Consider the following 70,398-nt stretch of genomic DNA (forward strand, 5'->3'; position numbering starts at 1 on the left):
AAAGATCCCCTGGAGGAGGGCATGGCAACCCACTCCGGTATTCTTGCCTGGAGAATCCCAAGGACAGAGGAGCCTGGTAGGTCGCAAAGAGTTGAACACGCCGGAAGTGACTCAGCATGCATGCACAGTGGGTTAAAACAGTACTCATTTTTCCTCTTAAATTTCTGGAGGTCAGAAGTCTGAAATTACCTTCACTAGCCCCAAACCAAGGTGTTGGCAAGGCTGCACCCACTCCGGAGGCTGATAACTTTTCCAGCTTCTATAGTGGCATAGCTCACATTCCTTGGCTCATGGTCCTTTCCTCTGTCTTCAAAGCCCACAGAGTAGTGACTTTGCATCTCTGTCTTTCTCTCTCTTCTGAGGTTGTCACATGGCCTTCTCTCATAGTAGAATTTCCCTCTGCCTGTCTCTTGTAAGGATGCATATAATTACATTTAGGGCCCACCTGGATAACATGGGTAATCTCCCCATCTCAAGATTCTTCTTAATCACATCTGCAAAGTTCCTGTTACCATATAAGGTAACATTCATAGGTTCAAAAGATTAGGACCTGGGTATTTCTGGGTGCCATTATTCAGCCTACCTCTTCCTCCTCCTCCTTCTCCTGCTCCTCCCTCCTCCTCCTCTCACTTCTCCTCTTCCCACAAACCTTGTGCCTCAGCCACTATAATTCAGGGCATAGATGCACCATAGCAAACTACCCATGGCTCTTTCTGGAGATGGTCCCAGGCTTGGGCTGTTGCTACCTTGCATCCTTACACCTACTTCAGCCCCATCCTCACCATCCCCCTGAATAATGGGTCTGGGGCCAGAGAAGTATCTGCCAAGTGAGAAGGAGGAAAATTTCCCAAGTATGAGAACTCAGGATGCTGGGGAGGGTTGAGCCCTGGAAGTCCTCAGGATGGCTTTGTCAACCACAACTGTCACAACAAAGCAGGGCCATGCAAGTCCAAAAGAAAGTTCCCCTAGAATGTCAGGGTGAGTCTAGCCCCTGAACTACATCAGAGTCACCCAATTCAATTGTCATCTTCCTTCAGAAATGACACGGTGTCTCCAGGTCTTCCAAAAGAGAAATCTGAGTTAGGTCAAGTTCTCCAAAATTTCCTCCTCCAAGTGACCCTCAGTGCTCTGAATCCCATACCCACCAGCATCTGAGTGGGATGCCTACACTCACACCCATACACATCTGAACAAGAGAAATGGAGCATGAACTTTAGCTAGCTCTCAGGAGCCTGCCACTGAAGGGCCCTCATGCAGGTTTCACCACGTTCCCTAAGAGGCCTAGGAGACAGGCCTGGCCCCATGCAAGAGAGCTGCTACTGCTGGCCCCAGACCAGGGACCCAGAGAATCCATTTTTCCCATTGTCTATCAGCCCACAGGTCTGGGTTTCCAGTTCTGCCACTGATCAATGTAGACATAAGAAATCCTGATAAACATATCTGATTATAAACTCTAACTCTATATGACAAACAAACACATGTACACACCTTGTTTGTTTGTTTTGGGCTGTCCTGGGTCTTTGTTGCTGCAGGGGGTTCCTCTAGTTGCAACAAGAGGGGCCTGCTGTCTAATCATGATGCACAGACTTATTGTGATAGCGTCTCTCGCTGCAGAGCATGGGCTCTAGATGCGCAGGCTTCAGGAGTTGGGGTACATGGGCTCAGCTGCCATGGCTCCTGGGCTAGAGCACTGGCTCAATAGTTGTGGCGCATGGACTTAGTTGCTCTGCAGCATGCGAGATCTTCTTGAATCAGAGATGGAACCCCATGTCTCCCACAGGCAGGTTCTTGACCACTGAGCCACCAGGGAAGCACTTTCCAATTTTTTAAAAAACGAAGAAATGTGACAGGTTCTCAAAAATAAAAGAACTTACATGGAATGATAATAAACCATTTTTATGATTTTTGCCCTAACTCTCCTTTTATATTTGTATAATTAAGTAAGAGTTTTAAAACATGAAATACAAGGAACAGAGGCTTTATGTGTGATGTTTGCCTGGGAGACCAGCACACACACTGAGTTGTAGCTCAGGCCCCATCCACTGTTGACTCCCAGATCCCAAGGATAGCACATCCAAACATCCACACATCCACAGGGCAGACCGCCTTTCCAAGGAGCTGGACACTGGAGACCTGGGGAAAGCGGTCAGCCCACCCTGACAGCCTGGCCCTCAGGAAGTGGTGGGGTCAGTGGACACTGCCGGGAGCTGGGCGGAGCCCACAGGATGAATCGGTCCCCAAGGAGCTGACAGACGCTGACTCCAGCTTCATCTTCTGGATCCTTCTTCTAAGCCAGTGAACGATCGGTTTGCAGGAAGAGAGAGATCCATACCATGCTTTCCAGGTTTCAGGTAATCATACTTAAGTGACATGCAGCTTGCATTCTACTGTGGATTGGAAAAAAAAGGAATGACAAGAAGTAGAAACTGATGGCGAGCACTGCACATCATAAGGATAAACCCTATGTCCTGAAATTTTTGATTCATCTGCATGGGTACAAGTTTGTGCTCAGTACTCACATACATGTAGTGCGTGCACAGGGGCTTTTTGCAGAACGTGCATCATGGCCTTCAAAGTGCATGTGCTTCTGAATTCTCAGTGTAAAGACTCTCCCCCACCCATGTCTCTGATGGGCCTTAACCAGCTGCCCTGCCTGGGAAGGACATGAGCCCTCCACCTCCACACCAATGAGGAACCACACTGGAGAGCTCATCCCTGAGGCTAAGACTTGGAAGTTCAGGCCTCAGCTTCATCCGAACAAAACAGAGGGCATCTCTAGGGGAAATTCTGATTAGAAAGATACAGGCACAGTCTGAGAGAAGAGTAGATGATCAGTCAGTTACTGCGGTTACTAGTCTGGTCCTGCCCTCGCTTGTTGGGATTAAAAACCCACGACTAGAAAACAGAGGCAGCACGTGCCCTGGGCAGCCTCTCTGAGAAGATGCATCGTCCTCTCCTGCTGGTGCTCCTCCTCCTCTGCTGCAGAGCCCAGGCTGGTGAGTTGCCCGGCCACTCCTTCTGGAAACTGCAGGATCAACCCCTAAAACAAGATTTACTTGGAAGATTGCTTACCCTTAAACAGAACCCCAGGATTTCTCCCCAACACCCCAGGGTGAAGTTTCCACTTGGGCTGTGCACACCCTCTCTCTGCAGCCCATGGTCGTCCCCAGAAACGAGGAGCCCACCTTGACTGAGGGAAAGCCCAGAGCAGGGGGCCCCAGGGGTGGTCTTCTCTGTATGGAATGTGTGACACTGAGCTGAAAGTCCTGTGTTCCCTTCACCCTCTGGCCTTGTAACTTGGCTGATCTCTGAGCAACCTGGGATATGGAGATGGTGGAGACAGGACCCTGGAGAGCTGGTCATGCACGGGGACAAGGAGGGCTGAGTGAGAGCAGAATGGGAGTGGGGGGAAACCTTAGGTGAGCGTGACTGCAAGGCGTCCAAGGCCACCCTGGCCACTGTGCCTGGAGCAGAGACAGCAGGCACCAGAGCCACCCGAGAGGGAGAGGGCAGAACTCGGGGCGAGGGCGGATTCCAGAGACGCCTGCTGCAGCCAGCCGGTGCACCCTCTGTGATCAGGCCCTGGGTTTCTGTGTTCCAGGGGAGATCATCGGGGGCACAGAGAGCAAGCCACACTCCCGCCCCTACATGGCCTACCTGGAAATTGTCACCTCGCAGGGGAAGCAGGTGGCTTGTGGTGGTTTCCTGATAAGAAGGGACTTTGTGCTAACGGCTGCGCACTGTGCAGGAAGGGGAGACAGCAGGTCCTGTTTATCTCCAAGTGGGAGGAAAGCATTCAGGGGACCAACCAGGAACAGCTCCTGGGGCCTGAGGGGAGCTCCTAGGGCTGGGTCTCTTTAGGGAGAGACAATACTTGGCCTTAAGGAAATCGTTCTCAGACTGACAGCTGTCCTGACCCTCAGTCACTGTGAGCTCAGCTCCCCTCAGAGGAAAGGGGACCTCATCCCAGTGCCCCTCTTCTAAAAGCAGCTCCCCCTCCCCAACCCCAACACAAAGGATGTGGACTCACTCTTCAGTGGCCCACCCAGTTCTCGACCACTTCCTTTTCAAGAACACTGGCCTTAAGTTCCTGGGGACCTGAACCCACCCTTTCCATGGGAGACAGAGAACAGGGTCCACCTGAGACCCCACCACTCCCCCCTTACCTCGGACACCTCTGCCCTCAGAGAGGTGGCCCTCATTAGGGCACCTTGATTAGGAAGTACCTACCCTGTCCCCTTGGTCCTTCATGGCCCGCTCAATCCCTGGCATCCGGAAGACCCTGGAAATTATCTCTGTCCCTGAGAAACCTCTTCCTTGAATAAAGCCTGAGCCCCTCACATACCACGATTGGCTCAAAAGAGGGAGGTGGGAAGAGATCGCTGACCCTGGGAGAGACTACACACCCTTTCTCAGAATGGGCATATCTCAGCAGATGCCCCACCTTCAGCGTTTCACCTTGGCCTTCTTCTCCCTCTCATAGGTCTGTAACAGTCACCCTCGGAGCCCATGACATAAAAAAGAAAGAAGACACATGGCAGAGGCTTGAGGTCATAAAACAGTTTCCTTACGCAAAATATAACCCTGTTGGATTCCATGACATCATGTTACTGAAGGTGCAAATTCTTCTTCCTCTCCCCACTCCCTGTTCTCTAGAGCTTTCTTCCCCGCTCCCCACTCTCTGTTCTCCAGGCTTCCTTCCCCCTCCCTGTTCTCCAGGCCTTCCTTCCCCGCTCCCTGTTCTCCAGGCCTTCCTTGCCCACTCCCTGTTCTCCAGGACTTCTCCTTCAGGCCCGTTACCCTCACACTTTCCCAGCCTGCCTCTCACCAGCACCCTCAGCTCAGCCTCTGGAAGGGGCTCTCGTGTGGAGCAGCTGCCCTGGCCCTCCCTGGTTGCCTCCACCCGTCCCCAAGCCCATTTCCATCACTGACAGCCCTCATTTCCTTCACAGTTGAAGGAGAAAGCCAACTTGACCCTGGCCGTGGGGACACTCCCCCTTCCACCCCGTGTGACCTTCATCCATCCCGGGAGAATATGCCGGGTGGCTGGCTGGGGAAGAACAGGTGTGAAGGAACCAGCCTCCAGCACTCTGCAAGAGGTGAAGCTGAAACTCATGGAGCCCCGGGCCTGCAGCCACTTCCCTGCTTTTGACCACAATCTCCAGCTGTGTGTGGGCAATCCCCAGAGCACAAAATCTGCATTAAAGGTGATTCTCAGACTACGGTCTTCCCCACAAATCACTGTCCAAGGTGCAGACACCTTTGGAAGGAGACGGAGTTAGGAGTGTCAGCCAGTGACAAAGTGTGAGACCTCAGGTCTGAGGAGCTGGGACTGTCCCTCTGTAGATCCTCCTCCCTCGGCCCCGTGGGGTCTCTGACCAGGGTCTGCTCAGGGTCAAGGGGTGCCACCCAGGGTCAGGGGGTGCCAGGAAGGAAAGAGAACAGCATCAGAGGCATATATCACCTCACGAGGAGCCCGTGTTCCTGAGCCTGATGACAGGTCCGACCAACTCAGAGTTGGGACCACAGGGAGGAGGGGGTGGTTTCCCGGCTCACCTTCTCTCTCTCCCTTTCCTTCTCTTCCCACAGGGAGACTCAGGGGGCCCTCTTCTGTGTGCTGGGGAGGCCCAGGGCATTGTCTCCTATGGACTGCCCAATGCAAAGCCCCCCGCCGTCTTCACCCGGATCTCCCCTTACCGACCCTGGATCGATGAGGTCCTGAAAGAGAATTAACCTGGAACCTGGGCCAGCCTGAGGGGAAACCAGAGCAGGACTCCGGCAGGTTCTCGGTGCCACTCACCCTGGATCTGCCTCTGGTTTTCCTCTGAAAGCCCCGTCACGTCCCTAATCCTCAGGAAGGCTGCTTCAGGTCACAGAATTCCCAATAAATCTCAGTGAACACCCGGCTTCCAGACCTGAGTGTGTGTCTCCTCTCTCTTCTCCCATCATCAGCATTCCAGAAGCCTTGAAGGAGGGAGTGTGTGGTGTGTGAGAGAGAGACAGAGAGGATACAGTGAAGAACAATAGGGAGAGAAAGAAGAGAAAGGGGTTCCCTGGAGCGGCAGGACCCGTATGTCCACCTTAAAGAAGAAAGTAGAGCAGCTCCTCCCCTGCCGTCATCATCAACTCTGAGCCATCTTTATTCAGAATCACTACGAACATGCTGAGTTGCAGGGTGTTAAGAGCATCGCTGGCCTCTCCCCATTAGGTGCCAGTATCAACATTCCCTTCTCCTCCAAGTTCTGACTCAAAGATGTCTCTGGGCTTTGCTAGATGTCCCGCAGGGGAGACGCCATGGTGGCAGCTGTGGGGCGGGGTGGGGAGGAGGGCAGCTGTGAAGGAGCTGGGCAGGATTCAGCCTCAGTTGAGAACCTCAGGTTTAGATGCATTTGGTTCACACTAGGCCCTCCTCACTGTCCACCTTGATAAGAGAAGATCTACCATCTGTGCAGCTTTGATGTGAGATGCAGAGATGATCTTGTGTTACTGACTTCTGCAAAAGGAATACGTGGAGCTCATAAGAGGTGAGACAGCATCGCAAGACTTGCATGAACCACAGCCACAAACAGCTGCCCCAACCAGCAGGAAGTTGAAGGCCTAGAGCCTGCTTGGCCTCCAGTTCTTGCCATGTGAGGGACTGGCTGAGGAGAGAAACGGGAAAGACTGGGACACACACCACGGAAGCCTGTGGCTGATACCACTCCCCGCTTCAGGGGGTGCTGAATCCCTTCAATTAAGTGAACCCTGTGCAGAAAGTCATCTTTAATAAATAATCAGAGATATACACCAATGTTTATGAATAAAGATTTTTATCTCAGCATTTTCAATGGTAGAAAGCTGGCTTCCCAGCCATGAAACAAGGTTTAAATAGTAAATTTGTGTGACTGAATATTTTGAATTTATTAAAAATTTATTTCAAAAGATTGAATCATGTAGGAAAATGCAATGCAAGAACGCTTTTTAAAACAATATAAATATCTCTCTATAGTAGAATCTCAATTTTTGTAATATGGTTAAGTATTTGATATATGCATAAGAAGAAAACTGGAAATAATTAACATCAAATAATTATGGTAAAAATATAATTTTAGAGGCTAGGATTAACAACTATCTTTATTTTTTTATATGCTGGCTCTAAACCCCAGGTATTCTAACTGTTGCTGACTCAATACCATACATGGACCTACCCATACATAAGCACATATACCTGTTCATTCTCCCGTTGGTCAAGGTTTGCTCTGTGGGGAGTAAATACCCTTGCATTTCCAGATCGCATCACTCAGCCCATTCAGGATGCTGCTAAAGAATCTAAGCCTTCATGGGATTCCTTGGGCACAGACATGGTGGTCTCCTTGTCAATTAGTGGCTTGCATGGACGTTCTTTTGTCCTTAGCAAAAGTAATGGTGGCCTGGGATTTATACCCATGGGAATGGTGTGAGCTGGGAAGTATAACTGATTGAGCTAGTCAGAGGTAGTAGACAAAATGGTCCTGATGAAACCTTTCTTACGCCCCCCAAATCCACCTTCACTTTCTCTTCGTGAATATTTATTTTGGCTGTGTCAGGTCTTAGTTGCAGCATGTGGGATCTTAGTTGCCGCGTGCAGACTCTTTAGTTGAGGCACATGGGATCTTTAGTTGCAGCCTGTGAGATCTAGTTCCCTGACCAGGGATCGAACCCAGGCCCCTTGAACTGGCCACTCAGAGTCTTAGCGACTGGACCACCAGGGAAGTCCCATTTGCACCTTCTTACAGTATCTGGATCTTACCTGAGAACAAGATGCCCATCCTTCTTTCCTGAGAGGGAAGGTACAAGTTCAAATCTTCAATGTAATAACCAATCACAGTCTCCTATAAAGACTTATGGAGGGTTGGCAAATCAAGCTACGGGCTCCTCTGCTGCAGCTGTCCCCAGAGCTTAACTGATATTTCTCATCTGACCCGTCTACTGCCCATTCTAGATTTCCCTCCCCTTTGGCCAATGTTTGTGTTAGTCTGGGTTGTATGTCTGCTGGGGTGACCCAGACCTCTAACCCTGATGGGGGCTGAGTCTTCAGTTGCCTTCTGTTTGTTGGGTTTAAGTGGTTGTTGCTGCCCATTTATAATTATCACAAAAGTATAAGGGATGCCCCCAGCGAATCACCTGGGCTCAAGTCATACTCTTCTCTTCCCTCTTTGTACAGCAGGAATCCTAGCCTCGCATGGGATCATGGTCAGTTACTCAAGCCAGCATAGTACCTCCTTTCTCTGCCTGTTGATGCACTGATAGGAGTAGCCCAAAAGGGCTAGGTGATAGTCACAACTTCCAGTTCCTAGAGCCTTTACCATCTCCCTCGGTGAAAGCATTTTCCTCCCAAAAATTTGGACCCACAGCAACATGGCTTTGAACTTTCCTCATTCCATCTAACCCCAGCGAAAGCTGCAGCAACTAACAGAGCCACACTTCATGGAAGAGAGTGCCCTCTCCTTTTCTCCTCCTATTCTAACTTTTCATCCACCTTCTTCTTTCCACCACTTCCACCATCCCCACACCTACCCAAAGGAGGCCATATCACAGATAAACCAATATCAGTTCATCAGAGGTGTCCCTAAAGGTGATTCTCCAGTCCCAAGGCTCCTGGCAGTCTCTATCCCTTCCACCTTCTGACTGACAGCAAAATCCAAAAAATCACTGAACTCTCCTGTGCCTAAGGTCTTAGGACAAAGTGGGAAGCCTCATGAGCCTGCAGCTCTCTGGAGTCTCAGGTCTAATTCAGTCGTCCACACTAAATGAAAGGTCTCAGGCCACTGAATGAGAGGCCAGTATAGGTCAGGGCCTCTCCAGCCCAGGAAAGGGACCCTTGGGCCTCAGCCAAACCTGGCCCTAGAGCCACCTCTGAGTGCACCTGAAACCCAACCTCACTAACATCAGTGACCCCTGGTTTCTATAGAATCCTAGCCAGAATTTTTGAAATTAAGCCAGGCCTCCCAACAAATGCTTTTGATGAAGTTCTTTGTCACATACTTGATGCTCATCACTGCCTATCACTGGAACCAGGACCAGGAAAGCTGACAAGGGTCAAAGGTGAACACCGGGCTACAGTTCATCAAACAGACTTTATAGGAGGGAAGGCAGACAGGCCTTCCTGCCTGGCTCCCCCATCTGAAGTAACTCTCCTGCCTCCGCAGCCACTGAGGGACTGCCAACAACTCCTGCTCCTTCTGCTTCAGAGCTTCAGAGTCCTAACTTCAAATCTAGTCAAAAATGTAATATAATGTGACTCAAAGAAAGCAGGATATTCAAAAATGTACATTCACTGTGATTGCGACTAGTTGTGGAGTACTATACATTTGGGGAGAAAACCAGACAGAATTCTTCTGAAATGGAGAGAATCGTTAGAATTGTAATTAAACAAAAGACGTACCTGTTCTCTTTAAAATGATTTCTACAGCTTTGCAAATGACCCAAAATAATGAAAAATGCAGAGAAACAAAAGTACTTTCTGAAACTGCTTAAATGCTCAGCACGTGATCTTATCCCTGTTATTCCTATACGCAGCACAGTCCCCATAGAGCAGAGGAACCACAGGACATGGTACCAGGGTACCCAGTAAAGAAGATGGGGAGGGTAGACATCCTCAGGGTTGTTCACAGGCTGTGTTGGGAGGACCACCTGTGGGAGAATTTTAAGGACACTCTGAAGCCAGTGACTATGACTCCATAGCATTTTGGCAGCCTGCTCTGCCCACCTCTGCTTCCTTCACTCCCTACAGGTGAGGGGCACTCCTCACTCAAACCCGTACATGCAAATCTTTATCCCTAAGTCTGCCTCCCAGGTGTATTCATTTCCTCTAGCTGCTGAAACAGATCACCACAAACCTGGCTTCAAACAACACCCATTTATTCTTTTACAGCTCGGAAAGCCAGAAGTCCAAATTCAGTCTCTCTGAGCTAAAGTCAAGGTATAGGCAGGGGTGGTTTCTCCTGGAGGCTCCAAGGGAGAATTTGATTCCTTGTCTTCTCTTGCTTCTGGAGGCTGCCTGAATTCCTTGGCTGGTGGCCCCTTTCTCATATCACTCCAATCTCTGCTTCCTACTTCCTCTTTGGACTTTCTTACCTCCCTTTCATAAAAACCCTTGGAATGACAATTGAAGTCCATTTGATAATCCAGCATAATCTCTCCATCTCAAGAACCCTAATTTAATCACATCTGCAAAGTCCCTTTTACCATGTAAGGTAACATCCAGGTTCTGGGGACTGGGATTTTGATATCTTTGGGCGGGGGCTTCCGAAGTGGCTCGGTGGGTAAAGAATCTGCCTGCAACACAGGAGATGCAGGTTCGATCCCTGGGTTGGGAAGATCCCCTGGAGGAGAGCATGGCAACCCACGCCAGTATTCTTGCCTGGAGAACCCATGAACAGAGGAGCCTGGTGGGCTACAGTCCACAGGGTTGCAAAGAGTTGGAAATAACTGTATGACTGACCACACGCACACACATCTTCGGATGGGAGCTACTATTCAGCCGACAACACCAAGAAACTGAACCGAAGAGAGCAGCCTTCTTTCTTTAAACTGGAGGCCCAGTGCGACCTGCCTCAACTCCTTCCAAACATCTTCAGTGTCAATCCCCAGCAAAGGCAGTCTGATCCATCAAAGGATGGTGACTGGGGTCTGGCTATGAAAGGATGGCTTCTGTAGTCAGCAGGCCCCTAATCTTGAAGTTATGTGATACTCAGTTACCAGGAAGAGGTAAACAGGCTAGGAAGTCTTTGAGGTCCAGGAATGCTTGACCCCTCTTTTCTCTACCTCTAAATATCCTTCATCATTCAAGGCTTGGCTGCCCCAACCCAGGCAGAACAGCCGTCTCCTCTCTGACTTACATGCACCCTGACACTTCCATTGGTACCTGCCCCAGTCCACTGCCTGTATCTGTCATTGCACAGGCATACCTTTCCCAGACTAGCAGCCAGGAAGGTCCTTCTTTTCTCATCCCCTTGATTCCTAACATGGGGTCTGCTCCCCCTGGAGAAGAGAGGCCGGTCTCCTTCCTATCAATCCAATAAATGCAGAACCGGTCATGCTGAGCCAATCCGTGACACCCAGGGAGAAATATGGAAATGAAAGCTGTCAGCTAGTGCCCAGGCTGAGTTTGAAGGACTCAGTCTGAATCTGGAGGACTCTGGGGAGGCTCCACGCACACTTCCACCGCCCAGGTCTGACGGCAGGTAGAGTGGATGTGGCTGCTCCCGCTGGGCCACGTGTTTGCTCCCCCGGGCTCTGAGCAACTCCCCTGTCCATGTGTAGCTCATCTTTCCCCCAGCGCCACAGGCCTTGCGACAGTTCCCCTATAATCTGTGATTTTTGGAGTAGTCTGTGTTCTCTGTACCAACTCTCATTCTCCCCACAGGTCAGTCCTCTCTGGCTGCTGCCCCTTTATCCCTCTGAAATGCCCACCCCAGAGTCACTAACAACTCTGGTGCCGCCTGATACAGAGACAGCCGTCCAAAGGCTCTGGCCAGAACAGGCTTCTCTGCTGCTTCCTGGCCTGGGACCCAGGCCCTCTTGTCTCTCTTCATAAGGGCATGATCCAGGACTGAACTTGGCCCCCACATGGGTCAGACTGGAACGCCAGGGCGTTGACATCCCAAGAGAAACCTTCCACCAACAAGGGACGATCACGGTGGATTAATACCCCTGCTTTACTCCCTCAGTTAGAAAATTCTGGGGCACATTCACAGGGACCCTATTCAGCTGGGGTCCCGATTGCCCACAGCAGTAGCCTGCTCATTAACACAAGCTTTCTCTACTTATCTCCATCCTGTCTACTCCCCTCCCTCATCTGCTTCCTGGAATCACCTGAAAAACAAATGACATCACCCAAATCCTTGTCTAAAGGTCTGGAAACGAAACTAAGACAAGAGCTCACCTTCCTCTCCTCACTGCCTTCCGGGAAAGACAGGGTACTTTCAGAGCTCTCCGTGACCCGCACCCACGCCTGCCTCTCCTGCACCACTTCTCACCTCCAGCCTCAAACTTCATGCCCTGGCAACACCAAACTGCTCGATCACCAATACCGCCCACAGCAGCTATGTCCCTGCCCCTTACACACACAGACACACACACACACAGAATCTGGCTCATGCCCTCTGCCAGTAATGCCCTTCCATACGCTCTTGTACCTCTGCCTTAAGCTCAATGCAGGCATTTCATCTTGGAAGCCTTCCTTGGTGACTATGAAGGTCAATCCTCGGGCTCCCTGCCCCACCCTAAAGTGAGCGTACTGTGAAGCCAGCTTCAAGGAAGTCGTGGCCAGGATGGAGTTGGGTGTCAGCCCAGAGCTGAGCCCCATCAAGCCCAGTGAGACCTCACCCTGGGAAGGCTGCGGTGGGCTGATCTGTGGTCAGCCCTCTTAGCAGCCCCCCTTCGGGTCCTGTGGAATCTCCTTCCAGCCCATTGCCTGCTGATATGCTGAAATCAGCTCACACTGGCTCAGAGCCAACAACTTGCACATCTCTTCCCAACACATCATCATCGCATTGGTAGCTTGGAACCAGCCATGATGAGAGTATCTACACCATGGAAATCGGAAATGCTAGCAAGCAAGGATTTCATCTTCTTCAGAGAGCCTCCACTGCTTGTGCCCCATCCCCACCCCAACCATCTGTGGCTCCCAGGTGTAATGAAATCCTGAGTGTGTGTGTGTGTGCACGGGCGTGGGGGTGGGGGGTTTGTAGCACAGGTTCTGGCTCTGATCTTCCCTCAAGAGTCAGGCATATCAGCCAGGGGGAGAGAGGTCAATCAGGCCACAGAGTGCCAAGGTGGATGTGGACAGGACCAGCATGCAGCTGGGGAACCAAAGCAAGGAGGAACTGGGGCTAGAAGACAGGGCCAGGTGTGTGTGTGTGTAAGAGAGAGAGGCCAAGAAAAACAGACAGCAGAGATGAGAAGGGAAGAGACACTGAGGCATAAAGCAAACACAGAGAAACAAAAAGCACAAAAGAAGTGACAAAGACAGAGTCGGGTAAGGTAAACGGAGACAGAGGCAGAAATGAGAGGAGGACAGACCACAGTGGAGAAAGTCAAGGGCAGAAATGGAAGAATCTAGGGACAGAGGTGAAAACTGCGGAGGGATGAGCACAGACAGCAGCACCAGAGGGCTGAGGAGGGCGCACAGGCTCAGCCCTAGCTGACCATGCAACCTGCTCCCACGATATTGGGCTCCAGGCGAGTGAGGGCAGCTTGCTAGAGAACCAGGTCCCCCTGCCCCAACCCATCCAAGTGTGAATCAGCTGCTCAATTCAAAGATGCAAATGTTTGATTGCTTCTTCAGTTTAGGCACTGCTGCTGCGGCTGCTTACTCATCCACTCGGTCTTGCCCGAGAATTCCTCTGTCCCTGGAATTCTCAGCAAGAATACTAGAATGGGTTACTATGCCCTTCTCCAGGGGATCTTCCTGACCCAGGAATCGAACCCAGTTCTCCTGCACTGCAGGCAGATTCTTTACCACTGAGCCACCAGGGAAGCCCCCAATTTAGGTACTAAATCCCTCTAATTCAATAACATGTGGTCCAATTACTTATAGTATGAGCAATTTTTAAGTTAGGTAAAAAATATTTCAGTTCAGTTCAGTTTAGTCGCTCAGTCATGTCCGACTCCATGCGACCCCAGGAACTGGGGTGACAATATCCTGTCCATCACCAACTCCCAGAGTTTACCCAAACTCACGTCCATCGATCAAGTTGGTGATGCCATCCAGCCATCTCATCTTCTGTCGTCCCCTTCTCCTCCTGCCCCTAATCCCTCCTAGCATCAGGGTCTTTTCCAATGAGTCACTTCTTCGCATGAGGTGGCCAAAGTATTAGAGTTTCAGCTTCAACATCAGTCCTTCCAATGAACACCCAGGACTGATCTCCTTTAGGATGGACTGGTTGGATCTCCTTGCAGTCCAAGGGACTCTCAAGAGTCTTCTCCAACACCACAGTTCAAAAGCATCAATTCTTCGGTGCTCGGCTTTCTTCACAGTCCAACTCTCACATCCATACATGACCACAGGAAAAACCATAGCCTTGACTAGATGGACCTTTGTTAACAAAGCAATGTCTCTGCTTTTTAATATGCTGTCTAGGTTGGTCATAACTTTCCTTCCAAGGAGTAAGCATCTTTTAATTTCATGGCTGCAGTCACCATCTGCAGTGATTTTGGAGCCCCCCAAAATAAAGTCTGACACTGTTTCCACTGTTTCCCCATCTATTTCCCATGAAGTGATGGGACCAGATGCCATGATCTTCGTTCTCTGAATGTTGAGCTTTAAGCCAACTTTTTCACTCTCCTCTTTCACTTTCATCAAGAGGTTCTTTAGTTCCTCTTCACTTTCTGCCATAAGGGTGGTGTCATCTGCATATCTGAGGTTATTGATATTTCTCCCAGCAATCTTGATTCCAGCTTGTGCTTCTTCCAACCCAGCATTTCTCATGATGTACTCTGCATATAAGTTAAATAAGCAGGGTGACAATATACAGCCTTGATGTCCTCCTTTTCCTATTTGGAACCAGTCTGTTGTTCCATGTCCAGTTCTAACTGTTGCTTCCTGACCTGCATACAGATTTCTCAAGAGGCAGGTCAGGTGGTCTGGTATTCCCATCTCTTTCAGAATTTTCTACAGTTTATTGTGATCCACACAGTCAAAGGCTTTGGCATAGTCAATAAAACAGAAATTGATGTTTTTCTGGAACTCTCTTCCTTTTTCCATGATCCAGCAGATGTTGGCAATTTGATCTCTGGTTCCTCTGCCTTTACTAAAAGCAGCTTGAACATCAGGAAGTTCACGGTTCATGTATTGCTGAAGCCTGGCTTCGAGAATTTTCGGCATTACTTTACCAGCATGTGAGATGAGTGCAATTGTGCAGTAGTTTGAGCATTCTTTGGCATTGCCTTTCTTTGGGATTAGAATAAAAACTGACCTTTTCCAGTCGTGTGGCCACTGCTGAGTTTTCCACATTTGCTGGCATATTGAGTGCAGCACTTTCACAGCATCATCTTTCAGGATTTGAAATAGCTCAACTGGAATTCCATCACTTCCACTAGCTTTGTTTGTAGTGATGCTTTCTAAGGCCCACTTGACTTCACATTCCAAGATGTCTGGCTCTAGGTTAGTGATCACACCATTGTGATTATCTGGGTCATGAAGATCTTTTTTGTACAGTTCTTCTGTGTATTCTTGCCACCTCTTCTTAATATCTTCTGCCTCTGTTAGGTCCATACCATTTCTGTCCTTTATCGAGCCCATCTTTGCATGAAATGTTGCCTTGGTATCTCTAATTTTCTTGAATAGCTCTCCAGTCTTTCACATTCTGTTGTTTTCCTCTATTTCCTTGCATTGATCGCTGAGGAAGACTTTCTTATCTCTCCTTGCTATTCTTTGGAACTCTGCATTCAGATGCTTATATTTTTCCTTTTCTCCTTTGCTTTTCGCTTCTCTTCTTTTCACAGCTATTAGGTGATTAAATTGCTAAGTGGTCTGATTGTTTTGGAAAGAGATTCACTCACAAATGCACTCTTGAGCTTTTATTCCCCCTTGTTAAGTCGACTTGTGGGAGGAACACAAAGATTTAGGGTTCTGCTCGCTGGCTCCTCCCCGGTGAAGGCCAGCACATCCTTGAGGTTAGGGTCCCTGGATTCATGCCCTTCCCCTGGCCGGATGGAGTGCGGAAATGGGCTGGTGCTGGCTCGAAAAAACACATGCACATCTCTTCCCAATTCTGCACTCTGTGCTTCATGTTAGAAGCCTGAAATTGGTCGTGGCGGCGGGCAGGCAGGGGCAGTATCTATTACATGGAAGTTGACAACTGCTACAGACCAGAGCTTCTTTTCTTCCTCAGAAAGCCACCAGTGCCTTCACTTACCAGCTCTGTCCCCAGCAAGCTACGGCTCCCAGATGAGCTGAAATCGGAGCACTCGATGGATTTATAGCGCGCTCCAGGTCCTGGCTGTAAGCGCCCCAGGGGAAATGCAGAGTAGAACCCATGGGGGTGGTCAGGCAGGCAGCACGAGGTCCATGTGGACTTGCTGGGGCCTGTCCCGGGGGTCTGCGCCTCTCCTCAAGGCAGCGTGGTCTGAAGGGAAGAGAACTCAGGCAAGCGAATCCAGGCCCAGCAAGGGAAGTAACTGGCCAGGAGCCACCTGCAGTGTGGCCGGGGTAGGGGTCAGGCACAGGCAGGTGTTCTGTGCTCCGGCTTTGGGGCCTCTCTTGTTCAGCTGCTCAGACTCAGAGTCCCAGAAGGGACTACTTCTTTTTTATGGCACTACTTCTTTTTTTTTTTTATTATTGGAGTATAATTGCTTCACAGTGTTGTGATAGTTTCTGTTTTACAACAGCGTGAACCAGCTATGCATGCATGTGTGCTAAGCTGCTTCCGTCGTGTCCAACTCTGTGAGCCCAAACGGCCGTAGCCTGCCAGGCTTCTCTGTTCACGGGCTTCTCTAGGCAAGAATACTGGAGTGGGTTGCCACTTCCTCCTCCAGGGGATCTTCCCAACCCAGGGATCGAACCCTTATCTCTTATGTCTCCTGCATTGGCAGGTGAGTTCCTTACCCCTAGCGCCGCCTGGGAATCAGCTGTAAGCACTCATATGTCCTCTCCCTCTTGAGCCTCCCTCCTAGCCATGCCCCTACCCCACCCCTCTAGGTCACCACGGAGCACAGATCTGAGCTCCCTGTGCTATGCAGCAGCTTCCACTACTATCTAATTTACACGGGGTAGTGTATATATGTCACATATCCTTTCCCAGTTTGCCCCACCCTCTCCTCTCCACCCCATGGTGCTACTTCTACATAGAAAGGTGTCATTGTTATTTATAACTCTCCACAGCCTCCTCAGGAAGCTGCACCCCAGTGCCTGGTGGGCCTCGGTGCTGCCCACCTTGAAGGATCTGGGTGGGCAAATGGGGACCTAAGCGGGGAGAAGGGTGGAAAGAAATGCATCTCAAGTGGGGGTATGAGACCCTCTTCGAGGTCTACCACTCAAATCGTCCTTGCTCTTTGAATGAGTGAAATCTGAGGGAGGAGTCGGGGGCAGAGCAGTTTGAGGAGAAGGGTGGGGACCAGCCCCATCGGTTACATAAGGAGGGGATAAAGTGGGTTGAGGAGGAGGGCAGAGGGGGACAGAACCACAGACAGGTGAGGAGAAGGCAGGAACTTCTCTCTCTCCTCCTCTGGGAAGCAGACTGTTTGGGAAAACCAAACCCAAGGCACACCAGAGCAAGAGCCTTGATGTCCCCTTGTGAGAAAGGAGAGAGATGTCCTGGCCCGTGAGGGGGCACCTGAGATCACACGACTCTAAGGGACAGACCTAACCCCAACCCATCCAGGGGGTGTTTCAGTGCTTTGGAGCTGAGCTGCGCTGATGTTAGTCTATGGGCCCCCACACCCCCTAGCTGGAATGGCTCATGGACCAATATCACGTACGTGGAGGAGACAATTCGAAAGGCCTGGCAGATCCTCCTTGGCCAGCCCTGTTTCTGTCCCACCAGCCCTGATAAAGTTGCAGCTTCCCTTCATGAAGAGACCCCCACCAGCTATGGTTCCATACAAAGCTGGCCACAGAGACCCAACTCTGAGGGCGAGGAGCCAGGCCAGGTAGCTGGCACCTCATTCCCACCCACTCTCTCTCTCTCCTCCAAGCCAATCTTGTTCCTCACTCCCCATTAGCTAACAGCTAAATAAAGCCCCTTATTCCTTGAATCCCAGAAGCCACCACTTTATCAACATTAATTTCTCAGTCATTCCAGCCGCAAGCCAGCTGCTGCTCCTGGAATTTCACTGACTGTTCTCAAGCCCTTTTTTGTTGTTGTTGTTGTTGTTGTTTTGCTGGGGTAGTGGGGAGGTAGAGGCCAGGGGGACGTCTGCATGTAAGGAAACCACAAGTTTGAGAGGGCAGCTTTAGGTGCGAAAATGACATGGACTTTGGAATCAGAGAGACACGGGGTTCAAATCTTACCTTCACCACTTCCTAGCTGTGTGACCTCAGGCAAGTTACTTAAACTCCCTGAGCTGCCTCATCCTCATCTGTATCATGAGACTAATATTGCCTGGCTTACATGACTGTTGGGACTGGCCAACCAGGATAATAGGTGCAAAGCTTCTAGCCAAGACCTGGTACAGACAGAGAGCTGGATAACTGTTCTTTCCCCTCCCTTCATGCAGTCATTCTTGGCCTATCCCATGATAGGACAGAAACAAGAATTATAATGACTGCCCAGAAAATGATGTTACTGAAGTCTGTAAAATCAGTGGCTTGCTATGGACAGAGTATCTGTCCCTATGCCCTGACCTTGGACTTCCTCTTGGACACAGGGAGAACCAGATGTGCACATCCACACACACACACATGCACAGGAAGCCATGTGCACATTTATCAGCTCTGCGCAGAGGCACACAGACGACAGGCTGACTGCGGCAAGAGGAACAGGTAGGGACCATGCCATAACCACCCCCTGCCAACCTGCCTCTCTGCTCTCCTCTCCTGGGCCAGGCCTGGGCCTTGGATGTGTGAAGAGGCTTTGGCGCTCTCTGCTGACAACAGCGATGCCTGCAGCCTACATCTAGCTCAGTTCAGTTCAGTAGCTCAGTCGTGTCAGACTTTGCAACCCCATGGACTGCAGCATGCCAGGCTTCCCTGTCCCTCACCAATTCCGGAAGCTTACTGACATTCATGCCCATCGAGTCGGTGATGCCATCCAACCATCTCATCCTCTGTCAACCCCTTTCTCCTCCTGCCTTCAGTCTTTCCCAGCAAGAGGATCTTTTCCAGTAAGTCAGTGACTAGAGCCTGAGTAATAAGCCCTGGGTGCCTGGGGAAACTCCCCTCCCTCTAGTGCAGGAACAGGGAAAAATGGAAAGGAAGAGAAAGGAGATGAGGGACAAAATAAGAAGGGAGGAATGGAGCCTGGCTCCATTCTGTCCTTAAAACCATCAGGATGGAGGATCCAGCTCTGTAGCCCCTCCATCAACCACAGCAGCTGCTCACAGCCGTCCCCTCTTCAGATGCTCATCATGACCTCCTGGAAGCCTCGTGGTGACACAGCTGGTGCCCAGGAAGCTTCTCACACCCTGCTCATGATGCCTGAAGGCCTACACAACAGAACGATATCCCAGGCCTGGAAGACTTTTCTACTTTCTCTGGAAATGCCACATCCCAGACCTTACGTCTTAGAGGGAGGAGAGCTGAATGGTAAAAACTTGTGGACTTGGAAGCCAGACAGACCTGAGTGGAAGGCCAGGATTGGCCTCCATTAGCCACAGAGCCTTGGATTCCTAACCTTTTCAACTTAACCTCTGGCCTCCTCGACCTCAATGGATGGAAATAATACAGCTGCTCTGAGGATTCATTGAAAATCCATACAGAGCACAGCCCAAGGCCTGGCACATAGTAAGTAGGCAATAAATGCTAGCTATTATGATTTCTGCAGAGAAGGCAACGGCAACCCATTCCAGTACTCTTGCCTGGAAAATCCCATGGCCGGAGGAGCCTGGTAGGCTGCAGTCCATGCGGTCACGAAGAGTCAGACACGACCAAGCAACTTCACTTTCACTTTTCACTTTCATACATTGGAGAAGGAAATGGCAACCCACTCCAGTGTTCTTGCCTGGAGAATCCAAGGGACGGCAGAGCTTGGTGGGCTGCCGTCTATGGGGTCGCACAGAGTCAGACACAACTGAAGCAACTTAGCAGCAGCAGCAGCATTATGATTTCTGAGGTTGCTTCCCTTGCCAAGGGTTTCATGAGGGTTGAAGGCCACACTACCATCAGAACCTCAGCAGCTTGCATGGCACCCTGGCAGGTGGAGGGATGGTGGGGTCGTCAGAACCCCCTTCTTACAGAGGACATGTTGTCAGTCTGATTTCCACCAGGAACACCAGTTGTGACTGCCTGATGGCACCAATCCTCTTTCTCCCAGGAGGGCCCTTCCCTGCTCCTCTGTGGAGCTGCCCTCCCAGCCAGACTGACTGTCCACTGTCATGACCTGGCCAGTGAGGTCATCCTCCGGGATTTTAGATTTGGGGCCACTGAGAGTCAGTTCTCCAGGCAGAGTCTCCATGTTACAATGTTTGGAAGCTGTGAGTGGCCACATTTTCTGTCTTTTGGACCAAACCTATGTACAGTAAGAGGAAAGAATGGGGCTGACCTACAGCAGGAAGCAAATAATGAGAACTGGAAGCGGGCTGATTTTGGCTGTCACTCATGCCCACCTATGTCACCTCCCCTCCCCAAGCTCAACTACTGGACTCCATGAGATGCTCCAGGATCCCCCCATAAAGCCCCACTTCTGCAGAAGCGAGCATGAGTTGGACTTTCTGTCCCCTGAAAGCAAAAGGACAAAGACCTGCTCCTTGACCCCTTCAGTCCCCTGCCAATGGCCTTCCCTCTTCATCTGCACTCACAGAAGCTCCCATGCCCCACCTCTACACATTCCCTACCCCCAAAATGTTCCAAAGCTGTTTTCCCCACTTCTGCTTTTAAGAAAGGGGTTTTCAAGTGTAGCACATTCATTGCAGAGTCTCAATCTGTTGGAGTATAAACATGAAATTGTCTTCTACCAACCAACCCCCCCATCCCTCACCCAGCTGTGTCCTGTCAAAAGCCCAGGTCCCACTGGGTGGCAGGGCTCTTAATGACATCTTGGCTGCACCGCCCTGCTCTCCAGCCATGTTCATCTATTGGAACAGTCTCGTTTCTGCAGTCAACACTCAGACCTCTTCGCCTCCTCCAACAGAGTTGAGACCCCAGCTGCATGGTCCAGGGTGAAGGGGAATCTGGCCCTGCACCCAGCCTCCTCCTCCCTCTTCTGAAGATCTCTGAGACTGGGGGGCCAGGAGAGGGGTGTGGAAGCAAGTCTCACAAGCCTGTCCTCTCCTGGCTGGATTGTCACTGCTTCTCTGGCTACTCGACCCATCCTCTGTTCAAAGAAAGCCGAGTCCCTCTGGAAGTCCTGTGCATTCCTTGAAGCCTGTGAGCGAGGCCCTCCTGGGCGAGGCAGCAGCAGCAGCGCTCAGTTTGAGCTCAGCTGCCTCCCTCTGTGCTCTCTCCCCACCCCGCCATCTGTCTCTTATTTCCCCTTCCCCTCCTCAGGCAGCCGGAGATTCATCACAGAGCCCACAGACAAAGCTGACACCCACCTGGGGGATGACATGCTGGTCTCGCCTTACAAGAGATTTCCTGTGGCCCTGGGAAGGAAAAGCACCCCTCCCCGTCTCCCCCACAAGAGGGAAGAGCGGACCCTCTGCCACATGCAGTGCGCTCCCCACGTGGCAAATGACTCTCCCCCATGCCCGCTCCTCTTCCAGCCACTGCGGGCAGCTGGGCAGCCGTGGTGCTGACGAGAGAAGAGCCAGTCCAGCCCCACTGCAAGCCCTGCAGAGGGGAGATGCTGTGAGCTCCTGGCCGCTCACTGGAGGCTCTGTGAATGTAGGCACATGGGCTCCTGGTGTCTTTCATACTCAGTTTTGGGTCTTAGTTGCATCCAGGACAGGACAAGTCCCACGCGGCATCCAGGTATGCTGGCGCAGGGCTCTCCTTCCTCCAAGAGCCCAGCTCTTGGATATATATATAGAAGGGAAAGCTCAATAAACAAACATATTTAAATTTTTTAAATATTGTATTTATTTGTTTTATTTTTGGTTGCGTTGGGTCTTAGCTGTGGCCTGTGGGATCCTTCCTTGTATGCCTGGGCCTCTCTCTACTTGTGCATGGGCTGAGCTGCCCCACTGCATGTGAGATTTTAGTTCCCTTAGAAGGATTGAACCCGTGTCCCCTGCACTGGAAGGCAGCTTCTTCTTTTTTTTAATTTATTTATTTTTTAATTGAAGGATAATTGCTTTATAGGATGTTGTTGTTTTCTGTCAAACCTCAACATGAATCAGCTGTGGTGGTGGCAGTTTAGTCGCTAAGTTGTGCCCGACTCTTGCGAACCCATGGACTGCACCCAGCCAGGCTCCTCTGTCCATGGGATTCTCCAAGCAAGAATACTGGAGTGGGTTGCCATTTCCTTCTCCAGAGGATCTTCCCAACCCAGGAATCGAACCCAGTTCTCCTGCACTGCAGGCAGATGCTTTACCAGCTGAGCCACAAGGGAAGCTCTGAACGAGCTGTAGGTATACATATATCCCCTTCCTCTTGAACCTCCTCCCATCTCCCTCCCCATCCCACCCCTCTAGGTTGATACAGAGCCCCTGTTTGAGTTCCCTGAGACATACAGCAAATTCCTGTTGAGTATCTATTTTCCATATGGTAATGCAAGTTTCCATGTTACTCTCTCCATATGGCTCACCCTCTCCTCATGTCCATAAGTCTGTTCTCTATGTCTGTTTCTCCACTGCTGCCCTGCAAATGAATTCTTCGGTACCATCTTTCTAGATTTCGTATATATGCGTTAGTATACAATTTTTATCTTTCTCTTTCTGACTGACTTCACTCTGTATGATAGGCTCTAGGTTCATCCACCTCATTAGAACTGACTCAGATGTGCTTCTTTTTATGGTTGAGTATATTCCACTGTGTATATGTACCACATCTTCTTTATCTATTCATCTGTCGATGGACATCTAGGTTGCTTCCACGTTCTAGCTATTGTAAACAGTGCTGCAGTGAGCACTGGGGTACACATGTCTTTGGTTTCCTCAGGGTACATGCCGAGGAGTGGGATTGCTGGGTCATATGGTGGTTTTATTCCTAAGTTTTAAAGGAATCTCCACACCATCTGGAAGGCAGATTCTTAACCACTGGACCACCAGGGAAGTCCCCTTAAACTTTTTTTTTTAATTAAAAAAATAAAATAAGGGCAAGCCCTGAGTCAGCCTGGAAGCCAGGGGAAGCACATTTCCATGGCAGGAATGCTAGGGATCTGGGGAAAACACACGCCATCAGGATTGAAGTGAGACCCCTCAAGGGCTGGTTCACAATACCAGTTTCTGAGAAAGATAAACTTCCTTCAAGAGAAATAAGTAGATGAGATCCTGGCAGTGTTTGTCAACTGCCCCTGAATTGGAGAGCAGATGGTGGGATGCAGGGCTTGCCAAGAATATGTCATTCAGAAGCTCTTTCAAGGCTATGGATCAATAGCATTTGGGAAGAGCTGACTGGAAGGCTTTGGGGTGCATGCGGTTGCTAGGCCAAGTACGTAACTGGGAGGAAGCTCCTCCCTGAATCAATTTCACCCTGATACCACGTTTCCTCTTCCTTGACAGGGTGAGCTCAAGTCTTGCCAAGGCTGTATCAATTACCTAGTGGAGGAGCCTGGCATATTGCTGGCCCCTAGTCCACTCCTTCCCCTTAATTAGATCCCTGAGCTGGTAATAGCCTTTGGAAGGCTCTACTTGAGTAGAGAAAGAACAGGACAAATACACAGATACACACACACACACACACACCCTACAGCCAGTGAGACCTGCAAGTCAACTCTGGAGATGAGCGGGGGCACATAATGAGAAAGACAATTTGTGTTCACAGCCAGTTGGTGACATGAGTTGGCATTAACCAGTCCTTCAGCCTAAAAGATGACGGGACCTGGAAAAATATCTAGGTGAATGGTGAGCTAAAAAGAATCCAATTCTTCCCCTCTTGTTTGGGAGGAAATAATAAGATTTAACAAAACACTGATTTTTTAAGGAGGAGTAAAAGCAAACACACACCCACACGCACACACATACGCTTGCAAACACAGTCTTTGAAAAGATTCTGTATCATGAAGGGAAAGAACAAGTCCTTCAAAGGGCAGAGAAAAACCATTCCTTTGAAGATGATTTATCGCAGATACACAAATAACTTTCAGACCACATCTGCTTTGTATGCACTTCGTGTAATCAAAACACAAACTCTAAGAAAGGACAGCTGAAATACAAACGGGAAGAGTGAAATGAGATGGCTGCTGGCTGAGAGGCAGGTAGAAGTCATAGGCAAACCATATAGGAGAGAGACAGAAAGAAAAGAAAAGGCTGTAAAGAAACTACAAAGGCAGCAGCAGATTGCATTATGATGGTGATGGACAGAATCGAAACTACAGAAGATTGAATCTGTAAATGCGGAGACAGACCTAAGTCCTCTGAGAAGGCTGAGGAAAAGCCCAAAGGAATAAAAACAAAGGGGGAGGCCACAGCAGACATAGAGGTCCAAAGAAGAAACTGAGCAAATGAAACAAAAGCAAAAATCAAAAAAGAAGATGATACTCCTGATGGGAAGCCTGAGCTTAAACATTTAAAAGATTCCTTTTGATATAAGTCAAATAATTAAAAAAAAAAAAAAAACTTAGAAATACCATGCATGATTTTGTCCATTTTAAGGACAAAAGAAATAAGAAGGGTAAAGAAATAATTCTATGGGGCTTCCCTGGTGGTTCAGCAGTAAAGAATCTGCCTGTCAATGCAGGTGACATGGTTCGACAGGACACAGATTCAATCCCTGGGTCAAGAAGATTCCTCCAGGAAAGGAAATGGCAACCAACTCCAGGATTCTTGCCTGAAGAACATCATGGAGCCTGGCAGGCTACAGTCCATGGGATCACAAAGAGCTGGACACAACTTAGCAACTGAACAACAACAAAGCAATCTTATAAGCACCCATACAGAGGGGGAATACAGGAGACACATCTGCAACATTCTGGAAACATTTAATTGGAAGAGAAATTCCATTCCATGGAATGCTGAGAAGTACTTATGTTACCAACCAGGGTTCTTGTCCTTCCCCAATCAACAGAAATCGACTAGAGGCCAGACAAGAAATTCAGACAAAGCTTTTTCGGGGCCCTGGCTGCAACAAGTGAGATCAAGAACAAACAAGTTTCCCTTGTTTGCTTGCTTCATAAAGCAGGGTGCCAATTTGTTCCTTATGCAGAATAAGGGTAGGGGTGTGTCCAGGGGTCAGGTCAGAGGTGTGGCTTGGGCGTTTTACCCACTCCTTTGATGATGTTGAGTGCAGTGGGCATGCGCAGTACCCTATTTTTCCTCCTGACACACTGTTTTTGCTCCACGTTCTTCAAAAACTGGCAGTTGGGTTTTTGGTCTCTTTGTATCTTTTGTCCAGAATTTGTCCCAACTGCATATGCATGCAGCTATTTTTAGTCCCATACAGTTGCTTCATATTGTGTTGCCTGGGGAGAGATGCAAGCACTGAAGCACTGCAGCAAAGGGTCCCGTGTCCAACAAAGGGTCTCCAGTTATGCTGGAGGAAAAAGCTTCTGCCATAAAACTGACTCGGGAGATGCAGAATGAAGTGCAGCAAGATCCTATACTGAGGCTTTCTCGGGGCTTGGAAAGCATTTGTGAAATCAGTAATATTAGCAAGCACAGTTTTCCAAGTTTATTTAGCAATGAAACCCTTTTCCACTGTCTGCGTGGAAAGACGGGTGCTCCATGGAACACACTTTGCAAACCATGCTTCTACAGAATTTCGCGAGATTGCTGCTGTGACCTAAAATTCCCACCATCTGCCAGGGGCGCTCATGCATGAAGACAACAGAAAGAAACTTTCCTGTACTCCAGAACTTAGGATATGTGCCATGTGTAATGTTTCATGGGGGAAAATACTCAGGGATGCACTCTTAGCAGGCAAGGACGAATCAAAATAAGCAAGATCATACTAAACAACAAAAAGCAGTATTAGGAGGTTGTTGCAAATATGTGGATGTGAATATTAAAACCCTGCCAAGCATATGATTATGCTAGTCTCCGTCAGAGTCTGGTCACGAGACAGAAACCGCAGCAGAAACCACATCCTTGCCTGTCTGGTCCCAAGCCCCAGGGGGCTGCCCCCACAAACTGCTCCGGCAGTAGCAGTGTCTCCAACCTCAGCACCTGCCTGGACCTATTCTCCCAGGTGTCAGCTCTAGGTTCCTCCCTCGTCCCTGCAGCCCTGGGACTGGTACTAGTCTCTGGGTGCCTCACTGTCCCTCATTTGTTCCCTTCATCTTATCCACACTTCTACAGGAACTCCCTTCATTAAAGTCTCTCTATTTAGGGACTTCTCCGGAGGTCCAGGAGCTCAAACTCTGCATTCCCGATGCAGGGGGCCCAGGTTTGACCCCTGGTCGGGGGAACTAGATCTTACAAGCTGCAACTAATGCATGCTGCCATGAGGGCAGAAGATCCTGAGTATCACAACTAAGACCTGGGGCAGACAAATAAATAAATATTTTTAAAGTAAAAAAAATAATAATAATAATAAAGACTCTCTGTTTAAACAATTTGGCAGTGGGGAGAATGTTTCTTGCCAGGACCCTGCCTCACACACTTCCCAACTCTTTTTATAAAGCTGGAATAACCCTAACACTAAAACCTGACCAATGGCACAAAGAAAAACACAACGAACGAATGAGTCATTCACTAGTCTCTTTCATAGAGATGTAAAATCCTAATAAAAATTTAATCAGAAAAGTCCAAACCCAGTCTAACAACATATCGAAAGAATGTGTCCAGTGTTTTCACCGTAAGCATCTTTGCCACAGAAATCTTTGTCGAAAGCGTTTTCTGCTGCAAACCTTTTTGCCCTGTAACTAAAGGGCTGTGAGGCAATTTTGTGAGAAAGATCAAATAACTGGTTGACAGTTTGGGGTTTGACAGCTTGGTTTCCGCTGTTTGAAGTGTGTTAGCATTTCTTCCAGTTAGCAAGGTTATTGATGGCTTTGGGGAGCTGACAGAAGACAATGATTTGCCCCAAGAGTTGGTTTCTTATTTTGAAACACACTACACTGGAGGAGAAAGAGGCCTTCCAGGCACAGTTGAGCCCACTCTTCCCACACACGTCTGGAGTGACAATCAGTGGACAGGCGACGTTACACCAAGAGCTAATGACAGTGCAGAGGCCTCCACAGCTCACTACAGAGCTCAGGCACAAGTACACATCCCAGGATTGGGGACCAGATGCCTCCTCTAGCAAAGGAAGAAATTTTAGCCTGAAAGAAAAAGAGTGATGCCAACTGAGAAGACAAGTCAACAAGTAAACGCATAAAATACGATGAATGGAAGACCTGGAGGACAGCTGCAAATAGGTCCAACCCACAAAATAAAATCAGTTCTTTGTGTAGTATTTCTATGAATCTATACACATTTTAAATGTATTCAAATATTTTGTATTCAAATATTTTGTATTTAAATGTATTCAAATATTTTAAAATAAAGTCTTTTAGATTTCATTATTTATTTTCATGTTTCTGTCCTTCTTAATGTTCCTCTTAAACTTTTATGGCAAAATTGTCTTATGGCCAGCTAGTTATGTGATGTAAATGTTTGTGTCAAAGATGTCTGGGCAAACATATTTAGAGTGAAAGTATCTAGAACTATGAAAAGAATATACCATGAGCAAACACCCCTGGAATGCACAGATAATGCTATATCAGAACTGCAGGAAACTGATTAACTATAGCGATAGATCAAAGGAGGAAAAAAAAATCATTTTACACGCTGAATAGATACTTGGTAAATTTCAATACCCATTCCTGACTTTCTTTCAAAAAACTCTAGTGAACTAGAGATGGAAGTATATTTGTTTCACATGGTAAAAAACACTAGCTCTCAAACCCACAGCCAACACCAAATCAGTGAAATACAAAAAGCATTCTCATCAAATATGTGAACAAGATAAAGATTTCTACTGTCTTGTTATGCAACACTAAATATTATAAAAATTCTAGCTACTGCAATTTGAAAAAAAAAAGAAGATTAAATTATAATTATTTGCAAGTAGTACTCAGAAAAACTAGGAAAAGGAATACAAAATTATCAGAATAGAAGAGTTTAGTAAAGTAGCCAGTTATAAAATAACTACAGAAAAGTTAATATCTTTTCTACTTCCTGATGATAACTTACTGGAAAACATTAAGCAAAAATTAAATAAATAAAGATGCTGCATTAGTTATCCATTGCTGCATGACAAATTACCCCCAAAGCATAGTGGTTTAAAACAACAGAATTTATTATCTCAAGTTTCTGTGGGCCCGGAATCTGTGGGTGGCTGAGCTGAGTTCTCTGCCTCTGAGTCCCTCACAAAGCTATAATCAAGGAGTTAGGCAAGGCTGCGGTCTCATCTGAAGGTTCAAGTAGGTATGCTCACTCATGTGGCTGTTGGGCTGACGGTCTCAGTCCCTTGCCACATGGGCTTCCCATAAGGCAGCTCGAAATATAGCAGCTGGTTTTATTAGAGAAGGCAAGTGAGAGAGCCTGAGAGGGAAAGAGAGCTCCAGCAAGACAGAAGTCACAATTTTTCACAACCTAATCTCAGAAGTAACATCCCATCACTTTTTTCCACATTCTAGTCACTAGAAGCAAGTCATTAGGTCCAATCCACACATAAAGGGTGGGGATTATACAAGGGAGTGACTACCAGGGATCAGTGAGAACCATTTCAGAAGCTGTCAACCACAGATATCATTGCCATGTTTCATAAAAGATGCATCAGACATATATATTCATCTATAAAACTTTATTGTAGAACAACAATTTTAAAAGACCTTAATAATAGAAAGATATACCATCTTCCTGAATGGAAACACTCAGTGTTGCAAAGAAGTTATTTACCACTACATTAATCTATAAATTTAATCCAATTCCAATTTCTAGAGGGACATTTTGTTTTATATTTAACTTGGAAAAAAAATCTAGAGTTCACCTCAATGACAAGCACTAAGAATAATTTTGGACAGTCTAGTGGTTAAAATACCCATGCTTCCATGACAGGGGATATGGGTTCAATCCCTGGTCAGGAAACTAAGATACTGCCTTCTACAAGCCATGTTCAGTTTAGTTCAGTTCAGTCGCTCAGTCGTGTTCGACTCTTTGTGACCCCATGAATCGCAGCACGCCAGGCCTCCCTGTCTATCACCAACTCCCAGAGTTCACTCAGATTCACATACATCGAGTCAGTGATGCCATCCAGCCATCTCATCCTCTGTCGTCCCCTTCTCCTCCTGCCCCCAATCCCTCCCAGCATCAGGGTCTTTTCCAATGAGTCAACTCTTCGCATGAGGTGGCCAAAGTATTGGAGTTTCAGCTTTACATCATTCCTTCCAAAGAAATGCCAGGGCAGATCTCCTTCAGAATGGAATGGTTGGATCTCCTTGCAGTCCAAGGGACTCTCAAGAGTCTTCTCCAACACCACAGTTGGAAAGCATCAATTCTTCGGTGCTCAGCCTTCTTCACAGTCCAACTCTCACAGCCATACATGACCACAGGAAAAACCATAGCCTTGACTAGACGGACCTTAGTCGGCAAAGTAATGTCTCTGCTTTTGAATATGCTATCTAGGTTGGTCATAACAGCCAATAAATAAATAAATGAGATTTGTATTCTCAGTTAATAACCATTATTTAAAAGTTACAACTATTATATGGACACCTTATCTTTGACAAAGGAGGCAAGAATATACAATGGAGTAAAGACAATCTCTTTAACAAGTGGTGCTGGGAAAACTGGTCAACCACTTGTAAAAGAATGAAACTAGATCACTTTCTAACACCGCACACAAAGATAAACTCAAGATGGATTAAAGATCTAAATGTAAGACCAGAAACTATAAAACTCCTAGAGGAGAACATAGGCAAAATACTCTCCGACATAAACCACAGCAGGATCCTCTATGATCCACCTCCCAGAATTCTGGAAATAAAAGCAAAAATAAACAAATGGGATCTAATTAAAATTAAAAGCTTCTGCACAACAAAGGAAAATATAAGCAAAGTGAAAAGACAGCCTTCTGAATGGGAGAAAATAATAGCAAATGAAACAACTGACAAACAACTAATCTCAAAAATATTCAAGCAACTTATGCAGCTCAACTCCAGAAAAATAAACGACCCAATCAAAAAATGGGCCAAAGAACTAAATAGACATTTCTCCAAAGACATACGGATGGCTAACAAACACATGAAAAGATGCTCATCATCACTCATTATTAGATAAATGCAAATCAAAACCACAATGAGGTACCACTTCACACCAGTCAGAATGGCTGAGATCCAAAAATCTGCAAGCAAGAAATACTGGAAAGGGTGTGGAGAGAAGGGAACCCTACTACACTGTTGGTGGGAATGCAAACTAGTACAGCCACTATGGAGAACAGTGTGGAGATTCCTTAAAAAATTGCAAATAGAACTGCCTTATGACCCAGCAATCCCAATGCTGGGTATACACACCGAGGAAACCAGAATTGAAAGAGACACGTGTACCCCAGTGTTCATCGAAGCACTGTCTATGATAGCCAGGACATGGAAGCAACCTAGATGTCCATCAGCAGATGAATGGATAAGAAAGCTGTGGTACATATACACAATGGAGTATTACTCAGCCGTTAAAAAGAATACATTTGAATCAGTTCTGCTGAGATGGATGAAACTGGAGCTGATTATACAGAGTGAAGTAAGCCAGAAAGAAAAACACCAATACAGTATACTAACACATATATATGGAATTTAGAAAGATGGCAATGATGACCCTGTATGCAGAACAGCAAAAAAGACACAGATGTGTATAGTGGACTTTTGAACTCAGAGGGAGAGGGAGAGGGTGAGAGGATTTGGGAGAATGGCATTGAAACATGTATAATATCATGTAAGAATCAAATCACCATACTTGGGACAGGTACATGGGGATGACCCAGAGTGATGTTGTGGGGAGGGGGATGGGAGGGGGGTTCATGTTTGGGAACGCAGGTACACCCGTGGTGGATTCATGTCAATGTAGGGCAAAACCAATACAGAATTGTAAAGTAAAATTTAAAAAATAAATAAATAAATAAATAAAATAAGGTAATCTCGATGTAAAAATGATCTGATAAGTCAATGGTACAGAATAGAAAGCACAATCAAACAGAAAACTATTCAGTATATGATTAAATGGCCTTTCAGATCACTAGGAATTCATTTATGGATTAATTTATCATTCATATTGGGACAGTGACTTAATTTGTTTTAAAGTTGTTTCCTTACCTCTCATCAGATACAAAAATAAAATAGAGTTAAATATAAAGGTGAAATTAAATTATAAAATCTTGAAATTTAATTGAAAATATATGCATTCTTGGTGAAGGCAAAGATCATATAATAATAAAGTCTGAGATCATAACAGAAAAATCAAATAATTTGACAGCTTAAAACTGAAGCAGTTCAATATATCAGGAAAGTATAAAAACTACAGATGCAAATGACAAACTTCAAAAATTACTTGCACACTATATGACAAAAAGAGTGATATACGAAAAGATGCTAAATATACTACATCTTATAAATCAATACTAAGCAGATGAATGTTACAACAGAAAATAGTCAAAGAATACAGAAATTCACCATTCATTCATTTGTTAAACTAATATTTATCGGGTGACTCAAAGGTCACAGAGTCAGCCAAAAGATGCACCTCTCCTCAGGACAAGCCACTCTGTTCTTGTCTGTTTACTAGAGCGTGAGCTCTTTGGGGATCTCCCAGCCAACACAGGGCTTCCACTCAGTAGGCACCCAGGGGACGTGCTGACTGAATGAGTGGACACATGAGGGAATAATTCAGAGAAATAGGTGAGGTGGAGTAAGGGAGATGTAAAAGAAGAGAAACAATGAGTAGAGATTGTAAGCCAATGAAATGCAGGGAGAGAGAGAAAATGAATGGCTGAATGAAAAAAGGCATATTCTGGAAAAAGGGGAAAAAAAGGTAAAGAAACCCAGAAAGACCCAAATGGAAGTTAAAGATATAGAGGCAGGAAAACAAAGCAGAGAGAGAGACAGAGAGAAAAGAGCCTTCTCTTAGCCTCGTTTAGTTGTCATGTTCGACTCTTTGGGACTCCACGGACTGTAGCACCAGTCTCCTCTGTCCATGGGATTTCCCCAGTAAGAACACTGGAATGGGTTGCCATTTCCTACTCCAGGAGGATCTTCCCTTAGCCTTGCCAGGCTGCTATTAGAACCCCTGGGTTCCTGCCTCAGTTTCCCTGCCAGTTCTCCAGGGTTTGCCAGGCTGCAGCCCAAGGGACTGGCCTCCTGTTTGGTCTTGCCAGTTCTTGCCTTTGGGCAGGGGACTCTGTGACCTCCTCCTCCCCACCGCATGCTGGCTGAGAGCCACCCCAACGCGAACCTTGACACCAGGGGCTGTCCTACCCAGCAGGTCCCAACCAACAACTTCAGCAAAATCCTTCTACCCAAGGAAGGCCTCTGCAAGGAGACCCCTTCTCCATCCCTGTAATCATGATGTTCCCTGACCATGCCAGCTCTGGACCCTGGGAGTGGGGGCCGGGGGTGGGACGTGGACAGGGAATGTTACCATTCAGCCAGACCCAGAGGCCTGCCCACCCCTCAGGACAAGGAGAAAGTCTGGAAGTGGAGAAGCTGGCTGGGCTGGGGGCTGAGGAGATCTGGGGATCAAGGATGCTTCCTGCCTCACAGAGCTTTGCCTGGATGACCAGACCCATGTATCAGCGCTGGTATTTCCAATTCCCTGGGGAAGCATGGAGGCTGGAGCCCCAGAGAGCTAAGAGGAAAAGCAGAGTGGGAGGTGGCCAGAGCCACTGAATTCCCTGGGTCCTAGAGAAGGGTGGGTTCCTTCCCTTCCCCCGCCACCTCCCCATTTGTCCTTCCAAAAGGCTCTGACCTCACCTCTCCCATTTCTGGGCTTCTCCAGAGTTCCAACGCTGAAGAGAGGCACTTCCAAACCAAAAGGCCCCGGCCCCTTCACGGGCCCCTCCACGGCTACCTTGGCTCTGGGGACCCCCGAAGTCCCCCTGCCTCCCCCACCATTGCACCAGATGTGGCTGCAGGGGAGGAGTGGGTGCAGGGCCCAGCTGGCAGTGGTCACTTGGTGCTCCTCTTGCTGCAGAGTCAGCACATTCTATGCCAGCTTGCCAGGCCTCCTCACTCAGCACTTCCTCGGCCCAATTTCTAGAAGCAGCAGCAGGGACCTGCACAGTTCACTGCCAGCTGGGCTGGGGCTTCCACCCCCAGGTCTGCACAAACCCCATCAGGAGCCTTTGCCAGCGGCCTAGGCTCAGCAGCCAAGGATCTCAGTGGGTGGATAAGGCCCAGCCCCATTCCAGGTGGGGGACAGAGGGCAGAGACACCCAGCGTTTGCCTCGTCCTTTCCCCACAACCATAGAAACATTCTGACCCACAGTGGGCCTCCTGGTCCTTTCCTCTGCAAAGCAGTAAGGCATCCCACAGCTCATATCCTTTCTCGGCTTCCCAAACCCTCTTCTGGTTGGGTCTGAGGCCTCCTCACTCCCTCCAGATTTTCCAGAGCCTGGAGTTCCAGCACAGGATCAAAAGATACTGGCTGTGTCCCACGGGAAGCCCAGGGGAGGAGCAGCCCCGTCCGGAACATTAGATTCTTAACAAAGTCACACACTACCAAAAAGCTCTTGCAGCCCTATACCCCAGCCCTCCAAGAACACTTGTGCCTGGTTCCTAGTGCCAGGAACTGGCAACAAGCCTCAACCACAGGACTAGGTCTTAAAACTGTGGGTGTGAACCCAGCCCCTAGGAACAGGGCCTGGTGAGGAGCTGCCTGCCACCCGCCCCTCACCTCCAGATGGCTCAGGCCCAGCCTGGTGACTCGAAGCCCTCATTTGACCCCAGTTCTGCATCCTCTGCTGCCTGCCCGGGGTCTCTCTCAGACCCCGGCTCTGGTGCTTCCAATCAAATGATGTCAGGACACCTCCAGCTACTCAGGCAAGGCTTGTCCTGTGTGTGCAGAGGGGGAACCAGCTAGGCTCCTCTGGGCTCAGAGATCCAAGAGGGTTTTATCAGCCATTTTGGGAGACCCAGATTGGAAGAGAGAAGGAGGGCAAGGAAGGGAGTGGAGAGGAGGAGAAGACCGGCCCCAGGAGTGTGCCCTGGGCTGGGTACAAGAAAAGGATGCAAAAGACATATGAAAAAGATGAAAGGGACAGAGAAAATGGGGAAGAGGGGAACACCCTGGGGGATGAAGCCCTCCCTTCTCTCATCAGTCCAGAGGAAAAAAAAAATAGTGGCCACATGCCTGGCACTGTGCTGGGCACTCTTCATAATCCTCTTATTTCATCCTTCAAATATACCATGAGAAAGGTATTATTACTCCCAAGTTATAGCTGAAGACTTTGAAGCTCTGAGAGCTTAACAGGCTTCCCTGGGGAGTATCTGGGGGCCAGGCCAGGACCCCAGGTCTCCAGTCTCAGCAGAGATGGCTGGCAGGGCTACAATCCTGGCCCCAGGAGCTTGTCCAGAGGCCCAAGCTATGTTCAGAGCAGAGTTTATTCAAACAGAGCCTAACAGGAAACTTGGCTCCTCTGACTCACTCTGATTCGACCTTATTAAGAAAAAAGAAAGAGGAGCAGGAGCCAGCACTGGGTAGGGTTTCACGCCAAGAGCTGGCTCCCAGGCGGAGGCCGGCTGAGCACAATGGGCTGTGCCCTGATCTCCCCACAGCTCCAAAGCCCTGAGGCAGCCCTGTCCCCCTGCCTGGCTCAAGAAGAAGGATCTGGCCTTCTCCACTCTGCCAGTGGGGCTCCCGTACCACACAGCCATCCTCTCTCCTCCCTCTGTTTCTCTCTTCCCTTCCCCTCCCTGCCCGGGGGTACCCTGGGGCCTGTTTCCACTGCTCCTCCTCCTCCTCTCCTGGCGCTGCTGCCCATCTGGCTGTCGGGAGGGCCCTACAGGACCCCAGGGATTCCAAGCAGCTGAGGCCAGCACTGCAGGGGAGCAGGCTGGAGGGAAGGCTTAACCCTGCCGGTCCCGGCCCTCAGCATCTAGCTCGTGGTTCTGAATCCAAATGGGTTGCCCTTTGCAAGAGTCTTGTTTAGAGACTGACATCAAACCCCACATGAGGGAGCAGAGGGGCTGGTGTTGAGCGGTCGCTGGCTGGACTAGGAGGGTAGACGGATGCCCTGAGTCACCAGAGCCAAGCCTCGTCTTGAAGCACGGTGTGATGGGGGCACATATGCAGGCTGGATGAGGAAGCTGGGGCCCAGGGTGTCTGAGGAATGTCCACCTGGGCTCTATCCTCCCAAAGTGGTCTCCAGGCGTTTCCAAAGTAGGAGGGGAATCTGGAGAGACCAAGTTAAGGGCAGGTTCTTCCTCCTGGATGTATAGGCCCAAGAGGGGGATTTCTGCCCTCCAGTTCCCACGACCAAGGTTGGAGAAGGCAGCCTGGGGGAGGCATTCAGAGACATTATACTTAGACTCCAAAGTGTTCAAACTTCTGAGGCCCCTCCTATTTCTGCCGAGAGAACAGAGAACCTGCCAAAGCCCTCTTGGAGACCATCTGGTCTAATCCTCCACTGATCGGATGTGGTGACTGAATCTGAACAGGGGAAAGACTTGCCCAAGTTCATCCAACAACTTAACCACAGCAACTGGAGTAGGCCCATTCTCTCAAATCCTCTTTTCTGCTGCTCCATGCAAACGGCACATAGTGCCTCCCAATGACTCCTAGCCCACATCAAAGACAGCCCCTGGATTTCATTTTATCCAGGTGCACACTCAGGCTTTTTCTTGGCCATGTGGACTTCAGAGATGCGTGACAGAAGCCACACATGACAGGACGGGCAGGAAATTTATCTCTCCCATGTTTGCACAAGTTCTGTTCAGCAGGAAGGCAAACGTCCATTCTACCGACCAGGAGAGCAAGGCCCAGGGCCGTGCCAAGAGGGAAAAGGCTGAAGCTCCAGCTTCTTTGTGCTCAGGCCCAATGAAGGAAGATGAACCTGAATTAGAGTGGTTCAGCCTCTCCCCACAGAGGAATGGGATTCAGCATATCCCCCTAGAAGGCCCACCAACAAAGAGGAAGTCTCTGTACTGCTTTGGAGACTAGCAGCCCAAGTGTCCTGGGCAGAGGCTGGAGTGGACAGGAGTCAGGGGCTCATTAAAGCCTAGATAAGAAACCAGGATGCTGGGTCCAAAGCAAAAAGAAACGGCCAGAGTGGTGCTGACACCTCTGCCCTGTTATGCCTGCCAGAACCCCACTCACCAGGCCTGAGTCCCCAGAGGCCCTCTTCCTACTCCCTATTTCATTCCCTTGCTCAGAGGCAGGTCTGCGGCTTGGCTGGGAGCTCCAGGGACTGAGGGAGCGAGCCCAGCAGCTGTGGGACAGACCACATAGCTAAAACCCGGCGGGCCATAGGGCCCCGCGGAGGAGGCCCCAGCAGGCGGACCAGGCTGCCCGAAAAACCTCCCGAAGCTCCCAGCCTGTTGCTTATTCATTCAGAGTGGGAAAGCGCCAGCCCAGCGCGGCCAGCCACAGCCGGGCTGGCCATGTAAGGCCCCCAGGCGGCCCTGCCTGCCCGGTGCCCTACAGAGAGCCTCGTGCAGCCCTGGGCACCGCCCCTGCCCTGCCCTGACCCCCTTGGCCTCGAAATGCTGTCATCGGAGGAGCCGTCCCGCTCGGGACAAGGCCAGGATGGACAAAGCTAGAGCTTGGGCGGGCAAGGAGCCGTCCTGTCCTCGAGGCCGTGGGAAGAGAACCACGCACGGGGGACCACTCCTGAGAGCCTCTCGGTCCACCGGGCCTCCGCAGAGGGGCCACCATGGCTCTGGCCCTAACCGGCTGGCAGCTGGTGTGGGGCGCCTGCGTCTGCGTCCTGGTGCACGGGCAGCAGGCGCCGCCAGGGCAGGGCTCGGACCCGGGACGCTGGCGGCAGCTGATCCAGTGGGAGAACAACGGGCAGGTGTACAGCCTGCTCAACACGGGCGCGGAGTACGTGCCGCCGGGGCCTCAGGGCTCCGAGGCTAATTCCCGGGTGCTGCTGGCGGGCGCGCCCCAGGCCCCTCCGCGGCGCAGCCAGGGGGGCCTCCGGCGTCGGCAGGCCCCGTCCCTGCCCCTGCCGGGGCGCGTCGGCTCGGACACCGTGCGCGGTCAAGCGCGGCACCCCTTCGGCTTCGGCCAGGTGCCCGACAACTGGCGCGAGGTGGCCGTCGGGGACAGCACGGGCATGGCCCGGGCCCGCACCTCCGTCTCCCAGCAACGGCACGGGGGCTCCGCCTCCTCGGTCTCGGCCTCTGCCTCTGCCTTCGCCAGCACCTACCGCCAGCCGTCCTCCTTCCCGCAGCAGCAGTTCCCCTACCCGCAGGCGCCCTTCGTCAGCCAGTACGAGACGTACGACCCCGCGACGCGGACCTACGACCAGGGCTACGTGTACTACCGCAGCGCGGGCGGCGGCTTGGGCGCGGCGGCCGTGGCCTCGGCGGGGGTCGTCTACCCCTTCCAGCCGCGGGCGCGCTACGAGGAGTACGGGGGTGGCGGCGGCGAGGAGCAGCCCGAGTACCCGCCGCAGGGCTTCTATCCCGCCGCCCCGGAGAGGCCGTACGCGCCGCAGCCCGCCGACGGCCTGGACCGGCGCTACTCGCACAGCCTGTACCACGAGGGCACCGCGGGCCTCGAGCCGGCCTACCCCGACCCGGGCCCCGACGCCGCGCAGCCCAACGGCGGCGGGGGCGGCGGCACGTACGGCGGCGGCGGCGGCGACCCCCGCCTCGGCTGGTACCCACCCTACGGCAACATGCCGCCCGAGGCCTACAGCCCGCCGCGGGCCGTGGAGCCGCAACCCCCCTTCCGCGTGCTGGAGCCTCCCTACCTGCCGGTGCGCAGCTCCGACGCGCCCCCGCCGGGCTCCGAGCGCAACGGCGCGCAGCAGGGCCGCCTGAGCGTGGGCAGCGTGTACCGGCCCAACCAGAACGGTCGAGGTGAGTCCGTCCCGGCGCCCGGGGCTTCGTCCATCCTTTACAGAAGGCCTCCTCCGCCTGTTAAGTCAGGACCCCCACCCTGGCCCCCAACGGCAGCCCCAGTGCTTCCCGGGCCTTCGACACGGTCCACACATCCCCATGGCGCCAGGATTTGGCCAGGCAGGCCAAGGCTCTGACCTGGGGGATAGGGGATGGAGGGGCTGGACAGGCTTTGGAAAGACACGCTTGGGTCATCTGAGGACACATAAAGGAGCCCCTCTCCCCGCCTCTCCCTCGTTCCCACTGGGGCACGTCCTCCCCTCTTGGAGGTGCCCCTCTGCCAGCCTCACAGGGTGACACACGGAGCATCCGGGTCAGAAAGGCCTCTGGGACACCTCCGGAGATGTGACAAGTTCCCGATCACTGGGCATAGGTGGGCTTGGCGTAAATGAACAAGAGGTTAGAAGAGAGGGTCTGGCCTGACAGGAGAGCAGATTGGACCTCCCGGGGTTCCTTCGCGGGACACTGCCAGGCCTGGACTAGAGAGGCAAGTGAGGCACTGGCCTGGGTGCCAGAAAACTTAGTAATTCTACTTAAGTAATATTTCAGTGCATTTTTAGATCAAAAATCATGCCAAAAAAAGATGAACAAAATATCAAATGTTGAAATAGAATCAGTAATGGTGCCATGCCAAACTGTATTCAAGCCAGGGAAAAACTGAAAATTAGCAATAGTAATCTGTCTTTATTTGAAATTTTGATATTTGCTTCATCAGATTTCTTTTTTTGCAGTACTGCTGATTTTTTAAAATATTGCCTCAAATATTACTTCCCTTAGTTACTGAGATTTTAGATGCCCTCTTAAGTTTTACACCCAGGCTGGGAAGAATCCCTGGAGGCAGTTGTGGACAGGGATGGTAAGGGGGGGTTGAAGATATGACCTAGTCTTGGGAAAGCTATCTGCACAGTGGAAGGGGCAGCCTTCCTTCTTCAGATGAGCAGCTCCACACATGCTGTTCTAAGGCAGGCTACCTTGGCGAGGGCCCACGAGTGGTCTGGCCAGGGCTGAACGGCCATTGACCTAACCTCTGCCCTCCTAGAATTTCCTTTCCTGCTTCTGTCTCTGCAAGTCCAGTCAGCTTTAGTCAAGGTTTTCCATTCAGACCCAATGTGTGTGCGTTCCACATCGGCCTTGCCTCTTTCAGGTTGCAATTAATATTCCTGAATCTTTACTCCTGCTTCTTTGCTCCACACCAGGGTGGCTGTGCCAGGCCCACCAGGTGAGGGCTAAGCGCTGAGGGGCTCAGGGGCACAGATACTGCACCTCCAGCCTTTGTTCCTCAGCCTCTGTCCACATGGGGATGCATCCTTGTCTCCAGCCATACTGACCTTGGGTGAGAGGCTGCTGCTGGGTTGCAGGGGTGGGGACTCCTGTCTCTCTATGGGCTGCTGGAGCCCAAGGCTAGAGGAGGGAAGTGTCCCCAATGGTAGTACTCGCTCCCTCACATTCAGGGGCTTCCCAGTTGGTACTAGTGGTAAAGAACCTGCCTGCCAACGCAGTAGACGTAAGAGATGTGGGTTCAATCCTTGAGTCAGGAAGGTCCCCTGGAGGAGGGCATGGCAACCCACTCCAGTATTCTTGCCTGGAGAATCCCATGGACACAGAGCCTGGTGGGCTACAGCCCATAGCATCGCAGAGAGTCAGACACGACTAAAGCGACTTAGCTCCAGCTCTGCCTCACATTCAAAGCATAGCCTTCAACTTGGAATGCTGAATCTCACTTTGAGAACCTGCAGGTGCTCAAGACAGGAGCTAGAGGGGGGGCCCTTCTATGATGTGATGAAGGATTTCACTGCCTCACCTGCATCTGATCCTCAGCAGGACTCGCAGCAGCCCTTCAGTGGTGTGTGGTGCCACTCTGCATCAGCCCCTGCTAGAGCTCCGTGGAGGAAAGCACATTTTACCTATAGGCTAAACTGTTGTGAATTTTCTTCGAATGCAAGACGGCGGAGTGGGGCTCAGCCAGAAGCGCTCCACCTCTGGGCGGAGGAGAAAACCCAGGCCTCAAATAGCAGTACTGGCAGAGCCAGGCCTTGGACTCAACGTCTGTGCCCCGAGCCAGAGGGTTTTTCTAAGGCCCTTCTGTGGCCTGTCAGGTCTTAAGGTTCAGAAGGAGACTGACCAGGGCAAAGCCGTGTCTGGAGTGGAGGTGCTTGGTGCTCTGGGGGGCCTCTGGCCATTGCCCCTGAGCCCCAGTGTTCATTTGAGATTAAAGACATTTCTCCCCTGAAGAAGATGCCAAGCTGAATCCAGGCCCTGCCCTGAGGAAGGCATAAAGGAGGGGGCATCTCAGGGCTGTAATCGGGCAGGCGCTGGGCAGGTGGGGAGAGGGTGGTGGTGTAGGGGAGCCAGAGGAGGGGCCTCCCCAGTCAGGGACTAGGAAACAGGGAGGACTTCTAGGAGGAGGAGGTGCCCGAGTATTGCTGCAAGCTCTCAGCACCCTGCAGGTGCCCCTTCAGTAGTCCTGGAGGGGATGGTGTGTGGGTGGGGCATGCAGGCTAAATCCGGGCTCACAGAGAGGCCAGAGAGGGAGCAGTACCTTCTCCCCCATCATTTGTTCCCCTTCCCACCCTGCTCGGCTGGGACCGTGGAAAATCCTGGCTTGGGGAAGGCCAAGCTTTGTGCTTGAGATCAGACCCCCAGGCCTGGTGTGGGAGTCCAGGGCGGATTCTCCGAGGCTGACCTCATTCCTCCTGGCCGCACACCCAGGGGTCTGAGGCTGGGTGCTGGCAGCCCGCGCGTGTACGGGTGTGGACATGTCTTCACAATACCAAACACATGTGTGCACCGCCCACGGCCTCCACTTTTGGGTGGTTTCCAAGCGCCTGTCCGGAGCCTGGTTTCTTCCTCGGGTGCCTGTACCCGCTTCCCTCCCATCCTGGAGAGGGGGACCCAAGGGTTCCTGCAATACCGTTGTCTCTGAAACGTGTAACTGGATGGAAGGCAAGGAAAGGGCCCAGATCACATACCTGGCCTGACTGTCCCAGCAAATCCAGGCAGAGGCCTGGGGGTGGGGGTGCCTGCTTCCCAGGCCCCGCTGAGACCCCTGAGCTGTGCCCCTCCCTCTCCTATGGCCAGGCTCTCTCCTCCTGGCCTCCTTGTCCCTGTTCTTGCCTCCCCACAGCCTCAGCTCCTCTGATCTGGTGCTATTTGTGCAGACTAAGATGACTCCAGGCCCTGGAAAACCATGCCTCTTCTCCCAGGGCTCCCCCTTACACCCGTGGCCTGTTTCATTGGTTCTGGCCATCCTGTGAAAATAAGGTGGAACAGCCGCCCTGGGAGGACGGCCAGTTGGAGGACATCCTCCCAGGGCACCTCTGATGGCTGTGCCAGCCGTGCCTGACACGGTTCTTCCAGCCCTATCTCACACAGCCAGTTGGAGCTATGACTGCCCCCTCCCTGGTTTCTTTCAGTCCGTCCTACGTGTGAGGCGCATACACCCTTGCACTGCTGACCACATTACTCTCCTGCTCAACGAGGTTCTGGGGCTCCCAAGGCCTTCAGGACAAAATCGCAAATGCCTTAGCCTATTGCTCCAGAACCTGAGGCACCTCCTCCCATCCCCTCCTTCTCCCTCTCTCAGGCCTCCACAGCCCCCAGGGATGGTGCAGGCCTAGGCATTTCTAGGGTCCTCTCCTCTCCATCCAGCTTCCTGCACCCAAGAGTCCAGACAGGACCCCTTAGTCCCTGAGAGTGGCCTAGGCTCCCTGCTGCCTGCCCTTCTCCCCACCAGGACCTGCCTTCCTGACTCAGGTCATGCACCCACCTCCACAAGGCTTGAAGGAGATGCTAGGGCAGACAGAGCAGGCCTCCACCCAGCAAACATCCAGAGTCAGAGCCCCCAGGCAGGAATGATGATCACAACTCCAGCCATTTGCAGAGGAGCACCTGCTGAGCTTAGTGGCCTCAATGTGCAATTTCATTCACCCCCACAGCCTCCTAGAGAGGTGGGGATTACAGGCCAGTGGTACAGATGAGAAAATTGAGACCTGGGGAAGTCTCACAGCTGGATGTGGCAGAGCCAAGACTTCACACTGAACCTGTCATGTCTTCATGACAGTGAGGGGACCCCACCCTCAAGCCACCTGTGAGCCAGGCCCCAGTTACCCCAGCCACCTCCAGGGGGAATAATTCTGCTAGCATATGTTGGACACTTTGTATTTATACATCATCTCTCTTTATTCCCATAGCAACCCCACCAGCCAGATGCTAATAATCCATCTCATTTCATAGATAAGGTGGCGGGTTCACTTGCTGATTGTCACATGACCTGTTAGTAGTGAAACCAGAATTTGGGTCTGTATGACTCCCCACCCGTGTTCTTAACCCCCATGCATTATTTTTTTCCTAAATGTTCATGTGTGGAGGCTAACCTCTCACATCCATTTGGTCATTTAGCAGATACCTGACTCCTGCTGTGTTCTGGGCAGTGAGCACTGGTTGTGACAAAGTGAGATGAAACAGAATGTGCACAGATTTAGAAGCAAAGAACACCTTCCCAGTGTGTTGTTAGCACGAAGCCCTATCATTTCCACTCCAAACTCCAGAATATTTAACAAGCACACGGACAGCACCTGACAGTGTTCTTGGAAATTTACAAATTAGTCATTTAATCCTCATAACGGCCTTCCCAGGTGGCACTAGTAGTAAAGAATCCACCTGCCAATGCAGGAGACCTAAGAGACGTGGGTTCGATCCCTGGGTCAGGAAGATCCCCTGGCGTAGGAAATGGCAACTCACTCCAGTATTCTCGCCTGGAGAATTCCATGGACAGAGGAGGTTGGGGGGCTACAGTCCACGGGGTTGCAAAGAGTAGGACATGACTAAGCACACATACAATTCTCATAACAACCCTTGTTGCTACTATTACTCCCATTTTGCAGATGAGGAAACTGAGGCCCTCAGAGGTTAAGGAACTTGCCCACGATTGCTTTAACTGGTGACTGGTGGAGGCAGAGTCACAGTTCAGCGCTCCTTCCTTCCCTGTAGTTGTCCCAAGTTGCTCCTTTAGAAAGAAATGGAGTTTCAGGCCGAGGAAGTTGGGGTAAAGGGTCAGACAGCTATGGAGACAGAGGGGCCTGGGTCCTCTTGCTACTCCCCTGTTTGGCAATCAGAGGTCACTGGTGTCTGAACAAACAAGTTGTGTCAGGGACAGCCTCCTTACAGGCAGACTTCCTGTCTCCTCTCATATCTGCCAGTTGAGGGCCACATCCTCTCCCCCTGCTCTCAAACTGGACTATCCCTGCAGAAAGAGACAGCTCCCGTTTTAAATAATTATAATTGCAACTGATATTACTGAACTCTTAATGTGTAACAAGGGCTTCCCTGGTGGCTAGGACAATAAAGAGTCCACCTGCAATGCAGGAGACCCAGGTTCGATCCCTTGGTCGGGAAGATCCCCTGGAGGAGGGCATGGCAACCCACTCCAGTATTCCTTCCTGGAGAATCCCATGCACAGAGAGCCTGGCAGGCCACAGTTCATGGGGTCACAAAAGAGTCAGACATGAATGAAGCGACTGAGTGCGCACAGTATGCCATGCCCCAGACACTATGCCAAGCATTTTATTGTTGTTTCCTCCTTTAGTCCTCCCGGCAAGCTTATGAGGTATTATCACCCCCATTTTACAGAGGAGGCAGCTGAAGCTAGAGAAGTTCGATAACTCATCCAGGGTCCCAGAATTCATCAGCAGCCAAGCTCAGATCCAGGCTGACTCCCCTCACCAAACCTCAACCTCCCCTTCTGCTCCTGCCCCTCAAGGAAGGGTATGTCTCCACCTTCATTGTTTCTCTCAGATCTAAACCCCGTTAAGACACAACAAGTTGGATTTTTTGCCTTGAGTTCACAGGCCCCACAGAGCCTGTTGGGGTGGTGGCCCAGCAAGGTGCTTCAGACCTTATAGGTACCAGTCTACTGCCGCACTTGGTTGGGGCGGGGGGATGGGGGGCTGTTCTGGCCTTTCGCCCCCCTCTCCTCCTCTCTCCCACTCTAGGTGCCCCCATCTCAATGCCCCCTCTGAAGGGGCATTTCACCTCCGAAGGGGCACTTCTCCCCAGTAGTCCCAGCCCAAGTCCACGCGGCTCCTGTCCAAGCCAAGAACACATGGAAAACTCCCCAGGGCAGTGGCTGGAAAGGCAGGAGAGGGAAAGCGGGGGAGGAGCCGCTGGTCGGCCCCAGCAGCCCACACCTGCTTCCAATTTTGTGCCCGGCATTCCTGCGGAGCAGCAGTCGGAGGGAGGGAGGCCGGAAGGAGAGGCTGCTCCCGTCCCTCCCCTGCCCTGACCTAACAGCCTCATGCTCACAGGCAGCTGGAGCCAGAGGGCCTTGCTGTCTGGGTTCGGGAGTGCAGGGCCAGGCTGCACCTGGGCCCCTCTACCCCTTACTGATGGGCACCCAGATACCGGGCACCTCAGCATCACCTGAAAACAGAGCGAGGGCGTCAGGACACCAGAGCAGGAAGGTGCTCGGGGGTGAAGTCAAGGCCTGAGGAGCCTCAGGAGACAAGCCGCCCTTCCTCCCTGTCGTGGGCCAACGGGAACCATGGTTTTCCAGCCCCAAAGCTAATCTTTTCTGAAAAGAAGGGGCTTTTGGAGTCAGTCCCAGCTTCTACGTGATAATGAAGGCTGTACTCCCACAGGCAGTGCCAGCAGACCCTTTGTGGGATGCCGGTGTTTGTCCTCAGCCTCACTGAGGACGTGCAGGTGCCAGGCCCGGAGGTGGGGTACAGGGAATTAAAGGGCACCCTGAACCCATCCCTGTTCTCGCTGGGGCCTGAGCCCCTGCAGGCAGGATGCCATGGTCGAGGTCCACTTCCTTCTCCTGCCAACTCGCCAGCTCTCAGAACACGCTGTGCACAGACCTGGGCCACAGCGGGGTGGCGGCAGACAGGTGGTGGAAGAGGGAAGAGGGGGGGCACCGGGCAGTGGCAGAGGAGGGCTAACAAGGTAGGCTTTGGGGCCTTAAGACTGTACCCCGATGAAGGGTGTGTGTGTGTGTGTGCCTGCATAGCAAGGAATTCCAGGGCAAGGGCACTATGGGGTCAGAGATCAGTGGCAGAAAAGGTCAGTTGTGCTAGGAGCTGCCTCCTGCTCCTTAGGGTTAAGAAATCTGGAAGGCCAGGTTAAGGCCAGATCACAGAAGGCTGGCTGAGGAGAGCAGATACCGTCTCATGAGGAAATGCAGCCATTCAACAAATATTCATGGAGTGCCTTTCTCTGTGCTGCTCTAGTGCTGGGTATTCATGAGTTTAAGAAAAGAGACAAAATCCCTGTCCTTGTAGATCTTGTATCTTCATGGGTGAACATGATAAGTAAATAATAGAAGGTGGTAAGTACTGTGGAGAAAGCAGAGAGAAGTCAGGGAGCTCTGAAGTGTTGGGAGAGCTTGCAAAGGTGTCAGAGTGGGCTTCATGAAGGTGACGTTTGAGCAAAGACTTAAAGGAGTCAAGTGAGTGAGCCATGCAGCTATCTGCCAGTACAGCATTCCAGACAGAAGAGCCAACCAGTGCAAAGGCCCTGAGGTAGGAATTCCCTGAGCTTTCAGGTGTGTTCCAGCGTGGTTGGAGCAGCATGGCATGGGTGTGGGGGCCTTATAGGAGACAGGTCAGAGAGGTAACGGGGTCCAGACCATGGAGATCCTGTAGGCTACTGTGAGGACTTTGACTCTCCACTCATGGGGGAGACACTACAGTCACATTTAAGCAGGGTGTCTCTCTGCTATGCTGGGAATGGACTTTGTGGAGGCAGACAGTGGGAGTCTGAGAGGAGGCTGGCACAGAGATCAAGGCTGAGGTATCAGCAGCCGGGCCAGGGGGATAACAACGAGGTTGGGGGCAGTCAGTTTCAGGATATATTTTGGAGATAGAGCTGATGAGCTTTTCCTGATGAATTGGATGTGGGGTGAAAGAGAAAGAAAGGTGTCAGGCATGATAGGAAAGGGCTATGTATGTCCTGTGTAGCTGAAAGGGTAAAGTCACCATAAGCTGAGATGGGCAGTTCTGTAAGCAAGATAAAAAGTTCAGGTCACTGAGAAGGGTCTGAGGGGCAGCAAGGGAACCCAGGAGACCATGGGATCTGCAGAGCCTCCTAGAGGTGGGGGCAGGGCACTAGGCAGGGCCTGCAAGGGGGGCCGGGGGGGGGGGGGGGGTGGGCGTGCTCACACTGGGAAGAGTGAGTGAGCGAGGGGTGTGAGGAGGCGGCAGGAGGCAGAAGGTAGCTCACATCCCCTGGCGGCCTCCTCCAGCTCCGCCCCAGCTACTTCTGGGTAGTGTGCTCAACTGAACAAACACACTTGCCCTCCTCTGGGTCTGGAACTGTCACCCAGAGTAGCGAGGCCATCGCTGCCCTTGGACTGCCTCTCCCAGTCTGGTGGGGGCAGCAGATGGGTGCTGGAAAAAGGAGGAAGGAGGGGCACTGGGCGGGGCAGAGGAGGGCTAGTGAGGTCGGTTTGGGGGCCTCAGGACTGTACCCCGTATAAGGGTGTGTGTGTGTGTTTGTGTGTGTGTGTCTGTGTAGCGAGAATTCCAGGGCAAGGGCACTATGGGGTCAGAGGTCAGGGGCAGAAAAGGTCAGCTGTGCTAGGAGCTGCCTCCTGCTCCTTAGGGTTGAGAGCTCTGGAAGGCCAGGTTAAGGTCAGACCACAGAATGCCTTGGCCACCACCCTGAGAAATCTGACCTTGTTTCTGTAGGTGATGGGGAGCCACGGAAGGTTCTGGGCTAGGCTCAGTGACTATCCTAGCTCCTTTGCCTGGCTGTATTGCCCTTCACGGTGGGCCACAGTGGATCCTGCAGAACCTTGCCTGCCTGCTGGTCACCCAGGTGTGGCACTGACAGTTTAATGTCCTTATTATTAGACGATCATTTCCTAGGACCCAGAGCTGCCAGCTCCCGCCCCGGAGGCTCTCCCGGGCCCATCCTTATTCCAGGCCATGCTCTCTGAGCTTCCTGCTCTCCCCACCGAGGGGCTGCTCTGGAGTCGGGCCGCTCGGGCCAAAACATCCCTCTCTCTACATATTTCACAACCCACTGACCGGTTCCTGCTGGACATTGTTTATCCTCCAGCCCCAGGCTCGAGAGATTAGGGCTCTTTGGCATTCCATTTGCCTTCAGCTGCTTCGTGTGAGCAGGAGGCTGGGGAGGATTTCAAAGGAGACGAGGTTTATGGAACTCACAGGAAAGAGGAAGCCAAGAGGAAAACAGGTGAGGTGTAGGCACGCGGAGGGAATGTAACCTCAGACCCTCCGCTCTGGGCAGCCGCCAGGAACTGCTGAGCAGGAGGGAACAGATTCCTCCTAAAGCAGGAAGGATTTAGGTCAGACGGTGGGAGAATTTCCTGGCAGCTAGAGTATCGTCTGCAGAGGTTGTGAGAGGTCCTGGGCTCTTGCCCAAAGCTGGGGAATGGCCTGAATAGCTCCTGAAAAGTATTTTAATCTCCAAGTGTTTATGGAGCCATCAAACCTGCTCTCAAGGGATGGTTACTGTAATCTCCCCGTCATCCACGTGGGAAAACTGAGCCTAAAGAAGGGGCAGGACCTGGAACATGAGGCGCGGGGCGAAATGGCAGATATCGCCTGCTAGACTCTCTCCCACCAGAAGGCCCCAGCTGAGTCCTGCCAGGGAGCAGGAAGACAGTCCTCAGCCTTCCACAGGCTGGTGTGGGGGCCAGCCGGCAGCTTCAGGCCCAGCCCGGGGGAGGTGGGAGGACATCAGACCCCCGGGAGGCAGCGTGCAGGGTCCCTGGGTCCCGCAGAGAGGAAGCCCAGAGGCAGAGTGGGAATGCCAAGTCCTGGCGCTTGGCCCTCCGCTCCGTGTCCTCCCAGCCCTGGAGGGTCCAACGGGGCCCCCAAGGCTGAGGCACTTCCTCCAGACCAGAGGCTGCCTGCAGAATGGCCTTGGGACCCGGTTCACTCGCACCCCGCCCCTCCCCAGCCGAGCAGCCTAGCTTTGGTCATCCCCAGGGCCCTCGCCCTCTGACTCAGTGTCCTCCCAACCCTAGTGCAGCCTGTGCAGCCTGAACCCCTGTGGCCAGCACACTGTCTCTGGGGAAGCGTGTTCACAGAGGGTCAGCCCCAGGCTTCTGGCCCTGAGTGAAGTGGAGGACCGTCAGTCTGTGTTAATGGAAGCAGTGAGGCATAGACAGGGGCCAGACCCACCCAGGGCCTCGCAGAAGGCCTGTGACAGTAGGGTAAGAAGTCAGGCTCCTGCCTACTTCCTGGGCAAGGACGGCAGGACGCTGAAGGTGACCAGGCCTCCCTGGGTAGCCTGAGCAAGCCCATCGCCCAGCCTTTGAGGAGTCAACCCCATCCCCAGGAGACTGGCTAGATTGGTCATGGAGGGTATAAACTGTAGAATCATACTCACAATGACAACCAATGAACTCGACATATCTTAAAAGTTAATACTGACCGGAAGTCAAGAAACGGAATGAGACCCATAAGACAATATCATTCATATACCTCACGGATACATACCCACTTCCAATTTTATACAGAGACACAGATGTTCAAAGACGTGTCTAAGGGTCAGGGTAACGATGAAGGTTAAAAAAACTTAATTATGAGAATGGCTTTCCACAAACCAGTGATAGTGGTTGCTCTGAAATGAGAATTCATTTCTCTGCATTTATAAAAGTTTATAAAAGTTCTCTGCATTTATAAAAACAAGTGTCTCCAGAAAAATTTCCCACTACACTACTTTATAATGTCTCCAGTGCGAGGTCCTCAAGCTGGCTGACTCCATACATTCTGCATAAGAGATCCCAGCCCCAGCCCCCCCACACAAAATTACATCCCATGACTGATGGTTCTCCCTGCCTTCTGATGACCTGATGACCAGGATCTTCCTTTTAAAATGCACATTTCTTGGGATGGTGGGGAAGAGAGGTGAGCACAGGTCTTGTTGGAACTGAACTTTAACCGACATTGACCACTGTGTCTGGAGGGCCTGGATGTACCCCCACAGCCAGAGGTAACAAACCGGTACCCTGACCCCTACATCCACAAGTGCCCACTCAAGCCTTCCTTCAGCCCCTTTCCAGCATCACACAGCCCACCCACACACCCAGGCCCCTGTGGAGAGGCTGAGAGCCCAAGCCTGCAGGCCTGGCTGCTGATGGAATGCCTCCTGGGAGAGCAGCAGAGAAGGAGGCATTGTTCCTCCCTGGGAAAACATACCAGCTGCGGGAGGGGGCCTGCTGTTCCCAGAGACCTCAGAGGGGATTTTAAGGGGGGTTGAGGGGACCCAGCCTAGACTCTGTCTTTTCCTGTTGCTTCCCCCACGGCAGTGAAGGTGGGGGGTCACAGGACCCCCCGTGCTAGTCAGAGATGCAGAACAAAGAACATAAAATAATGACCAGGGTGATTCCATTTAAGTTCTAGAAAAGGCATAACCAATCTAAAGTGATTAAAAAGCAGATCAGTGGTTACCTGGGGAGGAGGGAGGGAAGATTTACTGAGAAGGGCCAGGGAGGAACTTTCAGGAATGATGGAAACAGACCATAGCATGATTGCGGTGGCTCTAACACCCTGTGTACATTTGTCAACGCTTATCAAACTGTATGCCTAAAATCTGTGCATTTGACTCTGTGTAAATTATAACTTTAAAAAAATCATTTTTATAAAAAGAAGAAATGACACGTAAAGTCCTAGAAGGAGAGTTTGGGACCTGGAAGCTTGTCCTGGGGCTTCCTTGACTTGCTGTGTGACTGTGGGCAAATTCATTGCCATCTCTGAGCCTCCTTCCCTCCAGCACCACTGTGTGCCGTGGCTTCCTGAGGGAGGGTGAGAAGCACGCTCGTGGATGAGTGGAGCAGTAACTTGTGAAGCCACCATCAGTAAAGAAGCTGGCCTGACAGAGAGCCTAACAGTCAGCCCTGAAGCACGCTGAGGGGATGAGTGGGGCCTGAGCCCTGCCCTCAGGGAGTACAGACTAGAGGGGAGCAGACACAGGTACATATGAGGAAATCTGGTAGTGAGGCAGAAGTGTGAGCAGCTTGGAATGTCACTGCCAATCAGAGAAGCCTTTCTGGAGAAGGAGGCACCCGCCTGAACCTGAGGTCCCTCAACAGTAAGAGGAAAATGGTCATCTTTGGCTCAGCCTAGGACCAGGAGCAAGGTTCAGTGTGTGGCTAGGATCAGAATTCAGTATGTGATCAGAGTCAAGGCGCAGTCAGAGGCCAGGAGTGCACCAGCCCCAAATACCCCCAGCCCCTTGGCTCTTCGAGCTTCCCTGGACTGAGAGGAAGGGTCGGGCCAGAAAGCTTTGTAGAGTCATCTGTACAGTGTTTATTGAAACCGGGCCTGGGGTGGGGGTGGCAGGCTGCCTGGTGCCAAATGTAGGTCTCATGCAGCTTCAGGCCCAGCTGACCCACCACCACATGTTGCTGAGGGAAAGGCTCTTTGATAATGGGAAGGGAACCATTCCTGGCCATTCACCCCCCTCTCCCCCACCCACAAGCTTCTATGGACCAGAAAGTGAGAAACAGCTTGATTCGGAGGTGGCCCTTGCTTTCAGGGCCTGACGCTCCCTGGGGAAATGACTGCAAGCATTCCTAGGGGCTTGAGTAACGGGGCCGAGGCTGGCCAAGACAGCCCCCATCAGCCAGGAGCCACCTCATCCTCACCCACCCTTGTGCTCCATGCTTCCTCTTCATTCCAAGCAGGTGAGATCACACTGGCTGCTCCTGCCTGAGGCCTGGGCCCTAGGCAGGCAGGGTTAAGGTCTGGGAGCCCCAGAGATGTATTTGTGAGGGGTGACAGGCAGGCAGAAACCTCTGGGAAAGGCTCAGAAGCCAGCATCCCCCTCTTTTGTCTCGTCTTCTGGACCTGCAAGCTGACAAGAGGGTTTTGGCAGCAAGAAGAAGGGGCTAGAAGCCTGTCTATATGACTCAAGCCCCCTCACTGTGCCTGCCCCCCAAAAAACAGAGGGCTTGAAAGAAGCTAAGAAGAACTTATAGCTTCATTTTATCATTTATCTGCCAAAAGCCCGGCAGCATGAGAGAGGAGGGGACGTGGAGACCTAGGTCCGTTCCCCTTTAAGCTGGTGGCTGAGCTGGGATGGAGCCCAGGGCTCTGGAGGCCCCCTGCCCACTTCCCACCCTACACCTTCCACACACCCAACATCAAGATCTTTCCTTCTTTATTCCGTGTGGCTAGGGTCTGGACACCTGAGTTTGGCTTCTGCTTAGTCCCTAATAACTCACTGGGATGAAGTTATGTATGGGGGTGGGGGTGGGGAGCAGAATGGACAGACCCTTAGCTGCAGCATGACTGGAGGAACAAGTGATCCAGGGACTGGACCAGACTCCAGACTTCCCCTGGGCACTGGGCCCCAGGCCCTCCTCAGACTGGAGGCCAGAGGCTGCCGACAGGAAGGTGCGGTCCGCTCTGGGGGCCAATGACAGGATGAAAGGAATCCTGAGCAAGGCGGGCTGGGCGCCCAAGCCGAGAATCCTGCCCTGTCAGCAGCCTGCTCCAGGGACGTGTTTTCCTGTGAGCCCATCCCTTCCTGGCCGCCCTCACTTCTGCCAACCCGCCATTCACCTGGCTCTGCCCAGGAGCTTCTGGTACTCACTGAGGGCTGGAAGCCTAGGGCTCGCTCTTGGCGGTTCACGAAGAATGCCAGCTGCAGGGGAGAGACGAGCAGAGAGTGTCTGGGGGCTGGTGCCCTGGGAAATAAGGACACCAGCGGGAGTGTCTGAATCAGGACGTCGCTCGGCTCGCTCGGTCCTGCCCCCAGGCCCCTGTTCATGCTATGCCCCCTGTCCAGAGCCCTCTCGTCTTCTCTGGTTCTCCAAATCCCTCCCCGCTAGTCTCCCAGGAGGCTCAGTGATCCCCACAGCACGGGGTTCCAGAGGTGAGCCCCTGCTCCCTGACCTCCCTGACCCCACACCTGAGCCTAGAGAGAATGGTTCATGTCACACACCTGACTTACATACATATTGGGAGGCTTCCAGGAGGAGGTGACAGCCAGCATAGAGAACTGAGGATGACCAAGGACATTTGGGGTTGGGGAGGTCTCTGGGCTTTAAATTTAATCCTGACCCTCCTCAATGGCAAGCTATTGCTCCCTCCTCTCTCTCTTTCCCACTCCTCACTCCAGGTCTCCCTGACTTGGTCCCAGACCCCAACTACGTGCAAGCGTCCACTTACGTCCAGAGAGCCCACCTGTACTCCCTGCGCTGTGCTGCGGAGGAGAAGTGCCTGGCCAGGTAAGGAGGTGAAGTGTGGACAGTCGCTGGGAGTCACCCAGAACCTGCCTGCAGGCTGCACCACCCTGGCCTTCTCATTGGTGGGCCTTGTCTGCCCCCAGGGTTTCAGGTGGGGAAGGGAATGGGGAGATCCAGCTTTTAGGTATACATCACCTTGCAAGGAACTTAATGACATTTCATCTTCACACCCGCTAGTGATAAAGAACCTGCCTGCCAGTGCAGGAGACATAGGAGATAAGGGTTCTGTCCCTGGGTGGGGAAGATCCCCTGCCCCTGGAGAAGGGCACGGCAACCCACTCCAGTGTTCTTGCCTGGAGAATCCCTTGGACAGAGGAGCCCGGTGGGCTACAGTCCTTGGGGTTGCAGAGTCAGACACAACTGAGCAATTTAGCACGCAACTTCACACCAACCCCAGAGGGTCTGTGTTGCCCCATCAGTAACTGAGGAGCAGTGAGAGGAACTGAAACCCTCAGATCTGAGGGTTCTAGCTGCTGTCAGGACAGAGGGCAGGATTATGGAGCCATCTCCACAGAGGACAGGTGGAGGCTGGCCAGAAGGGGCCAAGGGCCCAGGTGGCAGTGAGGCCTCCGTTGCGTGTTGCACCCAAGAGAGGGGAAGGCCATCAGTTTACTTGAACCCAGGAGGTGAGCACAGCCGACTCTCCATTACACCTGGGTGATTCTGCCTCTTGCAGAGCTTGCTTCTCAGTTTGATGGCGAATGTTCTGGTCAAATAGTATGCATTGAGGACATCTCCCTGTGCTAAAACAACTAGTTAAAGATTACATTGACTTACTTCTTTTGTTTACATCCCTCTATGTTGAAAGCACCTATTATGAAAGCATAAGGTGCTATGTTGAAAGCACCTTAATGATTTGCTTTTTTAAAGCAGTTGAACTCTCCTTTCACTTTTGAGTATCTGGAAAGCACTTAGGGATCTCAGCATTTTCTCACTGATGGAACCTCTCATTCGCTGCCATTCAGAGTAGCTGACCACAGACCGTTATCTGTCTGTAACAAGATGAGGGTGCTTGCAGTGACTGTCACTCAATTCACCACTTCCTTCATCGAGAAAGCCTTGCTTCAAGAACTAGTGTGATCGGTGATGCAGCTGATTTACATGTTGGTGGAAGTTCCTTATCTCCTTACAGACTGGCCACAGACAGTGTGAGAGCCGGCAGAGGTCCAGGGACCACATGGGAGTCCCCTCAGCGGGTCTGACCACTCAGGTCTCGTACCTAGGAACAGAGCATCATAGTACTGCTCTAACTGCAGCGCCTTCAGAGAACAGGCGCTCGGTCTCCATGGCTGTCCACTGAGGCTGAGTTTTGAAGAGTCTAAGTCAAAACCAAACTGTTACTCCATCTTCATGGAACATCCCGTGTGCCCACACCTGGGCCCCCAGGGGGTGCTGGGGAAGAGGCAGCCGGGGCTCTGTTTGAGGGCTCTTTTGATCTAGCTGGAGAAGGTAGCCGCTCACCCAGACCCAAGCAACAGGGAGTGGAGGAGAGCTGGAAGGGGTGGTTGGCAGGCTGGAGCTGCACGAGGCCAGAGGAGGGGGCGGTTGGCAGGGATTGATGCGTCCGCGGAGGCTGGGCGTGGGATACAGGCCTAGAAAATGCAGCAGGACCAGCGCCCTGGGGCGGCAGGGCCCGCGGAGATGGCCGAAAGTGCGGCCGCAGACCGGTGCCAGCCCACAGACGGCAGGCGGGCCTCAGACGAAGGAAGGGACTCACTCCAAGCCTCACCGCGGGCTTGTGGCCAAGCTGGGCCTAGAACCCAGACCCTAATGGGTTCCCACGGTGTGCCGAGCCCAACAGAAGGGCAGGATTTAGCTGAACAGAGGGAAGGAGGATGTTCTGTTCCAGCGCAGACAGAGACAAATTCCAAGCCTCCCTCAGACAAGGCCAAGGGACTTACATCCTGGCAGACAGAAGCCTGCAGCGCCTGGTGTCCAGACATCTTCTCACAGAGAGCTAATCCCCATGGCTGGCCACCTCCTGCCTCTGACCTCAGGGCCCAACCTTTAATGATTGCTAGGGAAGTGCCCCTGAGGCTGGCCAAGACAGCTGTCCGCAGTCAGCTGAAGGGAGGATGCCTGCAGTCAGCCCTTTTTCCTACCTTTGGGGGGTGTGGACATGTGTCCCCTCACTGCTGCCCCCCAATTTTCTTTCTTTTCCCTTCCCTCCTCACAAGGCCCATCTCAGCTTGCTGGGGGGGACAGCAAGTGGATTGTGAGCAGGCAGTTTGCAACCAGTGCTTCCCCAGCAAAACACATCAGGTAGCTGGCCCTGAAGCCACACAAGCAGGGAGAGGTGGCCTACTCACACAGGCCCTGCTTGGGGTGTGTGTGGTATCAGGGCTTGTTGGAGGCAGTGCTATTAGATCTCCCAGGCAGTCAAGATCCCTCTAAGTGGGGCAATCCCAGCAGACTTCCTGGAGGAGGGGACCTGAGTTGCAGCTAAGAGGCTGGTTGGGTTCTGGGTCAAGTGAACAGAATAGACAAAAGGGCAGATCAGTGAAAGAGTTAAGTCTGTTTGGGAAACAGTATTTGAAGCTAGAACCCAGGGTGTAGGGGGAGGGGGGAAGTCAGAATCTCTTGGACAAGGCTGTTTTTTAAAAAGCCCTCCAAAGATTTTGATATGCCCCCACGCTCAGTTGTGTCTTACTCTTTGTGACCCCTTAGACTGTAACCCACCAGGCTCCCCTGTCCATGGGATTCTCCAGGCAAGAATACTGGAGTGGGTAGCCATTCCCTTCTCCAGGGCATCTTCCCAACCCAGGGATCAAACCCAGGTCTCCAGCATTACAGGCAGATTCTTTACCATCTGAGCCACCACTCTCAGGGACTGTCCCCAACTGAGAGTCATAAGCAGGGATCCTCAGAGGGTCATCATCAGGCTCTGCTTTAGAGCGTCCCCACTGGCAGCTTCCAGCCACACGGCAGAGGGGAGGGGGCGGCCAGCAGAGAGGAGCAGAGGCCTGAACCTTGGCTGCAACGCAGGGGTCAGCTGTGAGAACCTTGAGGGACAGACGGCCCGCGCGGGGTGTCTCTTGCTGGTACCTAAGCCCCCTCTGATCTCCCCACCTGTCCCCACAGCACAGCCTACGCCCCCGAGGCCACCGACTACGACGTGCGGGTGCTGTTGCGTTTCCCCCAGCGTGTGAAGAACCAGGGCACAGCGGACTTCCTCCCGAACCGGCCGCGGCATGCCTGGGAGTGGCACAGCTGCCACCAGTGAGCGGCCACCCCCTTCTGGGCCCGGACCCTGGGCCCCGCGAGCGCCCTGGCAGGGGCGGTGCTGGGGGGAGGGCCCCGTGAGGTGTTTTCTGCCAAGAATCCATCACTGGGGCAAGGACTTTTCAGCGGAGCCTTAGCAAAAGCTGGGCTAGAAGATGAGACATAGAAGGATCGGTCTGGATAGGAGATAGAAGTGTCTAGAATGCAGGGCATCACCCAAGGGAGGGCAGTTTCGGTAGGAGCCCAGGGAGGAGTGAAGGGCCCTGAGGAGGTGCCCTCCTGGGGTGCCTGGCTTGGTGGGGACACCAGAGATGCTGCCTGTGGGACACAGGGGCCCAGGAGCCCAGGCTGGTCAGGAGGCAGGGTCACCTGGGCCATCTTGGGAGGGGAGTGGGCAGGGCCGACTAGGCCTTCCTCTCCCGCTTCCTCTCCCGCCCCAGGCACTACCACAGCATGGACGAGTTCAGTCACTACGACCTGCTGGACGCAGCCACAGGCAAGAAGGTGGCCGAGGGCCACAAGGCCAGCTTCTGCCTGGAGGACAGCACCTGTGACTTCGGCAACCTCAAGCGCTATGCCTGCACCTCTCACACCCAGGTCAGGTCAGGTCGGGCTGGAGAGGTAGGGCCGGGCTCCGGAGGACGGGGCAGAGCTGCCTGGAGATGGGAGGCTGGGTCACCCTAAAGACGGGCTAGTGCCGAGGCTCCTGGCCACTCGGCTTCTCCAGAGTGCGGGTCTTCTTGCCAGTCCTGAGGCCACCACAGGGCTCCTCGGGGCCTACCCTGCACCTCTGTTTCCAGAGGTGTCTGCTTATGGAAGGAAAAGGAACATTCCAAGGAAGTCCGGATGGCTTAATGTTCCATTTGCCTAGCTGGGCCCCCAAATCCATCTTTCTGTCCAGAGAGTGTCCATCTATCCTGCCGATCTCTCTCTGTCCATTCATCCATGTATCTCTCCCAGGCATCCCCCCACCTTCATTTCACTCCTCCTTCTGGCTAATTACATCTCTCATTGCTCTGGTCCATCTGGCCAGTGAGTCTAGTACAGGGCAGAGCGATGCTGAGCAGCTCCTGAGGGGAGGGAGGGCAGGGTCAGGACAAAGCACAGAGGAAGGAGGCCCAGGCTGCTGAAGTGGGCATGGGGTGGCTCTCTGAGGAGTGCACAGCACCCCAACCTCTGCCCCTGTCCCCTCTCCTAGGGCCTGAGCCCAGGCTGCTATGACACGTACAACGCAGACATTGACTGCCAGTGGATTGACATCACCGATGTGCAGCCCGGGAACTACATCCTCAAGGTAGGGCCCCTGGAGGCACTCCTCCAGCCTGATGTCCTCACCCCTGACATAAGCTGCACATTCTGGTGTACACCCTCTGGGTGTTAGATCTCACAGGCAGTCACGAGCACTCTAAATGCGGCAATCACGGTAGACTCCCTGCAGGAGGGGACCTGAGTTTGGTCTAGGAGGCTGGGTGGATTCTGGGTCAAGTGAACAGAAATGAAAGAGTTTAGTCTGTTTGGGAAGCAGTATTTGAAGCTAGAATCCAGGGTGCAGGGGAAAGGGGAGGCCAGAATCTCCAGGCTAAGGCTCCTCCTTCACAGTCCTGTTGCTCTGCAACTAATGATGTCCCCTGAGGTCTGCACTTCTCATCTGAAGGTCTTAGTCTTGGGCAGACACAGCCTCTTCCCATAAAAAATGCCAAGGAAGCTGCAGCCCAGGCATGGTAATGCTGGAGGAGGGGTGACTCTCTTCCCAAGTGACAGAGGACTTGGAGAGCCATGTAGTCCATCCCCCTATCTGTGGGCAGGGCAGGCTCTGTGCCGTCTGGGAGAGGACACTGCCCTTCCCTGAGACACAGCTTCTCACTGGACCCCCCATAAAGCCAAGGGTTTTATCCCCTCTGGCCTGAACCCCTCCTCCACATCTGATCACCCCAGTATCCCTTGGTTGGGGGCACAAGTAGAAAAGGACATCAGGGGCACAGAACCCAGCGTGGTGCCTCCATGCAGGCTGGGCAGGGGCCAGGTCATCACAGCCTCACCTGGGGAAGCCAAATCTTAGCCTCTTTCTTGCAGGTGCAAAGCCAGGGTGGGGCTCACTCTACTGGGCTCGTTGGGCTCTTCTCTACTCTGGAGTAAAAGAAGAGCAGAGAAGGTGGGCCTGGAAAGCAGCTTTAATCTGCACAAAGATGGGCTGCTAGGCAGCTGTGTTCAGAACCCAGCAACCCAGAAGCTGTTGGTTGCAGCCCTGTCCTGAGCACCTCTCACTGGGCTTGGTGAGGCCTCTGCTCAGCCTCACCTAGGGGCCAGCATTGTTCAGGGTATCTTTTTTCTTCCCTCATTTATCCACTCAACAAACTCACACAAAAGCCCTTCTGAGTTCTAGGTTCCAAGGATTCAAGACCTGTAATGCCCAGTTCCTGCCTCTAAGAAATGTAACAAAGATGACATCAAGGCATCTCTTCTTAAATGCTCTGCAGTTAAGGCTGGGTGTGGCCTAACCCAATGAAGCCCTCCCCTGTCAGTCCAACATTTTAAAGACTTCCTCGTGTCCCAACAGCTCCTCTTCAGCCAGGTTATGCTTGGGTCACCATCTCAGCTGTGTGTCAGGCACCTGGGGCTCCAGGCCAGGAGATGCCACCTGGCATCAGATAGGCCGTCAGCAGATCATCTAAATGGGCACGCGTGGTGAAAGGGTGCGGGCTTCATAGTCAGGGAGACCAGGCATGGGGTCCCTGCCCAGCCCCTCACTGCTGGGTTCCCTGGGGCAGTGGCTCTGAACGTCCTGTGCCAGGCCCCCTGTCCTGAGCTCTGACTGAGGAAGCCTCCTGTCTTCCCAGAAGGGTGATCCAATGATGCTCTCTTTGCCTGTGAGCCGCCTTTCCCTTCCTCTCTCTATGTCTCGGCCTCTTCTGCCATCTCTGCATCAGTGCATCTCTTGCTCTGGCATGGTGTCTCCATCTCCTTGTCTCCCTCTCTTTTGTCCCCTCTGTGTCTGCCCGTCTGCCTCTCCACCTTCCTTGGCGACCAAGTGAAGCACAGCCCTCTGATCAGATCCCTTTCCATCTGTTCCCTTCCTTCTTCAGGTGCATGTGAACCCAAAGTACATCGTTTTGGAGTCTGACTTCACCAACAATGTAGTGAGATGCAACATCCACTATACAGGTCGCTACGTTTCTACAACAAACTGCAAAATTGTCCAGTAAGTGTTCGGCCACCCCGCTCCCTGCTCCAGCCCCTCTCCTACTCGAGGAGCAGGCAGGGCCTGCTCCTGAAACACGGAGGATACCTGCCTGTGGGTCACCTTGATGGCCACGCACGGCTGCAGCTGGACCAGCCCACAGGCTGGGCAGGAGGAGGCTCGTCTGTGCCCACCCCAAGCCCAGTGCTCAGGATGGGGGCGGCGCTGGGGCTGTGGGCACTGGTCTGGGGCGTGGCCCCCCAGCTCTCAACTGGAGACTGGCAGGGGCCATCGAGGAGGTGCAGGGCTCTGCAGGCCTTGCTCAGTGACTCCCTCACTCTGACCTCAGGCAGCTCACCTCACCTCTCTGATCTTTTCTCTTCAACACTTCCCACACAGGCTTGTGAGGCGGACTGAAAGGCCTGACAGATGTCTCTGTGTGTTCCAGAACCCTTACACTGGTGCTCAGTGAATGGCAGCTGTGTGAGCCTTAGGGTCCCTGTAAAGTGGATTGAATGAAGCAGTCCCAGATTAGAAGGGATTCTGGCTAGAGTCACTTCTAATTGGTCATCAGCCCCTGGGCCCCCTTGTGGAGGGAGCTGATAAACTCTGCGCCCGGGCCTTTGGCACATGGCTCCTCAGCTGCCCGGGTTGGCTGTCCTCAGCCTCTCTCCTGATTCCTCACGTGAAGTACTTTGCAGAGGGACTGCCTGCTTACAAACTCATTAAGAAATGCAGTTGCACTCTGTGTGAATTTTAAATGCTAGATCAGATCAAAGCAACTCTCTTCCATTTAAAAAATAAAGAAAAAAAGAATAGTCTTCTAGAGCTGTAGTCCATCAGCTAGGGGACAACTGGCAGGGATTCTAAGGCCCAGAGAAGCATTTTTCCCCAAACATGCCTGCTTATTAATGGTTCACAGATATGAGAGGCTTAGCCTGTCACCAGGGTCAGGGCTCAGAGTGTGACCGGGATTAGGGCTCAGTGTGTGACCAGGATTAAGGCTCAGCATGTGACCAGGGTCAGGGCTTGGTATGTGAGTGCTCCGTGGGTGTTTACAGATAGCCCCTTTACCCTTGGCTGCTGCCACTAAGCTAACTGTTCATAGCCCCCCAGCGCACTGTGGGAACAGTAGCCTCTGCTTCAGTTCAGAGATTCTGTTCCTCATTAGTGGGATTAGATCAGAATTATCCAGGTCACGGAGTGACCTGGGAACGACTGACTCCTGCCCCATCCCTGGCAACCTAGCCCTTTGGCAGGCCTGGGTTTCCAGCACCTTCTTGCTCCTCAGGGCTTGTCTCTTTCAGCCATTAAAAGTCCAGGGGTCACCTGAACAGTAGAGGTTTTCTGGGAAGCAGTTCAGGGAAGGAGTAGCAGAGGCAGGAGCCTTACAGGAGGAAAGGGGGCTGAGCGGGGAGCAAGGGAGGCAGGGAGCCCATACGCCCTCTTGTCGCTCCTGCTGCTGGGGAGGGAGCGTCCAAACAGCCCCCTGTTTTCCGGGAGGCACCGTGAGCTGGGCCCCTCAGCGGGGTGGACAGAGCAGCTGCCCCACACCCTCGCCAGCGCCCCCCCCCCCCCCCGGGGCCTGCGGGCGCCGGGAATGCCGAGGCCCTTCCTTCCGAGCCCTTTACATAAGTGCTTGGAGAGGCTCAGGTCTCATTAGCGCGTCTCTGCGACCCTGACCGCAGGCAGGCGGCTGGGCCAGTGCACAGGAAAGCTGGACGGAGCCTTCCCAGAAAGGCCACGGGACTGACGCCTGTGGGTTTCAATCATGTTTCTGAAGAGGAAAAAGGAGGCGCTTTTTTTCCCCAAAAGTACTGAGTTAGAAGTAAGAAAGTATTTCCAGACAGTAGCTAATGGCCTAGAAAACAGTCTGGAGCTCAGGGCATGGGGCAGTGTGCTGCCATGACCACGCCCTGGGTGGGAGCCCATGAAACCCCTATTCTTAGAGCTGGGGGTGCAAGGCCCCTTTCCCTGAGCCCCGATGCCTGAGGGGAGTGGAGGGGAAGCGCTCAGCTGGGGAGGTGGTGGGGGCCTGGCTGACTCCCTGCCCCTCAGCCTGCCGCTGACCTGCTCTCTTTCTTTCCTTAGATCCTGATCCCAGGGAGGTGTATACAGCCGGCCCACCTCCCCACCTTCCAAAGCAGGCCCTGCTCCCCAGGCAGCCTCCCACCAGGACGAACGAGCCTGGCCCGAGGGGCCCAGGCCCCACTCACAGGCAGGGGAGCTGGACGCGCGGGAGCGTCCTTCCCTGCCCGCCTCAGGGAGTGAACGGGGCCGAAACCACAGGGGCTCCGGATGCCAGGCCCCTCTGTGTACTTAACTCTCCCCTACCACGTTATTTTGTTGGTTGTTGGTTTTTATTTTTTATATTTTGGCCATACCACAGAGTAAGATTGCCCAGGCCTGGGCTGAATAAAACAAGGTTTTTCTAGTCCGTGGTTTTCTGCATGTGGCCTGCTGGCCAGGATGACCAGAGCTAGGTTGGGCTCAGGGGACATGCTTGGGATCCATCCTTCGCAGCAGAATGTGGAAAGGCAGCCACCACCCTGTCAGGACCACCGCTTGACCGAGAGGGCCTCAAGCCCCCAGTGGAAGCCCCATAGGGTCTGTCTCGGTGCCAAGCCCTCTGTGTGGGGAGAGGCCCGTGACACACCGGGGGAGGGGGAGGAGGCTCCCCCGCACCTCATCCTCCACCACCCCCCACCCCCCTTGCTCTCACACAGTCACCCCCTTCACCAGCCACCTGCCCCCTTCTCACATATTGAGCGCCTACTGAATGCCCAGCCTGTGGTGGAACAGAGTACACGTTAGAGTCAGAGACAGTTCCTGCTCACAGGGGCTGGAGGGGGTGCAGCCCCCAATGTGAAAACATTGCCTACCCAGTGAGACAGCCTCTGGGGGCAGCAGTGGAGCCCAGGAAGGGGAGGGAGAAGGCTTACTTGGCAGAGGCTGATGGAGGCAGTGGCGCTTTCGCTCCTGTCCTGGCAGTAGTACCCTGAGCTTCTGGACCCTGGATCCGGGCTGGAAGGAGCAGAGGAAGGCACTTCCCCTGCTCCTTCTCCTCCCACAAGCCCTTGGAACACCTTTGCACCCACCTGCCTCCTGCCAGCTCCCTTCCTTCCCAGGGCAGTGACAGTAGTGACAAAGGGAAAGAAACTTGGCCCAAGAACCAGGGCTGTGGGTTCCAGGGCCAGTTCTCCTGCTCACCGGCTGTGTGACTTTGGGCAAGGCCTGCAACACCTCCGGGCCTCAGTTTCCCCGTCAGTAAAATGGGAGTGCTCTCCTGTCTGGCCCACATGTGGCATGGAGAGCCCGTGAGCTGCTCCTGCAGGTCGGCCGCAGGGCGTTAGACCACACCTCCAGGTCCCTGTGGTTTCCCCTGCCTGCTGCACCCAGAGTCCTCCAAGGAGAAGGGGGTCCCCCCTTCTGGGCCTCACTGGTCATGCCTCAGGACCCCCAGAGCAGGGAGGCGCTCCGACAGGGTGGAGAGGGCGGTCTTCCTGGAGCCATGCTGTGCTTCCAGAAGGCCCTGGCCCCAGCCCACTGGAGCCCTTGAGCCATTCACTGGCCCAGGCAGAGGACGAGTGGAACGCGCGGCTGCAGCCCCTCTCACCTTCCCTCACTTAAGTCTTGCCAGGGTTCAACTCTTTCCTGACTCGGGGTGAGGGCTGTGGCCCTGCTGCTCTCCATCTAGAGCTGGACGGCAGGACTGAGAAGGGCTGTAGGCAGAAGCCTGCCTTCCAGGGGTCGCGTTCCGCCACAGCCTGTGCCCCGTGTGCCTCCGAGACTCTGTCCTGATTCCAGCCCCACCGCTCTCCTTCCTAGGTGTGCCCAGGAGGGCAAGGAGAGTTCAGACAAGGTCACCAAATTCCAGACTGTCAGAAGGTCCCAAGAGGTAGAGTCAAGAGTCCCCAGTTGCCAGGTCAGAAAGCTGAAGCCTAGAGGAGGAGCCTGTCTGAGGCCACAGGCTTCAGCCAATGCTCAAGGGAGGCTCCTGGGGAGGCGCAGTGCTCCTGGGGGACGGGGGCTGGGGAGCTAGAGGGTGGGGATGAGCGAGACCGCGGTAGGAGGAGCGGAAGGGGAGGAGGCGCAAACCACCTTCAAGCCTGAACCAAAAAAAGGTTATTCCTTGGAAGCCGCCTTCCAAGAACAGTGTGGGGCTTGCTGGGTGGTAAGGGGCTGAGTGCCAAACAGGTTCCCTCTTGGTCCATGGCAATGCTTGTGTGCCAAGCCCCTCTCTCTGCATTGAGGGTCATTCAGCATCTGCACTGGCCCCACACCTGATGCCCGCCCCTGGGGCCAGCCTCCTGAGGAAGGTTCCTGCTTGCCCTGCTGCTTCAGACTGAGTGAGGTTAACAACGCCTGCCCTTCCAGCTTGGGGCAGGGGCATCACTCCCCAGCTCCCACCAAGCATCCCCCCTTCATGGTCAAGATACCAAGACCCCCTTGGCCACCCTCCAGACCTCTGAGCCCTGCTGGTCATGCCCAGGGATGGTCCCAACACAGCTACTCCTCACTGTGGCCAAGCTGGGTACACACCCAAATACAGCCTTTGTTGGGAAGCCCCACCTCCCCATAATCTCCTTGCTGTCCCCCAGACTGAGTCCTACAGGCAGTGCCCATGGGCGGGGTGGGCACTAGCCAGCTAAGGAGAATGAGAGGCTCTGCCCACACCCTAGAAACTTCACTGGGGAATCACAAGGATTCAGGTCAAGAGAGCAGCCAGGACTCGGAACCCAAGGGCTCAGCTGACACACATCACCCTGGAAATTGCCGCAGAACTTTCTAAGAATGAGAAAGTCCTAAAAAAGCTTCAACAGAGAAACTCAAGGCATGGAAGACAGGGGAAGCCGGTATGGATTTTGGTTCCCATTTGCCCTAGCTAAGTGAAATCATTCTTTAAAAAAAAAAAATTTAATGTAATCCATTTTGACCCTCTGGTTACCAGGTGGGAAATTCAATGCCCTGAGTCATTTTACTCTCATCCTAGAAGCCTCAAAAGGCCCAGAACATCAGAGAGGGGCCCTGTGGTCTTCAGTCCCCTCTAGTCATTGCATGCAGGCTTGATGAATTAACCCTCAAGGGCAGGTATCTCTGCTTCCTGCAAAGCCTGGGCACAAGGACACAACGCAGCATGTCCCTTGAGGTTCATACATCCTCAGGGCATCACCAGGAGCAGGATATTGTCCTTGCTACTAGCAGAGCTACAGGCCCCCATCTCCCGAGTCTGGGGGAAGCCGTGTTGCCTTTTTTCCTCTGCCTGCTCCCACCACAACCTCCCTAACTCCTCCCTCTTTTCCTCTTCCCATTTTGGACAAACTTCCATCACCCCAGGATTTCCCTGGTGGCTCAGACGGTAAAGTGTCTGCCTACAATGCAGGAGACCTGGAGGTTCAATCCCTGGGTGGGGAAGATCCCCTGGAGAAGGAAATGGCAACCAATTCCAGTACTCTTGCCTGGAAAATCCCATGGATGGAGAATCCTGGTAGGCTCCAGTCCATGGGGTCGCAAACAGTCAGACACAACTGAGCGACTTCACTTTCTTTCTTTCCATCACCCCACAGTGTGCCTTGGCTCACAGAAGCCCCCGCAGATCTCGAACTTGAGGTGGGGGAAGCACAAGCTTCCTCCCAGGGTGGAGAGAGAAAAGGGCCCAGCAGGAGGAGACCACTAATGATGATGGTGATGACGCTTAACCTCCTGAACTGTGAGCCTCTGACAACAGTGCCAGCCGAAGTATGAGAGTACTAGTCATGTTAAATTCTTTGTGACCTCATGGACTGGAGCCCACAAGGCTCCTCTCTCCATGGAATTCTCCAGGCCAGAATACTGGAGTGGGTTGCCATTTCCTTCTCCAGCAGATCTTCCTGACTCAGGGATGGAACCCAGGTCTCCTGCATTGCAGGCAGATGCTTTACCCTCTGAGCCAGCAGGGAAGCCCTAGCCATGCACCAGGCTCTTCCATAAATGCTATACAAAAGCTATTCTACTTAATCCTCACAATGACCCTATGAGGAAAGCACTGTTATTCCCATTTAGGAGATGGGGAAGCTGAGGCCTAGAGAATCATCTGACTTGCCCCAGTTCCCTCTGCTAGTAAATAGAAGAGCCAAGATTCAAATGCAGGCAAATTTCTGGAGACAGGGGTGTGGCTTCCATCAGATCCTCACGGCATCTGAGACCAGACAGAAAACTATATGCTTGTGCTTTGAAGCAGAGCCAGGGCACTGTTCAAACCTTCATCTCCTTCCTCCACAGCTCTCTAGATTCATGACTCCTAGAAAGAGCAGCTCAAAAAGTGGCCGGGCAAGGAGAAGTATAATGCCTCTTAGAAGTGGTGGAATTCATGTCTAGATTGTTCTTTATGGGAAGGGGAAGGCATAGGCAAAATAGACAACCCACCAACTGGTCTAGTCAAGAAAATAATACCAAATACGAGGTTAGAAAGGAAGTAATAACACAACTATGAAGATGACTTTTGAAATTTAAGAGAATAGTACATGCATTTTTCATGCTTATTAATAAGTGCTTCACCATTATAAACAATATTCTAGGAGTATATTTGTAAATTGCCAAAATGGACTCAGTGAGTGAAAGACCTATAGCTACAGAAGAAATTTTACAAATTTCTCTAAAAAAGATACAGCTGAAGTCAGCTGAAATACCACATGAAGTTGATAATTTGTCACTTATTTTCCTTTTTGAGAAGTTCTCAAGTGTTTGTTTTTAAATAAGTTACTTTCTTGTTTTCTCCCTGCTGGGCTTGGCCACATCTGATTAAATAGTCAAGTCCTGGTTGGAATTCCTTCTTTTCTGTATCAATATGCATACCCCAAAAAAACTTGGGGACAGTGCCTATGGTGAGCAGGGCAACAGAATCCTGTATTCAAGGTACTTGATCCAAGTGGCAGGATACCCATGGCAGACAAGAGAAGGGACGCCTTGGCCTCTGTCTGGGGTTCCAGAAAGTGAAAAGTGAAGTCGCTCAGTCGTGTCCAACTCTTTGCGACCCGTGGACTGTAGCCCACCAGGCTCCTCCGTCCATGGGATTCTCCAGGCAAGAATACTGGAGTGGGTTGCCATTTCCTTCTCCAGAGGATCTTCCTGACCCAGGGATGGAACCCAGGTCTCCCACATTGCAGGCAGATGCTTTAACCTCTGCACCACCAGGGAAGCCCTTAAATACAAGAATACAGTCTCTCAGAAAACCTCCTATAGAGACACAGAACTTCAGATCCAAGTACTAACATCAAAGATTTCAAGGGAGGAAAGGAAGCCAGGTTGAAAGAAGAAGGGAGAGGAGGCGGGAGAGGGGGGCAAAAGGGGTGGCCTTACAGACGTCTCCTGCCACCTACAGATGCCCAGGCGTTATGGGACTTTTCCCTGGGCCTCCAGAGAAGGGAGGACTGGAACTCGGCCCTACCAGAAATCAGACCAGACCAGAACCAGAATCCGAGTTCTCTGCCAAAAGGAGGTGATCGGTCTCCAATACTCAGCTCAGGCTGAGGGCCCTTCAACCAGATTCCTGCGTCTAGGACTGGAGGACTAGAAAAACAGGGAAGGATAGGAAGGGTTAAGGAGATGAAAGAGAGAGGGAAGGGGAGGGAGGTCAATAAAGTCTCTTGTTCCTTACCGGTCGGGGCACTCTGGCCAGTTGTCCACGTCAGGAGGAGAACAGGGACAAAAGGGTCCCAGTTGCAGCCTCTGGGTCTGGTCCATTGGCAGGCAAGCTGGCCCGAGTACCCCGAGTGGTCAGGATGTCAGTCTCAGTGAAGAAGAATCCCCGCCAGAGTTGCATTTGTTGCAGGAAGGCGGACCCCTTCCGGGGCCCGAAGCTGGGCTCTCGTCTAACACTCAGAAATGAATTGTCCGAGGAGACACATGTGCTGACAAAGGAGCTTCTCAGCCAGCAAATAGGACTGCCAATGCCCTAGGAAGCCACTAGATAGCACAGGACTCTATTTCCAAGATGTGATGTGCTAAGTCACTTCATTCATGTCCAACTCTGCGAGCCCATGGACTGCAGCCCGCTAGGCTCCTCTGTTCATGGAATTCTCCAGGCAAGATTACTGGAGTGGGTAGCCATTCCCTTCTCCAGGGGATCTTCCCGACCCAGGGATCAAATACGGATCTCCCACATTGCAGGCAGATTCTTTACCACCTGAGCCATCAGGGAAGCTCCATTTCCAGGATATGTGACATCAAAGTCCATTTCATTTCTGACTCACAGCTATTACATCTTTCACTTTTAAAATATAATTCAGATATATTAAAGAATAATCCGCCTACAGTAAAATTCACCCATTTGAGGCATACGTTTTGATGAGTTTTGACAAGTATGTGTAGTTGTAGAAACCCCCCACCCCAATCAGGATGTAAAATATTTCCATGATCCTTGTTTTCTTATGCGTCTTTATAGTCAATTTTCTACCTCCACCCACATCTCCTGGCAACTATTAATCTGCTTTCTGTCCCTATAGTTTTGTCTTTTCCAGAATCTCATATAAATGGAATGATTCAGTATGTGGCCTTTTGTATCTGTCTTCCTCCACTTGACATAATGCTTTTGAAACTCATCCATGTTGTATCAACAGCTTGTTCCTTTTTATTGCTGAGAAGTATTTCATTGTGTGGACCACAGTTCGCTTTTCCATTTATTTCAGAAATTATGTATTTGAGTTGTTTCTGGTTTGGGGCCATTACAAAAAACAAAAAAAAACTGCTGTCAATATTCACATACAGGTCTTTGAGTGGGCATACATTTTTTTTCTTGGGTAAATACCTAGGAATGAGGCTTTCAGTCATATAACTGTATGTTTAACTGTACAAGAAACAGCCAAACAGTTTTCCAAAGTGGCTATTGCTCCACAAAGTAACTATTGCCAGCACTTCATATTGTGTGTGTGTCTGTTTTAAACCATTCTAGTAAGTAAGCACTGTTATTTCATTGTGGTTTTAGTTTTCATTTCCCAAATGACTAATAATGTTAAGCATCTGTTCACATACATATTTTCCATCGTATCTCATGTCTGATGAAGTTTCTGTTCAAATCCTTTGCCCATTTTTAATTGTCTGTCTTATTATAGAGTTGGAAGAGTTATCTATTCTGGATACAAATACTTTATCAGTTAAATGTTTTGCAAATATTTTTTCCCAATTTGAGGTTTGTATTTTCATTTTCTTACTAGTGATTTTGGAAGCACAGAAGTTTTTAATTTTGGTGAAAGTCAATATAATCAAGAGTTTTTTTCTTTTATGGATTGTACTATTTATCTAAGAAATCTCTACCTAAACAAAGTCATATTCTCCTCTATTTTCTAATATAAATACATAGTGCTATAACTTCCAAGTGCTGCTTTAAATTTTGATAAGTTGTATTTTTACTTTCAATTAATTAAAATATTCCTAATTATTTTCATTTTTTTCATTGAATCATGAGTTATTTTAAAATGTATTCTTTAATTTCCAATTATTTGGGGATTTTCCATATATCTTTTGGTTATTGATTTATAGGTTAATTTTATTATGATGAGAGAACATACTTGTATGAGTTTAATTATTTTTAATTTGTTGAGACTTGTTTTATGGTTTAGCATATGGTCTAACTTGGTGCAGTTCCATATGCCTTTAAAAGAATATGTATCCTGCTGTTGTTGGGTGGAGTCAATCCTATAAATGTCGTTCAGATTAAACTGGTTAATAGTGTTTTTTAAGTTATCCATATCCAAGCAGATTTTCTGTTTAGTAACTCATTCTATCAAAGATTAAGATTTGCCTATTTCTCCTTTCAAGTCTATCAGTCGTACTTGTTTGTATCCTGATGGTCCATTCTACAGGTCATCACTTTGAGGTCTTTTTCATTCTTGATGAACTTGACCTCTTTTTCATTATGAATTGTCCCTCTATTCCTGGAAATATTGTTTCCTAATCTACTTTGTCTCATGTTAATAATGTTCAAACTACCACACAATTGCACTCATCTCACACACTAGCAAAGTAATGCTCAAAATTCTCCAAGCCAGGCTTCAACAGTATGTGAACTGTAAACTTCCAGATGTTCAAGCTGGATTTGGACAAGGCAGAGGAACCAGAGATCAAATTGCCAACATCCGCTGGATCATCGAAAAAACGAGAGTTCCAGAAAAACATCTATTTCTGCTTTATTGACTATGCCAATGCCTTTGACTGTGTGGATCACAGAAAACTGTGGAAAACTGTTTAAGAGATGGGAATACTAGACCACCTTACCTGCCTCCTGGGAAATCTGTAAGCAGGTCAAGAAGCCACAGTTGGAACTGGACATGGAACAACAGACTGGTTCCAAATCAGGAAAGGAGTATGTCAGGGCTGTATATTGTCACCCTGCTTATTTAACTTATATGCAGAGTACATCATGCGAAATGCCGGGCTGGATGAAGTACAAGCTGGAATCAAGATTGCCAGAAGAAATATCAATAACCTCAGATATGCAGATGACACCACCCTTATGGCAGAAAGCAAAGAAGTAAGAGCCTCTTGATGAAAGTGAAAGAGGAGAGCAAAAAAGTTGGCTTAAAACTCAACATTCTGAAAACTAAGATCATGGCATCTGGTCCCATCACTTCATGGCAAATAGATGGGGAAACAATGGAAACAGTGACAGACAGACTTTATTTGGGGGGGCTCCAAAATTACTGCAGATGGTGAGTGCAGTCATGAAATTAAAAGATGCTTGCTCCTTAGAAGAAAAGCTATGACGAATCTAGACAGCATATTAAAAAGCAGAGACATTACTTCACCAACAAAGGCCTGTCTAGTCAAAGCTATGGTTTTTCCAGTAGTCATGTATGGATGTGAAAGTTGGACTACAAAGAAAGCTGAGCACCAAAGAATTGATCTTTTGTTGTGTTGGAGAAGACTCTTGAGAGTCCCTTGGACTGCAAAGAGATCCAGCCAGTCAATCCTAAAGGAAATCAGTCCTGAATATTCACTGGAAGGATTGGTGCTGAAGCTGAAACCCAATACGTTGGCCACCTGATGCAAAAAACTACCTGGATGGAAAAGACCCTAATGCTGAGAAAGATTGAAGGCGGGAGGAGAAGGGAACAACAGAGGGTGAGATGGTTGGATGGCATCACCGACGCGATCGACATAAGTTTGAGTAGGCTCCGGGATTTGGTGATGGACAGGGAAGCCTGGCGTCCATGGTTAATGGATAGGGAAGCCTGGCAAAGAATCAGACACGACTGAGCGACTGAACTGAATATAGACACTTGAGCTTTGGATCAGAGCATGTATTTTTTTTCTTTTACTTGTAACCTGCCTAGGTCTTTTTATTTAAAGTGGAGTCCTTGTACTTAGGTGTTCCACAGGGTTTTCGTCCCACTATTCGCTTTCAAAGCTCCCTGCCTGCCTCTTCCAGGGAGTGGTTCCCTCTGCGTGCTCTTGCTCGCCCCCTAGTGGTACACTGCTGTTGCTGTTTCTCGGTCCTCCCGGGCCCAGCCTCACTCACTGAGCCTGTGTACCTGGGATTCACAGGGTGCGCCTTGGCAGTGTTCCTGACCCTCGCCTTCGTCTTGGGCAGGAGAACCCTTCCTGCCCGCCTCACAGGGACAAGTCGGGGCACTGACTTTTATCCTTCTCCCAGAAGCAGTGGATCTTAGTTTCTGCCTCTTCTCCAGCAGTATGCTGCGTCCCGCCATCGCCCCTACACCCCCACGCCCACCTCCCCCCCACCCCCCGGAGGCTTTTAAAGTTATCTTTTATTGAAGGATAATTGCTTTACAGATTTTTGCTGTTTTCTGTCAAATCTCAACATGAATCAGCCATTCAGTTAGTTCAGTTCAGTCGCTCAGTTGTGTCCGACTCTTTGCGACCCCATGAATCACAGCACGCCAGGCCTCGCTGTTCATCACCAACTCCCGGAGTCCACCCAAACCCAAGTCCGTCGAGTCGGTGATGCCATCCAGCCATCTCATCCTCTGTCGTCCCCTTCTCCTCCTGCCCCCAATCCCTCCCAGCATCAGAGTCTTTTCCAATGAGTCAACTCTTCGCATGAGGTGGCCAAAGTACTGGAGTTTCAGCTTCAGCATCATTCCTTCCAA

General features: G+C 51.5%; 2 protein-coding genes across 2 annotated transcripts; both read left to right on the forward strand.

Moving 5' to 3' along the window:
• Positions 1-2,941: 2,941 nt before the first annotated feature.
• LOC120875431 (mast cell protease 2-like) lies at positions 2,942-5,911 on the forward strand. Its single transcript, XM_040257209.1, has 5 exons — positions 2,942-2,996; positions 3,602-3,764; positions 4,484-4,616; positions 4,953-5,207; positions 5,590-5,911. Exons 1-5 carry the CDS (start codon positions 2,942-2,944, stop codon positions 5,731-5,733), a joined length of 750 nt encoding a protein of 249 aa, XP_040113143.1. The 3' UTR covers positions 5,734-5,911.
• A 30,254-nt stretch (positions 5,912-36,165) lies between these two features.
• On the forward strand, positions 36,166-60,746 carry LOXL1 (lysyl oxidase like 1). The gene is made up of 7 exons (XM_040257210.1): positions 36,166-37,652; positions 51,786-51,894; positions 54,994-55,131; positions 55,575-55,731; positions 56,333-56,428; positions 58,218-58,333; positions 60,404-60,746. The coding sequence occupies exons 1-7, from the start codon at positions 36,497-36,499 to the stop codon at positions 60,408-60,410; spliced, it is 1,779 nt and encodes a 592-aa protein (XP_040113144.1). The 5' UTR covers positions 36,166-36,496; the 3' UTR covers positions 60,411-60,746.
• The last annotated feature ends 9,652 nt before the right edge of the window (positions 60,747-70,398 follow it).

Source organism: Oryx dammah, unplaced genomic scaffold (genome assembly GCF_014754425.2).
Source record: "Oryx dammah isolate SB20612 unplaced genomic scaffold, SCBI_Odam_1.1 HiC_scaffold_16, whole genome shotgun sequence".
Taxonomy (NCBI): Eukaryota; Metazoa; Chordata; class Mammalia; order Artiodactyla; family Bovidae; genus Oryx; species Oryx dammah.

Bases quoted from the DNA above. Each gene is read 5' to 3' on its own strand.
- LOC120875431 (XM_040257209.1), top strand. From the start codon at position 2,942: ATGCATCGTCCTCTCCTGCTGGTGCTCCTCCTCCTCTGCTGCAGAGCC. The intron at 3,765-4,483 runs GTCCTGTTTATC...TCCCTCTCATAG, and splicing joins GCAGGAAGGGGAGACAGCAG to GTCTGTAACAGTCACCCTCG. The intron at 5,208-5,589 runs GTGATTCTCAGA...CTCTTCCCACAG, and splicing joins GCACAAAATCTGCATTAAAG to GGAGACTCAGGGGGCCCTCT.
- LOXL1 (XM_040257210.1), top strand. From the start codon at position 36,497: ATGGCTCTGGCCCTAACCGGCTGGCAGCTGGTGTGGGGCGCCTGCGTC. The intron at 51,895-54,993 runs GTAAGGAGGTGA...CTGTCCCCACAG, and splicing joins GAGGAGAAGTGCCTGGCCAG to CACAGCCTACGCCCCCGAGG. The intron at 56,429-58,217 runs GTAGGGCCCCTG...TTCCTTCTTCAG, and splicing joins CCGGGAACTACATCCTCAAG to GTGCATGTGAACCCAAAGTA.